At 36.0% G+C, this 72089-nt stretch overlaps 1 protein-coding gene and 1 long non-coding RNA gene across 5 annotated transcripts; both read right to left on the bottom strand.

Moving 5' to 3' along the window:
- Positions 1-27788: 27788 nt before the first annotated feature.
- On the bottom strand, positions 27789-30115 carry LOC125494722 (uncharacterized). Of its 2 annotated transcripts, none has more exons than XR_007270996.1 (2): positions 29002-30115; positions 27789-28621 (listed from the first exon to the last, which is right to left on the bottom strand). It is a non-coding gene; the product is annotated as an uncharacterized LOC125494722 (long non-coding RNA). The 2 variants fall into 2 exon arrangements; XR_008967957.1 differs by having other exon boundaries at positions 27789-28397.
- A 12008-nt stretch (positions 30116-42123) lies between these two features.
- Positions 42124-50946, bottom strand: LOC104887280 (hypothetical protein). 3 transcript variants are annotated; one of them, XR_008967956.1, is made up of 10 exons: positions 50299-50946; positions 48338-48424; positions 45692-46826; positions 45289-45615; positions 45094-45181; positions 44252-45005; positions 43922-44022; positions 43648-43833; positions 43353-43556; positions 42124-42437 (listed from the first exon to the last, which is right to left on the bottom strand). XR_008967956.1 is itself a non-coding variant. In XM_057392509.1 (6 exons), exons 3-6 carry the CDS (start codon positions 46705-46707, stop codon positions 44388-44390), a joined length of 2049 nt encoding a protein of 682 aa, XP_057248492.1. In that variant the 5' UTR covers positions 46708-46826; positions 48338-48424; positions 50299-50946; the 3' UTR covers positions 44120-44387. The 3 variants fall into 3 exon arrangements, 1 of the variants encoding a protein (XP_057248492.1); XR_008967955.1 differs by having other exon boundaries at positions 43922-44004; XM_057392509.1 differs by lacking the exons at positions 42124-42437; positions 43353-43556; positions 43648-43833; positions 43922-44022 and having other exon boundaries at positions 44120-45005.
- Positions 50947-72089: the final 21143 nt, after the last annotated feature.

Below are 72089 nucleotides of genomic sequence, written 5' to 3'. Positions count from 1 at the left end.
CTCACTGCATGTATTCAATGATATATATACCGACAAAAAAAAAAACTATCTTACTCCCTTCCTTTCCTTCTAAATTTCTCACCTCATTTTATTCTTTCTCGTAACAACACAACTTCCTTGCTAATTTCGCCTAAACCTTATTATTGTTGGTTACCTCGTTCATCTTAGCACACTCCATCAATATACAACGCCAAGATCTTGTCTCATGGAGGAACGTCTTAAACACCACAACAAACACATTTGACTCATAGAACCTTTCAAACCAAAATCCTTGCAACTAGTTTGGTATTCAGTGCAATGAAAATAGATAAGTTTTGAGGTAGTTTTGCAATCGACTGATTTGCATGGTCCATCGTCTTCCACTTTACGACCCCTCAAAAATATGATTTTTAATATTACCACCCTTATTTTATCATCCACAAATCTTACAGAAATAAATCAACGATAGTTGTTTTTATCACAACTTCTTCACGGTAAGGATTGGCTCTAAGGGCTGAGCACAAGGGTCCATCAAAAGAAAAGGGTTGGTATGGTAATTTAGTCCAAACAAATTTATTACTTATAATAATCTGCAGATAACTTTCAACAAAAATTGCCCATTTGGTATGACGGCTATACAAGGAAAACTAGCCCGGAATGTTCCCGATATTTATTGAAATGGCCTTTCTTTTGTGAAATATATTACTAGAAATACCTCACTGCATGTTACCATCACAAAATAACTTTTTGACCGGATTTCTAATAAGGAGTATTAATAACCCCTGTAATAAAAATTATTCCATCGATATTAATCATCAGAATATAATATAAGATACTGCCAAAAATAAAAGTGACTTTATGAAACCTTGTTTGAGTGCTTAAAACACTTACCCCCTGTTTATGTTTTTGAGACACCTATTATTTATAAATCAACCCATGTTTCTTTGAGAGATTACCTTTTTGTCCAAAAGTACAATTATAATATGAAAAAGTAAAAGTTGCATCAATATGAGTGGTCCCCCCCCCCTCCAAAACTGCAATTGGTTATTTATAAGAACCATTTTTTTTACATTTAAATCACTTGTTTTTTTATATTAGGAAATTAAGTCAGCCCAAGGGCTAACCCCTAAAAGGCTACTAGCCTGTAGGAAACACCAACAAATTGGCTGGTAAGGCATGCATAGCATGCTAAGGGAATACCCCAGCATAATGCTAACCTCAAGGGTCGAGGGAGAGTGCTCTACCCACTTGAGCTAACTCCTATCCTTATTTAAATCACTTATTATATACACACCAACTCATGTTTATGTGTTTAAGACAATTGTTATATATTAATCAACCCATGTTTCTATACTAACTTGCTCTTTTTGTCAAAAAGTACAAATTAATGTAATATATGAAATAAGTAAAAGTTACATCGAATAGCGTGATTCACCAGCTTTTTCCCCCTTAAAATAGTGCAGTTTATAAGACCCTAGGTGGTGCGTTTAAGACACTTGTTATTTATAAACCAATCATTGTTGATGTATTTGAGAAAACTGTTATTTATATATCAATTCATGTTTTACTTACTGTCAAAAAGTACAACTGCAATCTCCGAAAAAAAAAAGTAAATAAATACTTTTATGTGAAATCCTCCTACTATTTTTGTTTTACACTTTATCACTTACTAGTGGTTTTGAAACCACTAGTGGCTAGTGTTTTATCACTCCTCTAACATCTATAGCTAACTGCCATTCTAAAAGGGTTTTGCTATTTAATGCCCTAACATTTCCTACTAACGTCCTAAATACAATATTTTTATACTATACGGCCTCCATTTCTTTTCTCCCTTCCTCTCCTTCCCCACTTCCCCTTCCCCTTTCTTCTCACCACTACTGTCGTCGATGACTCGATGTTGTCATCGTCGTAGTACCACCACCATACCTGGATAATAACAACCACCATGCCAGACCCCATTATTGAAGTAGCGTTAAACCAACATTTAATAAGAGAGACTGAATTTTTTTGAAAGGAAAATGGAGAGGCATCCATGGCAGGCGCTCCACCACATGGTAAGGCGCCTGTCATGGATGCCTCCATCGATGCTAGGGCGTCCATGTGATACGCCTATGTTTTTTTCTTTGAAGAACTCCATAGGCGCCTGACATGGACGCCTCCACCGGTAGTAGACGCGTCCATGGTGCGGTGGTGGTGGTGGTGATGCAGTGTTGTTGTGCTAGTCAATGGTGACGTGTAATAAGATGGGGAGGGGAAGTGAAGAAGGAAGGGGAGAAATGAGAAAAGAGATAGAAAGTATACCAATAATGTTGTATTTTATACACGTATTTAGGACGTAACTGGGACTTCTAGAACGTTATTTAGCAACCCAGTTTCAAAAATAAAGGGAACAATTAAATGTATATCTTTTCTTTTGGCCAATACTGTAAATGGTCATTGGGTAGTGGGTACTTGAGTAGTGTTCATAAATAGCTTATTGATTGCCAACTAGCACATATATATTAGCTGTAAAAAAAAATATTCACTCATCACTAACGTTATTAACTTTTTTTCCCAAAAAAAAAAAATTAGTTAACTTTGGTACCTAACTGTCAAAAAAAAAACTTTGGTACCCAACAGATTAGAAAAAAAGAGAGTTCAAAACCTAGCTGCTAAAGGTCGCTAAAGTTCAACACCTAAAAACTATGCTAACTGGCCTTTTTACAAAAAAAAAGTAATATTGGCTCTGTCCTCTAATAGATTTCTAATTTCTCCAATACACATTTGCATCTTTAATATCTTTAATTAGATTTTTTTTTAATGTACACAATAAGTAGAATCAAACAAGACACCACATAATTATGTTTTTTCTTATATTGGTATTTATTTTGAGGATTTTATTTACCTATGAAGAGTGCTCAAATTAAAAATAAGAAATCTATTAAGAGACGGAGGGGCTAGAGCGTACATAGAATATAATTATAAAAAAATTACTTATTAAGTTGTTATTGCCATATGATTCACTTGCCTTGTTATTTCATAATTACATTTAAGCTTGTGCTATTTATTATCGTATTAGATTGAAAACTACGTAGTATTGTATAAATTTTTCTAGAACAGTAGTATTGCATACTTAATCATTCAAATTTATTTATTTTGCCAATTAGCAAATTGTAAAAGGAATTTGTCATACTTCTTAACTTTTTTTTATTTTTTGACAAAAAATGTCTATTCTTTGATGGTGTTTAATTATTTTAATTATGAAAAAGGATTCTTTAAAACCTCAACTTTTATAAATACTTAAAAGTCAAACCCTTGCGTCTCTTATAATTAAAACGTAATAGTTGGTTTCCACCTCTAATTCCCTAAGCATGAATGGAAAATAATTATGCTAAAAAATATGCTAAATGGTGACGGGGAAGAGAACTTATGCCCAATATCAGGGGTATAATGTCTACACTTTTTTTGCCCCCGACATAATATTTTATGCATTTTATAATATGTGAAATATATTTACTTTTTATTATTTGGCCACTTTTTTTGACAATGTTTATAAAATTATGTCTTATAAAATATAGCTATGTGTAATCTTGTTAGATCCATGTCAGCATATAGTTCAAAATATCAACTTTCAGTAGGAAATTAAAGATGTTAATGATTCAGTACATTCATTGATAATTGGGCTCAACGAAATGTTTGAAGTAATATGAAAAAGAGTCATAGATGAATTGTTTACCTGGGGTATTATAGATTGAAAATATATGACAATATATGACCATATGATCCTAACGTTAGATCTATCTGCCATATTATTAGATCATATGGGGTCATGGTCACAATATAACATTACATGCTCCCATCAAGAAGAATAAAAGATAAACCGCGTGGAAACGAACATTCAATTCCTTTTTTGATCTTCTCTCTTTACCTCACTTTTGAGAAAAGCTATAATAATTGTTGTCCATGCCAAAATTGATGATAATTCTTTTGATTCCGGTGCATAATGTTGATGATGTTTCCATAAAATTAAAGTGATATGGATTATTCAATAGATACATTGACAAGATTGCTAATTGTACATAACTCAAGCTATGTTTGTAATCTACAACACTCAAGTTTTTTTTTTTCTTTTTTGTTTTTTTCTCTATGCTGACCTTATTCGTAGCACCAAGATTCTTTTACCAGATCATGGAATCAAAGTAAGAATATAACATTCGTGAGTTTGTGTCATATTCAATTTAAGAAAATAAGTTTTAAGCTAAGTACAATAAATAATGTTAGATGAATTAACATGAACAAGTGCAATACTAGACTTCTTTTATAATAGTTTTGGTTTTCAATGTGAAAAAATTACTTCAAAGTATAATGTTATCATAACTTTTTTTCTTAATTCATTATCAAAAAGTCCTTTTACATTTTGGTGGTCAATTTATTATTGTGTAGCAACTACTACGTCTGCAGACTGCACGTGCTTCTCCTAGTGCTTTAAAATTTTTTGACCTTTTTTGAAAAAGAAAAGAACAAATATTGGAGCAAATAAGAAAAGCTTTAACTGATTACGAACTTTTCTCTTTGCTCTTTCCTCTATCTTCCTTACCCTTCTCTATGATATCACTCATCAATCATCATCATCATCATCTTTTGGTCTAGTAAATTTAATAATTATGGTGTGACTCCACTAAATAAATTGTCTTCATGTGCCTCTGTTGACTATTAGCAGCAGCGTGGTTTATTGATCCGACTTAAGATATATATAGTTTAAATTAAGACATACATACTTATACCACTACAATATATGTATTATACATGTACAATATATGTGCAATATATGAATAATATATGTGCAATATATATATACAATATATGTGTCAATAATTATCTAGTGTAATATACGTATGATTTATGTATAATAATATCTATATTTATTATATGCAACAATTATCTATCAAAATTAAAAATTTACTAATTAAATATATTAGAAAACATGTGAATATATTAGAAAACATGTGAATATTAATAAATTAGTAGGTTTGGAGATTTTGGTCTAATGAGAAAATGAGTATTATTAGTCATTAGAAAAGAAAGAGCTGAAAGCTTGGAAAAGGGAAGTTTATGTCGAAAAAATATTCACTCATCACTAACGTTATTAACTTTTTTTGCCAAAAAAAAAATTAGTTATCTTTGGTACCTAACTGTCAAAAAAAAAAACTTTGGTACCCAATTGATTAGAAAAAAAGAGAGTTCAAAACCTAGCTGCTAAAGGTTGCTAAAGTTCAACACCTAAAAACTATGCTAACAGGCCTTTTTACAAAAAAAAAAAAAAAAGTAATATTGGCTCTGTCCTCTAATAGATTTCTAATTTCTCCAATACACATTTGCATCTTTAATATCTTTAATTAGATTTTTTTTTTAATGTACACAATAAGTAGAATCAAACAAGACACCACATGATTATGTTTTTTCTTATATTGGTATTTCTTTTGAGGATTTTATTTACCTATGAAGAGTGCTCAAATTAAAAATAAGAAATCTATTAAGAGACGGAGGGGCTAGAGCGTACATAGAATATAATTCTAAAAAAATTACTTATTAAGTTGTTATTGCCATATGATTCACTTGCCTTGTTATTTCATAATTACATTTAAGCTTGTGCTATTTATTATCGTATTAGATTGAAAACTGACTAGTATTGTATAAATTTTTCTGGAACAGTAGTATTCCATACTTAATCATTCAAATTTATTTATTTTGCCGATTAGCAAATTGTAAAAGGAATTTGTCATACTTCTTAACTTTTTTTTATTTTTTGACAAAAAATGTCTATTCTTTGATGGTGTTTAATTATTTTAATTATGAAAAAGGATTCTTTAAACCTCAACTTTTATAAATACTTAAAAGTCAAACCCTTGCGTCTCTTATAATTAAAACGTAATAGTTGGTTTCCACCTCTAATTCCCTAAGCATGAATGGAAAATAATTATGCTAAGTGGTGACGGGGAAGAGAACTTATGCCCAATATCAGGGGTATAATGTCTACACTTTTTTTGCCCCCGACATATTATTTTATGCATTTTATAATCTGTGAAATATATTTACTTTTTATTATTTGGCCACTTTTTTTGACAATGTTTATAAAATTATGTATTATAAAATATAGCTATGTGTAATCTTGTTAGATCCATGTCAGCATATAGTTCAAAATATCAACTTTCAGTAGGAAATTAAAGATGGTAATGATTCAGTACATTCATTGATAATTGGGCTCAGCGAATTGTTTCAAGTAATATGAAACAGAGTCATAGATGAATTGTTTACCTGGGGTATTATAGATTGAAAATATATGACAATATATGACCATATGATCCTAACGTTAGTCTATCTGCCAGATTATTAGATCATATGGGGCCATGGCCACAATATAACATTACATGCTCCCATCAAGAAGAATAAAAGAGAAACCGCGTGGAAACCAACATTCAATTCCTTTTTTGATCTTCTCTCTTTACCTCACTTTTGAGAAAAGCTATAGTAATTGTTGTCCATGCCAAAATGGATGATAATTCTTTTGATTCCGGTGCATAATGTTGATGATGTTTCCATAAAATTAAAGTGATATGGATTATTCAATAGATACATTGACAAGATTGCTAATTGTACATAACTCAAGCTATGTTTGTAATCTACAACACTCAAGTTTTTTTTTTCTTTTTTGTTTTTTTCTCTATGCTGACCTTATTCGTAGCACCAAGATTCTTTTACCAGATCATGGAGTCAAAGTAAGAATATAACATTCGTGAGTTTGTGTCATATTCACTTTAAGAAAATAAGTTTTAAGCTAAGTACAATAAAAAAAGTTAGATGAATTGACATGAACAAGTGCAATACTACACTTCTTTTATAATAGCTTTGGTTTTCAATGTGAAAAAATTACTTCAAAGTATAATGTTATCATCACGTTTTTTTGTTAATTCATTATCAAAAAGTCCTTTTACATTTTGGTGGTCAATTTATTATTGTGTAGCAACTACTACGTCTGCAGACTGCACGTGCTTCTCCTAGTGCTTTAAAAAATTTTGACCTTTTTTGAAAAAGAAAAGAACAAATATTGGAGCAAATAAGAAAAGCTTTAACTGATTACCAACTTTTCTCTTTGCTCTTTCCTCTATCTTCCTTACCCTTCTCTATGATATCACTCATCAATCATCATCATTATCATCTTTTGGTCTAGTAAATTTAATAATTATGGTGTGACTCTACTAAATAAATTGCCTTCATGTGCCTCTGTTGACTATTAGCAGCAGCGAGGTTTATTGATCCGACTTAAGATATATATAGTTTAAATTAAGACATACATACTTATACCACTACAATATATGTATTATACATGTACAATATATGTGCAATATATGAATAATATATGTGAAATCTATATATAATATATGTGTCAATAATTATCTAGTGTAATATACGTATGATTTATGTATAATAATATCTATATTTATTATATGCAACAATTATCTATCAAAATTCAAAATTTAGTAATTAAATATATTAGAAAACATGTGAATATATTAGAAAACATGTGAATATTAAAAAATTAGTAGGTTTGGAGATTTTGGTCTAATGAGAAAATGAGTATTATTAGTCATTAGAAAAGAAAGAGCTGAAAGCTTAGAAAAGTGAATTTTATGTCAAAAAAATATTCACTCAACACTAACGTTATTAACTTTTTTTGCCAAAAAAAAAAATGAAGAAATTATAGATCTGAAAATACAAGAACATTAATCAAAACAAAGATTAAGAAATTATAGATCTGAAAATACAAGAACTACCTCCAAACATTAACCTAATAATGTTTAAATACATAAAACAAAACCCTAATACATAATTAAGGGAAAAAAATTCGGAAAAACTTAAAATGCCTATTTGGAGCCTTAAACGAACTCGGATGGCTTAAAAAAAAAAGTTTGGCTCGTTGGCCCGTTCCGCTTCCGAAAAGGTATCACAATAGGCAATCGGACTCCGTCGACATGATTAGTGCAAATCATTTCAAGGTTTTTGACGCAACGTTTCTGGGAGTTTTTGAGAGAGAAGAGAGGATGAGAGAGAAGGAGGAAAGGGAGGAGGGACGTGAGAGAAGGAGGAAAGGGATGAGGGACGTGAGAGAGGAGAGAGAATGAGGGATAATATATTTGACGAAGCCCGCTTAATATTTGAAGCCCCGCGAACTTTTTTATTTCAAATTTTTTTAAGAAGGGATGCAGTTTTCTTCAAAAGCGCAGCCCTATATAGTAGAAGGGTTGCGCTTTTTTAAAAAGCGCAGCCCTACTAAGTGAAGGGTCGTGCTTTTAAAAAAAGCGCAGCCCTTCTGCTATGTAGGGCTGCGCTTTTTAAAAAAAGCGCATCCCTTCACTAGTAGGGCTGCTCTTTTAGGAAAAGTGCGGCCCTTCCTGCGCAGCCCTTTCTTTTTTTTTTCCCCTAGTGGTTTATGACATTTTGTAAAATAAAATATAGTCATGTATGATCTTGTTAGATCCATCTCAACATATAGTCATGTATGATCTTGTTAGAAAATTAAAGAGGTTAATGTTTAAGGTCATACATTGACAATTGTGCTTTAAGAAGTGTTTGAAATAATATGGAACGGGGACATAGATGAAGTGTTTATCTATGATATTATGGATTGAAAATATATGACAATATGTATGATCATATTATCCTAACATTATATCTATTTGCGAGATTATTAGATCATATGAGGCTATGAGCCATGGCGACAATATAACATTCTTTCTCCCATCAAGAAGAATAAAAGAGAAATCACGTGCAAATCATCATTCATTTTTCAAACTTCTCTTTTTACATCAATATTGAGTAAAACTGTGGTATTGGTTGCCCATGCCAAGAATGGGACAATAATTCTTCCAGATTAGGGTGCATGATGGTGATGATTTGACATAAAGTTAAAGTGACATGGATTATCTAAAAGATACATTGACAAGATTGCTAATTGTACTATAACTCAAGTTATGTTTATAATATAGAACACTCAAGTTTTTGTCCTTTCCTCTATGCTGACCTTATTAGAAGCACCAAATTTCTTTATCAGATCATGGAATTAAAGAATAGATCATTTGTGAGTTTATGTCATATTCACCTTAAGAAAATAAGTTTTAAGCTAAGTACAATAATAAAATTAGATAAATTAACATAGACAAGTGCAGTACTAGACTTCCTCTATTTTTTTAAATAAATGACACGTTTTCTTTATAGGAAAATGTCACAATAAGTGACACATAGCTCAAAGTAGTACTGAATAGTTCTCATTTGTTATATTTTTTCCGTCATTTTATTGGGTCACCTACCTACTTTATTCAATACTGAAATTTGATTGGTTAAACATGTGGTTTGAACTTTCTCTCTCTGGACTCCTTGGTATTCCCCCCAATTTTTTTTTTGTGTAACTTATTAAAAAACAAAGGAATTATAATGTTAGCTAAATTATTTTTTTGGATAATAATACATCTGGTCTTTATTAGTTTACCCGTATTGCTTTTTTTTGAGGGAAAACCGCAACGAACAGTCTACTTTAATAAATCAGAATGAGCACATCCAAAACAACAGAAGGGAATCATGGTCCCAAGTGTGCTCACCCACCTCAACAGGCTGAAAATGGGCTACAAATGAGAAACCTTTTTAATTACGTGTTTAATGAAAGACCAAACAATACTATCAAACCAAGAAACGAAATCAAGAATATCCTCTACAATAAGAAAAAAAGTGCTCGTTCCAGAAGCTTTCTGCTTCAATGTCGAAACAACGGTAAAATTGTCACACTCCACGATTACCTTATGCTTTTCTTGAGCTTGAGCAAGTTTAAGACCCTATCGTAATGCCATATCTTCAGCAGTAGTAGCATCAAACACCGAGAGAGAGAAAGACGTCCCACAACTCAGCACCTGATCACCATGATCGTCCCATATCACCACTCCTATATTTGTGCCCCATCCCTCAATGCACCTTGCATCTGAAGTCACCTTTACCCAGCCTATTTCAGAGCCTTCCACCTTCTTTCTTTCCCACCTTGACCCTTCTCTCTAGACCCTGCATTACTTTTCTATGCACGCGCAAAGCACAGTTACAAACCTTTTCAACACTACACACTTCTCCCGCCATGACACATTTATTCCTTTCCCCCAATATAGCCCACACATGCGTCACAAACCACGCCCATTCATTCTCCCCTACCTCCCGCAATATTTCCTCCCACCAGTCTCCGATTGAGGCATAATGTCTCACTAGAACAAGATAAAAAATACTCTCATCTCAGATGGGGGAAGCAAACTTACAGCCCAACAACGCGTGCATTTTGTCCTTTATAGGGCTATCACACAGACCACAAGCTGCAGCTATACTAGACACTTTACGATTCAAATTTTTACGAGTGGAGAAGGCTTGATAGCACGCCCTCCAAGCGAAGATTTTAACTCGTAGGAGGATGGGAGCACTCCACACTTTATTCCATAGCGAGCTTGAATAGGAACAAGATGCATCATTGCAGCGAGGATCATCAAAGAAAATGGTTTTGTAGGCCGATTTAACTGTGTATTCACCTTTCTTTTCCAAGGCCTAAATCACCTTATCTAGCGGAAAATGAGTGCTAAGAGGGATTCTAAGGATCCTCTCTTGTTCGAATGGTAGGAACATTTCTGAAATCAAGGACGTATCCCATGTTCTTGAGATAGGGTGAATAAGAGTGCAAACATCTAAATTCTCCGCATATTCCCCTCCATGAGAGATCACCTTTTGAGGTTATGACTCCGAAATCCATGGATCGTTCCAAACTCTCACTGATCTACCATTACCAATTCTCCAACATAAACCCCGCTTCACCACCCATCTTGCTTCCCAAATACCTCTCCAAGTGTAGCTAGGATTATTTCCTAACTCTACTTCCATCATAGAAGTGGTTGGAAAGTAACGAGCTTTAAGCATAGCATGAACTAAAGAATCGGTGTCTGACATCCACCTCCACATTTGGTTTCCTAGGAGTGCTCATTAAACATCTTAAAATCCAGGAAACAAAGGCCTCCTTCACTCTTTGGATGACATAACTTTTTCCATGCTAATCAATGAATCTTTCTCTCTCCACTCTTTTGACCCCACCAAAATTACGCAACACGGGACTTAAATTCATCACAAAAAGAGGATGGAAACTTGAACACACTCATCGCATAGGTAGGGACAGATTGGGCAGCAACCTGCATAAGGATCTCCTTGCCCGCCTTAGAAAGAATCATCCCCTTCTACCCTTGTAATTTCTTCCACAATTTCTCCTTTACACCCTGAGTAATCATTTTCTTTGACCTCCCCACAACATTTGGAAGCCCAAGATATTTGTCAGGAATATCTACCTTTCGAACCCCCAACTTATTATCCATCTTAACAAGCCAGTTCTCACTCACCCTACTACTAAAGGTCACATTAGTTTTCTTCAAGTTCACCTTTTGCCCCGACACTTGTTCATATGTGCCGAGCACATCTTTTATAATATCTACATTAGAGTTAGAGGCTTTGGAAAAAATAATACAATAATCAGCAAAGAGTATATGAGAGACAACAGCGGCCCCAAGAGCAATAGTCACACCACTTAAACCTCGAGACTCTTCACCTTTCCTAATCAAATGCGAGAAAATTTCAGCGCACAGAATAAAAAGGTAGGGAGATATGGGGTCTCCCTGCCTAATCCCTCTCCTAGGGGTAAAGGATTCGGTAGGCTTTCTGTTCACTAACACCAAAAAAGAGATCGAACGGATACACTTCATCACACAAGTACACCAACCCTCGTCAAAACCGAACTTTTTCAATGTAGCCTCCAGAAAATCCCACTCAACTCATAGGCTTTAGACATTTCAAGCTTCAAAGCCATGCACCCACCCACTTGATTAAAGTTTCTTCATGTGATGGAACAATTCAAAAGCCACAAGAATGTTGTCAGTAATTAATCTTCTTGGAACAAAAGCACTACGGTTTACAAAAATTATTTGCGACAAGAAGACTTTTGAGACCAGCTTATACACCACATCACACAAGGACATCGGCCTAAAATCCCTCATCTGATCAGGTTCACTCTTTTTTGGGATGATAGCAATGAAAGTCTTATTAAAATTCAGAGGGATAGGATAACCATTTAAAATTTTCAACACAACAACAATAACAGCAGGACCAACAATGTGCCAATAAGATTGAAAACATAGAGGACACATACCATCTGAGCCAGGGGTTTTAATAGCATGCATCTGACTAAGTGTCAATATTACCTCCCCCTTCGCATAAGGTTTTTTTAAGTCCAGCATTCATGTCATCAGTCACACGTGTCTCAAACTCACGAGGACTTGGGAAATCAAGGACGGATAAGTAGTAGTAAACATAGAACGATAGCAGTTAACTGCCACCCTTTCAATATCTTCGTGCTCCTCAACAAAAATCCCATTCCGATCTTTTATTTTGTGATGTATTTTTACTTTTCTGTTGCGAGGCTCATTGATGAAAAACAATCGTTTTACGATCGCCTTCCTACAACCACAACACACGTGACCTTTATTTCCAAAACACCTCCTCCTGCTGGACGAGTTTCAGAATTAACTGCCACCCTTCCAATATCTTGGTGCTCCTCAACTAAAATCCCATTTTGATCTTTTATTTTGTGAATTGTATTTTTTACTTTTACATTGCGGGGCTCGTTGATGAAAAAATTTCATATTACAATCGCCTTCCTACAACCACAACACACGTGACCTTTGCTTCCAAAACACCTCCTCCTATTAGACAAGGTTGCAACTTCCTTCACCAATGCACGCCTTTTTTCAATTTGACGTAAAGTAACTGAATAAGCCCGCCCACATTTAGAGCCTCAAGTTGTTGCCTTTTTTTTTCAACACTTCTGTCACATTCCGAACTTTAAACCGCCCCACTACTTTAGTTTACCCGCACAAGCCTCAAGCTTCGAGTTCAAATCAACCCCCCCAAACTCCTACGCTTGCGCAATGATCCCCTCACACTCAGTATCACCCGCCCAAATCCGCTCGAACCAAATGGGCTTAGCTCCCAGCCCAAAATTATCTTCTCGATGGGTAAAGGTAAGCTCAAGTGGCGCATGATCCGACCACTCTCGGTCCATATTAAGTAGATGGGCCATAGGAAAGCTCTCTAGCCAAGAAGCATTAGCTTTTTGGGATGTCCCTTATTAGTTTACCCTTTTTTTCTATTTTTTGAATGAGACCACTAACTTTTTATCACACATACATTCAACTTTAACATAAAATAATAGTTTATATTTCTTTTATGTCCCACAATACTGTTTCTCCAAAAACTTTGTGCAAAAAAAAAAACGGATGAATTAATATAGACCGAAGGGAATATTCATTATCAAAAATCTTTTTACGTTTTGGTGGTCAATTATTATTGTGTAGTAACTAACAGGTCTGCGCTTCCATTGTTTACCAAATGGCGAAAAAACTACTCGTTTTATATTTTAAGTAATGAGTTATTGCTGTTGTTTTACAGCCTTATAGGTTATGCTGAAGATAGTATAAGAGTGACGAAGTTCTCCTAATGTTTTTAAATCCTTGACGTTATTTTTTTTCAAAAGATTAAAGAAAATTTTTTGCGGCAAATGAGGAAAGCATTAACTTTATTAGAGCATGTACAATGGTACATGGCTTTCCAATTAGCTCTCCATTCTATCTCATCTATTCTCTTTCTTCACACTACTCTCAAGAACTAAAACACCCAACAACAATAAAACTCTTTAAACAGCTCTCCATTTAACTTTTCATTGTTTTGTGGTCCTCATATCAATAAATGAACCTCGTTTTATACTATGATTAAAGTTATATAAATAAAGTTATTCATGTAAATTAAATATAATTACAAAAAAATTATCTTTTTCATAATTTATGTAATGTGGAATTTTTTTTAAAAAAAATATTAATTTTGAATGCTAATATTTAATTTCATAAATTAAATAAAGATAGTAGATTTCGTGTAAGAAATGTATCCAATATTAAGCTCATTTTATAAATAAAGAAAAATTATAGTTGTTGGCATATTAATTAGGAAAAATTGTTTTAAATAAGTCAACCTTTGTGTGGTCTTCCCATTTTAAGTATACCTTTTGATTATCATTGATTGAGTTAGGCTTGTATGTTTATTTTCTTCTATTAAGTTTTAAGCTGTTTGTGACTTGTTTAGCAGGTTACTTATGATACGTGTTACAATGTCCCACCCCCACTCTCGCCTGTATTAGAAGAACGGACATGGTAACATGTACCATAAGTAACTTACTGAACATGTTACAAACAAGTTAAAACTCAATAAAAAACCAGACATACAAGCCTAACTCAATTAGTGATAATTAAAAGGTAGACTTAAAATGGGAATATCGCGCAAAGGTTGATTTATTTAAAACAAATTTTCATATTAATTATTACCATGTTTTTTTTATTTTTATAAAAAAGAGCATTAAATGGTGGTAAGAAAAAAAGAAAACTTAAGTAAATGCAATAGCATGTGGACCCCAAACATTGGAGAGTTATCTCTCCTTACTTCAACCACAAAGGTATCTCCCCCAAGAGCCACTTTGCAAAGTGTCTCCATGGAGAGACACCCAAGACACTACCGTCTACCAAGAGCTCCATTATTGGGTAAGAAGTGGCTCTCCATTTTCTCTCTCCTTGGAGAACTAATTAGAAAGCCCAATTATACATAGTCATAAGTATTGCTTTCCAACTTTTCTCTTTCCTCTTTCCTCTATCCTCTATCCTTTATCCTATATCCTCGTTCCCCTTTTCTTCTATGAAATTACTCATCAATCAATTTATTCTAATCTATTGGTAGTGATCAAAAGATGATTAGAAGTGAATATTTTTTCTTTGTTTCGGATCGGCTTTAGAGGCATGGTCCGCGGATGCTTCAAGCTCCTGTGTGGTGGTGGCCTTGTGCTTTGCAGCAAATAGGGAAAGCTTTAACTGATTGGTCGTGATCTATGGATCTAAAAGTTACAAAAGGTATTCCATATAATTATTCATGTACGGAGAGTTAAGGGGGCCTAATGAATAATGATAGGTGTTGTTATTGAAGATATACTAGGATTGGTCGTGATCTATGGGCTTTACCACTTTTCCGTATACTTTACCACTTTTCTTTTGTTTTTTTTAAAGTAACATTAATTGGTTGATTCAAAGTCATACGAAATCTACAATAAAAGTCAAAACTAAACAAATACATATTAAATGAAATAAATACAATTCTAATATGATAAAATCACGATCGTTGAGTAGATCTAACACTTCTGAAAACCCTTGTCTTTCACATCGCTGTCTAATGCAGCCTTCTGCAAGGGGGTCTATCGATCTTTTGTAGTTTTGAAGTAGAATCGGATTCAATTCAAGTGATTGTAAACGAAGTTTTGACATCTGTTGCAACGCAGCACAAATTTTGATCAACAAATCAACATCTTGAAATACAGAAAAACCCAAAACCAAATTCTCTAAACTCTCACATGGAGAGAGATAAAATTCAATATATGGGTAGACATAACCCAATATATGGGTAGAAAAACTCTCCATTAGAGAGAGACTAAGATTTATTGGAAACATAAACGTAAAAAGCTAGTAATAAAACCAGAAAAGGGGCTTACCACCGCCCAAAAGGGTGGTGGTAGCCCCTAGATTGAGAATTAGGATTTTGTGGGAGAGGAGAAGAAGAGAGAAAAAGGAGGAGACAGGAGGCGGCCAGAGTCCCACTTTTCTTTTGCTTCAACACACTCTACTCTACTTTCAACGTCAATATTATTTTCTTAGGAAAAACTTTATCTATCCAATGGGTCAACAATCCACTACTAATAGAATTAAATAAATAGTGGGATCTAACTCATCAATTTTAATAGTTTTTTAATGCTCTATTTCTAGTGAGTTAACTACCCATCGGATAGATGTAGCATTACCCTCTTTCCTTCTATATTTTTTGATCTAATTTAAATAGTTCCTTTACAACGTTGGCTTAAAAGCTTACTAATATTTCAGTCAAATGTTACTCAAAAATTAATCAAAGTTACCCCATTGCTAGTCAATATTACCCATAGTAAATTTATCAAAGTTATTGTAAAATTAGTCAAAGATACCTAAATTAAGGTATCCTACAACTATTTAAGTGACCCTGAAAACTATCTAAAGTTTTCACAAATTTATTTAAAATTACCGTTATACTGCATCCATTCTTTAATAATTACAACATGTAAGAGATGCACATTTTTCAAAAAGACGAGAGAGATTGAAAAAGAGATCTATCTCCCCTCAAAAAAAAAAAAAAAAAAAGAGATCTATCTAATAAGGTTAGAAATAGAGAGAAAACATAATTAAATTTAGTAATTTTACAATTAATATGAATCTTCCACATAAGGAAAATGGGCAATAATAAAAAAAGTGGAGGAAGTATCTATCAAGATTACCCTAAAATTAACTAAAGTTATCCTTAAATTAACTAAAATATCTTGAAATTAATCAAAGTTACCCTCAAGCTAATCAAAGTTACCCTCAAGCTAATCAAAGCGATATATATATACTTCCTCCATTTCAATAATGTGTGAAACGTTTTGACTTTTACATTATTCACCCACTCTAATTGAACTGTGTTTTGCTAAGTCAACATAAAAAGAAGATAGTCATGTAGGATCTTTTTAGATTCATCTCGACATATAGTTTCAAGATATTAACTTTTCACAATTTTACTTATAATTATAAGCAAATAGAGATATTCAATGATTAAAGTTATGTCTTTGCAGACCTGCCAAAAAAAATGTTTTGTGTAGTATAAAATGGAGGAAGTATTTATTAAATTTTTTTACCCTAACATTAATTAACGTTATCCTAAAATAATCAAAGTTACTCGTATAAAAAAAATCAAAGTTACGCCAATATTAACTAAAAAAGTTACTCTAATTAACTGTAATACTTCGTATTTTTCGTAAGTTATTAATTACAATTTTTAAAAGGATTTTTTAAATTATTAAAGAATATTAATTATAAAGGTTTTAAATAAGCTTTTATGATATATTATGGGGTTTTCAAATAAATTCGATCCCAAATTATATATTCGATCCATGGAGTTAGTTTAGTAGTTGAAGGTATTTCTTAAAAGAAAATCTAAAAAGAAAAAAAAAGACAAAAAATAAGATTTATAAAAAGAAAAAGAAAAAAAAAATGAATTCCGCCTATATCACACGGTAGTGTGATAAGGTTTTGGTTATCTTTTGTTATCTTTTTACTTATATTTTACTTATTTTACCTTATATAATTATGTATTATGAGATAATCTATATTTTTTTCAAATCTTAGTTGGATAATCTTAAATATTAGCTATATCCTAGCTAGATTAGTTTTTTTTTTCCTGAACTTATCATTTAGTTTTCTAGTCCTATTCCTATTCTACCTATCCAACCAGTATAAATAGTCTCTCTCTCATCATATTCTTCACACCAAATTTGAGAAATAAATAATTTTTTTCTCAAGTTTATACTCTCTCTCTCCCTCTTAGCCTACCTTTCTCTTCCTCCCTAGTAATTATTAATTTTCACGATGCTTGTATATATAGTTCTTTAATAATTATTTTGCAACCTTGGTATCACATTTTTAGGAAAATATTTTGGATTGAAGTCCATGTTTTTTAAGAGTTTTATTATGAACGGCAGGTGTTTTGTATGAACATGTTTGAATGTTTATTAATTTTATTATGCACTTGAATCATGCCTTTAGTTCAATATTATTATAGCGTTTGATCTTTGAATCTATATTCATACAATTTACAAGGAGTTTGATATTTAAATGCATGTTTAAATATTTAAAAAGGAGTTTTTGAATTATTATTATTGTTTGAAAAGTTACCTCTTAAACAGGTTATTTTATTTATGCCTTTATATGGCTAAATTTATAAGAATTATTATTCTTTTTATAGGTGGATTATTTCAGAAGGATTTTTATTAGTTATATGATCTTTCATGATCGCAATTATAAAGAGGCAACGACTTGTTATTTATTAGCAAGAACGGTAGCTATTATATTATTTACCCATGTACTTTTTGTATAAGTCATGTGGACAAGGTAGTAACCTCTCGTAACAGACTCAGAAAGGAATACAAAACTTGGGGGGTGCACACTTTAGAAAAGGTACCTAGGCAAGGAAAAAAGGATTTTTGTTCAAGGTTATATACTTCATATTATATAAGTATTATCAAGTATCCAAGAAAGGTTTTTTGAAATTAAATATTTCAAAAGTTTAATTAAATAAAGTGTTTAATATTCCGCATGTACATTTACTCAATATTTTTACTGACACACTTTTGTTTTGTATTATGGTTTTGTCCCTATGATGATCCTATTTTGGCGAGCATAATTTACAGGTTGGTATGATGCATACTTTCATGTGGGGGAGGTAGTGAGGAATCATAACTAGTCAAGGAGTTGTTATTTTATTTTCTTTATTTCCATTATTGTCATCATAGTTGTATAATAAAGTTTACATATACTAATAAAGAGGAGTTATTTAAGTTATTTCCGATGCATTAGTTTAAAGTTCAGTTACTAGTTAGTATGAAAGTCTTTAACGTCATCACGTGACGATAATACTCTCAATTTCTCAAGGAGATTTATATTAAAAATAAGTTTTCCAAAAAAGAGAAAAATAGGGAGTGTTACACTAATAATACTTGAAATCACCCTAAAAGTGAACTAAAGTCACCCTAAAACTGACCAAAGTTAACCTAAATCTAATCAAAGTTACCGTTATTTAATTAATCAAAGTTACCCCTTTATTAATTAAACTTACCCGAAAATTAATCAAAATTATCCTAAAATTAACTAAAAATTGATATTTTATATATTCATCAAAGTTACCATAAAACTAATCAAAGTTACCCTAAAATTTATAAAAGTTACACTTACTTTAATTAGGAAATTTACTTTTCAAATTAATTAAAGTTACCTTAAAAATAAACTATAAAGTCACCCTTAAACCAATAAAAGATTTCCTTAAATTGATTAATGTTACTCAAAATTGAAACAAACTTATCCTTCAATGTAACCCTAAATTCATTTAATTCTATGAAAAAATAGAATTGAAAATACTAGCTTCACGACTTCATCAACTCTCCTCTCTTAATTTATTTACCTGAAATAGGGTGTGCTCTTTACTTGAAAAAACCTGAATTTATATGAACTGAACTTATTAGACCTGGTTGATCTTTATTGGAACTTAGTTTGAGTGTTTTGGTAGACCTGATCTAAACTTATTAGACCTAAATTTTTTTTTAATTTTAAGGTGAAGGGAATACACCTATAATTATGTTGTCTTTCAAATACATGCAAAAACAAGAGAGAATAATGCATAACCGACTATGAGAAAACGTGTCTTTTCAATCTTTTGCTTTTTTATATATCGGCAAAATTTACTTTTTATAACCAACTTTTTTTTTCATAAAAACACCTTTTAAAAAACTACCTTATATAACAAATTCACTTCAATATACTACCATTTTACGTTTATATTTAATATTAATCAATATATGATCGTCGTAGGTGTTGTTACCGGTGGGGTCGCAAGAAAAAAGGAGAGAAACGAGAAGGGAAGAAAGAAAAGCAATTTACGATAACTCAATTATTAGTGCTTAAACCCCCATTAACGGTAAAATGGAAGTATATTGAAAGAAATTTATTATATAAGGTAGTTTTTTGAAAAAAAATGATTATAGGAATATGTTTATGAATTTTTTCCTTATATATTTGGTCTTTTGGCTTTTATGTCATTTTCTTTAGCTTTATTATTTTTATTTTAGCGTAGCTAAGATAACCATCATTTCTTGCCTACCATCTTCTTCTATGGTTTAAGCTCTCAAACTTTATTTTTGTTTCTTTCACAATTTATACATCTAGGAAAGAACTTAATATATGTTCTCGCTAATAATTAGTATTTTCAGGGTTTTCTCTCCATGGTGAAAGGACGATTGCTTAGGTCTCAAGATAGTTATTGCTTGTCGCCGATGGGTCGTCGAAAAAAACCCCAGCTTTCTCCTCAAGCTAATCAAGTTAAGGAAGGTAATAAAGATAGTAGTTTTGTTTTACCTTCTAAGGAAGCCAATGTAACAATAACTCGTGAAGTTACTGCTAATGCTTCGCCTGCCATACAAGCTATCATGCGACTAATGAAACCTTCAAGGCTCATAAATCTAAGGCACGGCTGAGTCCTCCTCCGATATACATCGTAGGAAAAGCCTGTGCAAATCAAGGAGCCATAGGTTATTGCAGAAGAAGCATGTTGGAGCTACTAATGATGAGGCGAGTGATTTGGGGACAGAGATTCCACAAGACAAAGGAGGAGCTTCTAAGCGATCAGAGCTTTCCCTTGTAACCAAGTGGTCCACTGTTGCAGCAAGGAAATTTCTCATAGCTAAGGGAGTCTCTCTCAAGTTCATCCCACCACTGGTAAAGGAAGGTAAGAAAAAGTAACCTAACTCCCTCAATCTGAAGTAGATGATCTTTTAGAATTTTGGTCTACTGATGTAATTTTGTATGTAGTGGGGCAAACACCATCTATTAGTGCTATAACTAGATATGTTGAGCAATCTTGGAATCATTTGTCAAAGCCTAGAGTCTTCCTTCATGATAAGGGGTATTTTATTGTCAAGTTTGCAAGTATTGAGGATAGGAATGAAATTCTTTATGCTAGGCCCCACAAGATTAATAGCCGACCCCTAGTGATTAAAGTTTTGGATTTTCAGATGGAGATCCTAAGAGTCATTCCTTTATGGATTAGGCTCTATAACTTGCCTTTGAACTATTGGGGTCATGAATCTTTGAGCTGAATATGGAGTATGATTGACATTCCACTCTATAACGGGGAATGTACCACTCATCAACAGAATGTTACTTTTGCTCATTTATTAGTTGAATTTGATGTCACAAAGGAATTGCCTAAGACTATTAGCTTTGAAGATAGTCATGGAAGGATTACTGCGCAGAAGGTTCATTTTGAGTGGGCTCCACCTTATTGCAATAAATGCCACACTATAAGGCATGATTGCTCTAAGAAGAGATCTGTCCAAGTGAATGAGAAGCCAGCAGTTAAAACTACTCAAAAGTGGGTCCCTAATTCTACCTTAGAGAGTATTGGAGGTACAGTGCATATATAATACCCCTTATGATTGCTTTAAAGGGATTTAGCAGGCTACTCATTCCAACAACATGCATCTTTCTTTTAGGGAGCTCGTTTTCTTAGTTACTCTACAGATAAGCGTGCTTGGCTGGGAGTATGGGGACGTGTGCCCTCCTAGGAAGTTTCTCAGGGTGCGCATGAGTGAGGACAAAATGCGCCGGCACTACTACAAAAAAGCCTAAAGAGATCCCCCAAAATCTCATTTAGGATAAATAACCACTTATTTGCGGGTGGTTTCTAAATTTGATAGAAGAGACCACTTCCTTAAAATAAGTGGTTATTTATGAATTTAAACAGGGAAAAAAAAGAAGAATAAGGCGCCATATTTTACAGATAGGTGATCTTTTCTATCTTACAAAGAAATCATTTTTAATGGCTTTGTTTGGGGAGGCATTTTAGGTGCCTAAAGTGATAAGTTGCTAAAACTTTTAGGTGCTAAAATGAATTAGGTGTTTGGAATATCTAAAATAAAATTTCAGTTCCTAAAATGACTGATTTTGACAAGGTAAAAAGTATAACGTTTGAAAATCAGGTACCTAAAATCAGGTACCTAAAATCGTGGAATATAACGTTATTAGAGAAATATTACGTTCACAACCAAATTCTCATTCTCTCTTGTGTTCTCTACTCTACTGTCTTCGTCTCTTCGATTCTACTGCATCTTTCACAATTTCTGCAGCAGGCACTAGTAGAAAAAGGTCAATTTGCGTCGCCCCATTTGCGTCACACAAACACGGAAACGACGCAGAAATACTATTTGCGTCGCACACAATGAAGAGTGCGACGCACAACATGGGTCCAGATCATTAAAAAAAGATTTGCGTCAGACAGATTGAAGCACGCGACGCAAACGATCCAACAATGTGCGTCGCACATACCTAAGTGTGCGATGCATATGACAAAAAATAAATTTGGGCCAAGCTTTGCGTCGAGTGGGCCGCGACATGCGACGCACATGATGGGCTTCCCATATTTAACGTGCAACTTTAGAGCTTCTCTTCAAACCCTAGCTTTCAGCCGTTTTCTCCCTCAAACCCTTCAATCTTCATCAGACTATTTTCTCTCTCACTTCATCTAGCCGTTTTCTCTCACTCAAACCGTTCATCTCTCTTACTCAAACACTCTATGACTCTCATCTCTTTCGCATCTCATCTTTCTCTCACTTCATCTAGCCGTTTTCGCATCTCATCTTCAATTCTCCTTCGAATCTCGCCGTTCGCGGTGTTCCTACAAGATCTCGCCGGCGATTGCTTTCCTTATTTGATTCGGTCGACCCATTCCGACGAGCACGAACACAGGGAGGGAGAGAAACGAACACAAAGCGTCGAACATTAGCCTTGAATTCTTTGTTTGAGATTCGGCTTGCAATCCACTGATTTTGAGTTTGAATAGGATGAAGATGAAGAGGCATGAATTTGTAATTAGTTTTATTTCTAGAAATTCAAGGTAAAGGCCAGATTTAACTTTTTTTTTTTTAGTTTGCATCTCATCATTTGTATAAATTTCTGTAACTTTGTATAATTTCTGTAACTTTGTAATTGATTTTCTTTTTTACTTTTTGTTGATTTCCTTATTTTTCTGTAATTTTGTATTATTCTGTGATTTTTTTATTTTCATTTTCTGTAATTTTTTTATTATTCTGTAATTTTTTTATTTTCATTTTCTGTAATTTTTGTATTATTCTGTGATTTTTTTATTTTCATTTTTTGTAATTTTTGTATTATTCTGTAATTTTTTTATTTTAATTTTCTGTAATTTTTGTATTACTGTAATTTTTTTATTTTCATTTTCTGGAATTTTTTTATTATTCTGTAATTTAGTATTATGTAATTAGGTTTTTATAAAAATACAATTTATATCCAATCTAAAAATTCAACTTTTTTCCAGTTTAGTTTCTATATTGCTGATTTGAATTCATTATTTGAATTCAGTATTATGTAATTTTTGGATGAATTGGGCGTGAACTATGATGCTGATGATGCTGATGAATTGTGCGTTGTATATTAGCCTCATGTGCGTCGCACATAGTACTACATGCGACGCACGTGAGCTTGCTGCTGGGATTGAAAAGCCTCATGTGCGTCGCATGTAGTGCTATGTGCTACGCACATGAGTCATAAATTTGCATCGTATTTTAGGTGGAGTCCGACGCAGATAGCTAATTAAATGCGTCGCGCCATTGTCCGACGCAGATCCTGTATTCTAATTTGCATCGAGGCCTGTGGCGTCGGACCTGGGTCCGACGCAAATAGGCGCCTCGCATCCGACGCAAATCGTCTATTTTGTACTAGTGAGGTACATCCAATTTCATTCTTCATCTCCTTGAAATCTCCATGTGAATTTTCTTGCAATTGTATGCAAATCTTTTTTTTTTTTTTTTTTTTTTGAATCGAATGCAAATCTGTTGTTTATTTCTCTGGGTTTTTTTAATGATTTTGGTTTTATGTTTCCTCTGTAGTTCGATGTAGAGAGGAGTAGACAACATTCAATTGAATGTTCAGATTTGCGTGTTATCTGCTGCTTCTGACCATGTTATATGAAGGATTCCTTCATTCTATTAATTAAAAAATCATTATGTTATAAATAAATTAAGTGCAATGATGTTAAGATCAGTAAAATCAAATTTTATCCTTAGTTGTTTCATGGGTGAGGGTGACGCAAGATAATGTATGGCATATGATTGTGTGAGTAATGACTTTGCAAGGTGTCATCTTCCTATTTTTGTTGTCATCATGTTCTTATTTTGACTTCTTAAGTGGTATTATGTTATTCATCTAATCACCTTATCTGTGTATGAGTATATAACACTTTGTATATGATTATTTGAATATATATTTGAAGGGGAGAAAGAATTGACTGCCAATGAATATGATATAAGCATTGTGAATATAATACCATGTTTTGTGGTTTGTGATGCTTGTAACTTGAGAACCTTACATGTAATTGTCTTTATTTCGGAAGATTTGAATTTTTATTTTTGGTTCGTAGTTTTTTTTATATATATAGATGACATGATGCCAACAAATGATAAAAAAGAGGGGAATTTCATATGGACAGATGATGACATGATAACTTTTTGTGACATTTTGATCGCCTCAATGGATGAAAAAGTAAAAGGACGTGCAATAAAGTGGGTATTAGTTCAGGGTGAGTTTGAGAAAAGAATTAAACGGAAATGTCCAATAAAAAGTATGAAGAATAAGTATGATTGGATGAGGAGAGATTGACAGCTTTGGAAATTCTTAAAAACAGGGGAAACTGGGCTTGGGTGGGACCCTACTACAGGAAAGATCAAAGCTTCAATTGAATGGTGGGAAAAGAAAATTATGGTGAGTATCATATTACTACATCATATTAATTTTTTGAATAAATTTATTTTGTATAAGTTAAATTTATAATACTACCTTTGCATTTTGTAGGAGAAACCTGAAGTTAAAAAGTTCCGAAATAAAGGAATAGCTCCCGAGATAGAAGATTTATGGAATAGGTTGTATCAAGATGGATATGCTACTGGTGAACATGTTGTGTCAACAAGTATTGACCCGTCGAGTGTGATTGTGTTTAATGTAGAAGATGAAAGAAGTGGTCAGGATAATGATGAGGGTGTTAATGAAAATGATAAGAGCACTCAGGATGGTATTTACCCTGAATATTATCCTGACTTAGATAATGTGGATAGTCAAGGGCCAAATTTTTATAGCAATTTACTAAAATATGTCTCATCCCAAGTACCTAGTTTTTCTGTTAGTGGTGATTGGGGTACGCAAGCATCTGATTTAGGTGTTAGTGGTAGTTCCAACACTCACATTCCAAATGCTGATTGTCAGGATACTACTGCAGGAAGTGAGCCCTCCAACCTAAAGGGTAGAAATGGTACTAGATGCTCTAAGCAACCTCAAAAATGTGGTACAAGAACTACAAAACCCATACCAATGAAACGTAAGGGAAGACAATCTAGTGGATCGGCTATGTAATCTAGTCACATTAACACTATGGTAAACACTTGTAGTCGAGCATTGGAATTAATGGAGTCAGATGCTGATCATCTTGGTAGTGTAAAAGCACAACGCACTTATAATGATACTAGTATTGCTACAGCAATGACTATTATAATGACATGTGTGCTTCTGAATGTGGCCTTAAAAAAATAGTGATTATGGTGTTGTTTAGTTCGTTTGATCGAGGACGGTGCGAGAAGAGAAATTTTCATAAAAATGGATGACGATGAATCAAGGATGAGTTGGGTTACATGCATACTCAAGGCATATGAATGGTTTTCTGTTAGACTCATTTAGTTGCTTTTATTTTTAGTTTCATTTCGAGATTAATAAATTAATGTAGTCAATATGACTGGTAGTTTGTATTAAATGTTTTTTTTATTAGCGAATGTGAATGACAAAAATTGAATTATGTTTTTGTGTGTTATAAAATTATATTTAAGTTTGATTAAATTTTTGCAGTTTTATTATTATATGGTTACTAGGTATACACGATGGACATTGAAAGGAGAAAGAAGAAACGACAAAAATTATTTTGGGTGCTCATGACATGTAATACATGTGTTATAGCAACATATTTTTGTAAGTATATCTACAAAGAACCATGCATGACTTCCAACCAAACAGGAGAAGACTGGATGAATGACGTTTTAAACGGACATTACATACGATGCATCAATGCTTTTAGGATGGAGTCAAGTGTGTTTAGACAATTATGTGAAGAACTACATCTTACATATGGACTGGAACCGAGTAAGAAAATGACTGTTGTTGAAAAAGTCGGTATATTTATCTACACTCTTGCATTGGGTATATCTAATGAGAGGTAGCAGAACGATTTCAACGTTCTGGTGAGACTATTAGTAGAGCATTTCATGAAGTTCTAGAAGCAATTAGTGGCCGAAGTAGGGCTTATATGGGTCTTGCACGTGATATAATAAAACCAAGGATAGAAGCTTTTCAGATATACCATCCCAAATTGAACATGACTCAAGATACATGCCATATTTTAAGGTATGACTTCATAAACTCATGTTGAGATTTTATAATTATACAATGTAATTAAATATTGGCATAATATTACACCCTTTATCATAGTCACTTAAGCTTATTTATCTTTCATTATTTCTAAATATAATAGGATGCTATTGGGTGCATTGATGGCACTCATATTGATGCATGCATTCCTGAAGCAGAGCAACTGCGTTATAGAGGAAGGAAAGGGATCCCTACTTTCAATGTCATGGCTACATGTGATTTTATATGTGTTTCACTTTCATTTCTGTTGGATGGGAAGGATCTGCTCATGACACTCGTATTTTTCTTCATGCACTTCACACACCAGAATTAAACTTTCCAAAACCACCTGAAGGTATATAGGATTTTTTTTTATAATTATTACTTGAAGTTATATATTTTTTAACCCATTGTTTTATTAATCTTTTACAGGTAAGTATTATTTGGTTGATAAGGATATCCAGATAGAAAAGGCTATTTGGTACCATATCCAAAGACAAGGTATCATAAGGATGAATATCAACATGAGCCACCAACTAATGAAAAAGAAGCTTTCAACCGCTCCATTCTTCCCTTCGAAGTTGTATCGAGAGATCATTTGGAGTTTTGAAAAAAAGATGGAAAATATTACGGCAAATGCCAATATTCAGTATCAATACTCAAATTGATGTCATAATGGCCACCTTTGCCTTACACAACTACATACGAAAAAGTTCAACAAATGACCTTATGTTTAGTATGCTCGACAATAATCCGGATTATATGCCAAATGAAGAAATCCCGGACGTTGCTGATTACAGAAGTAGCGAAACATCAAGAGAGACTTCTAAAGAGATGGATTTGGTTCGTGACGGTATTGCTAATCAAATATGGAGTAGAAAATAATCTGTTATTATATTTTACAAGTATCGTATTTTTTTTGTATTATGACGATTTATACGCATAATATGATAGTATAAATTTAGAGAAATGTGTTGCATAATTGCTTATGGAGAATTAGCGAAATATTTTTTGTTCAAGTGAGTTACGATTTCAAATATTTATATTGTTTTTTATTATTCAATTACATTGAAATAAATTAGTGTTGATATATATATATATATATATATAATAAAAGAATTACAAAATCTAAATAATGAATCAACTTATGCAACTAGTTCTGCCAAACAGTTAAACTAATCAGCTACCTTATCAGTTTCAGCACCTTATCAGTTTTAGTTGTACCTTATCAGTTTTAGTTGTACCTTATCAGTTTCAGCTACATTTCAGGTAGTATTGCCAAACAGAGCCAATATGTAGGTGGTCTTTTTAATCATTTCTTAAAACACTACCTGAAAGGAAAAGGTGGTCTCTTTAACTTTTTTAGTTTTAAAAAAAATGACAATATTTCAATATTATTATACGCTTCTCCAATCCGTTTCACATGTTCCATCGCTCAAAATATCTATCAATTCAATTCAAAATGTTAACAAATACACGAGCCTTATTTCAGAAATACTCAACATTTCAATCAATGTAATTCAATGCTTTGTAATATATAAGAGACTAATCTGGAAAAAAAATTATAAAACATGATATTATATCAAAATTACACTTTCTACTCTATCTTCAAGTTCATCCTCATCTCCTTGTTTATACTCATGCACAAATTTAATCCATAATTCTCTAACTTCATCAGTATTATTTTGGGAGTAGATTGTTGAAGTTGCGCCAAAGTACTGAATAAAAGATAAACAACATATGGCATCGACAACCACATATAAATTAACACGCTTGTTAACAGCAGTTGATTTGCAAAATGACAGAGTGCACTAAATTGATAGCAGTAATTCGTATGCTGCTGTGATAAAAAATTGACATCAGTTAGTAATGTCAATAAGGTCTGCATTGCTTCAACCATTTTGCCTAACAAGTAGAGTTTACCATAATCTTTACCCCATTTATCAGCCCAAAACATTTTCTTAAATAAGAAAAATCAAAACAAAACATGCTTGATAATAACCGTCACTTCATAAACAATATAAGTTCATGAGATTATTCTAAGTTCTAACACATAAATTTTTTGCGACCAATAAAGCGGTAGCTAAACTAGATTTTTTTTCCAAAAAATTTTAGGGGTAGCACATGCTACCCCTTGTTACCAAGTAGCTCCGCCCCTGCCTGCACATGAAATATGAAACTATCCTTGAGCATAAAACATATTTATAGAAAAGATTATATCACTTCATGAACAAGCTAAGGAAAAAGGCACATGTTCAGATATTGAAATACCATATAATTCCAGCCTTTCAGGTTACCTCTTTTAAATTATCATACTTCCAAGCCCAAATAACCGCAACAATGCGATTCATCTTCCTCAAGTTCATGGAATAAATTTTACCACTCTAAATGGAAAATATAAAGATTTCAGATATTATCCCATATACCATGATGACTAAAGTTAGTGCAAACCAAAGCAATTCTTCTAAGTTCAAACCAGAATTGAATTAAAACAATAATTGGGCTCCTTTGCAAATCAACAAAAATGATAACAATTATACATAACTGTCAAAGTTTAGATTATATACCAAGCATTTCTAAGTGAATATGCTAATTAATCACATTCAGCATTATTCAAGGCCAAGTGATATTTATGCAGCATTTCCAAGTGATACTAAATTCCATGACTGAAGAAAATTGAATCGATAAGACTAAAACCTATAAATCTAACATGTAAAGAACAAATAAAAGATAAAAACTAATAATTCAACAAGAAAGGAGATACCAATGCATGAATCGGAGGCCAATTGCAGCGCCATATTGGTGTAATCAGATTGAGTCTTGAACCCTCAGAAAAGAAAGATTCAAATTACTACGCTAGAAGGAAGATGAAGAGGGAAAAGATGGGGCGAAGATTAGGTTGTCCTTGGCTGCGTGGTAACTAAAAGATGGGTTTTAAATGACCTTATTAAAGATTTAGAATTCTGCCAGAAAAAAAAAAAGATTTTGAAAAACACTTCCATGAATCAATGGTTTCAGTTACGTTTCTGGGAGTAAGAGAGTAAAAAAAATGAGAGAAAAAAATTTAAGAGACCACCTTTTAGTAAATGAGGTTTGTGAGAAAATATCAGAGATCACCTTATAAAATAAGAGGTTTCTTTCCTCTATTAGAAGAGACCTCTTTTTTGACAAGTGAGGTTCTTATTATTAAATTACCACTCTTTTGCATTAGGAGGTCTCTTATTTGTGATTTTTTTGCCCATGTTTTTAGTAGTGCGGAAAAACTTGTGTTGGTTATTTAGGATAGTTGTTGGCCTTGGATGCGCATTGGTGACAATAGACTCGACTCCGGATGGTTCGGGTGTTACAACATAACCCTGTGGTGAAGGAGCCTGTTTAGAATGTTAACAGGGAGATTGCTCCCAAGTAAGGCAAAGGCTGTGGTGGGGGATGTCCAACTAGAAATCTTCAAGCATAGTGCCATAGTGGTGGATATAATGCATAATGATGGTGGGCCTACTAAGAGTTCTGAAGTTTCTACTTGGAATATTGTGACTAGACGGTAAAGAGGGAAAGAAGTAGCAAGTTTGGAGCGTCCAGGTGTTATCACTCACATGTATAATGAAGTTGGCAGTATCACCTTTACCATTACACCAGATAAAATAAAAAGCTTCATGGGGAAGCATAGAACTTTAGTAATGGCTTTGCTTGAGACGAGGGTTAAGAAGCATGATAAAGATAGAGTTATGAGTAAATTTGGTAGGAAGTGAAAATGGGATCACAATTCTGATAGTTCGAATAAACGTGGGATATGATTGGCTTAGGACTCTGTTGTTGTGGCTATCCATATTAGCTACAAAATTGAACAATTTATCCATGATACTGTGGGAGAGTTGAGTATTAGTATCTAGTGGGATTTCATTATTGTGTATGGTTTACACACAATAGCAGACAAGAGATGCTTGTGGGTGGAGCTAAGCACTATTGATAGTTAACTCTCATTGGTTAACTAGGTATCCTAATTTGGTTTTTAAATTAGGAAACCTAAAACTTGTGGTCATTTCTTTTATTGGTATAAGAAAGGTACTGGAGACTCTAGGATCTGCAACACGATTGACAGGTACTTAGTTAACTTTCATTGGTTAACTAGGTATCGTAGGATGGTTGTTGAATATCTGATTCCTGAGAATTCACATCATTCCCCTATGCTTATGCAGTGGTCTGATTAGGTTTCAAGTAAGGGCATGCCATTCAAATTATTTAATTGCATGGCTTCTCATGATGATTTCATTGCAATTGTTGAAGCTCGGTGGTAGAACTATAGCAATAATGATAATTGGATGTAGACTATATGGTCTAAGCTTAAAAAAGTGAAATTTCAGTTGAAGAGGCTTCATAAGAATGACTTTGCCAGTATTGAAGCAAGAATTGTCCAAGCCAGGAATGATCTTCAACATGTTCAAATTTAGCTTTAGAGCAACCCTGGGTGTGCTACTCTTCATCAAGCTGAGAAGGAGTGTATTCTGGTGTTAAATAAATTTCTGCACATAGAGGAATCTCCCCTTAGACAGAAGTTATAGATATAATGGTTGAAGCTTGGGGACTCAAATACTTAATTCTTATTTTATGCTATGAAAGAGAGATATATGCAAAATAGTATTGAGGTGTTGTTTACGAAAGCTGGTTATAACTTATTCAGGCTCAGGATATTCATCATGAAGTCATGAAGTTTTATCAAGCTCTTCTTGGGACTGCTGCTCCTACTCTTCCTACTGTCGATATTGAAATTATGAGAGCAGGTGTTCAAGTGAGTGCTACTGATGCTGTTTCACTTGTTTAACCTATTACTCACCAAGATATTGATGATGCTTTATGGTCCATTAATGATGCCAAGGCTCCAGGTATTGATGGCTTTAATAGTCTCTTTTTCCACAGCTTGGTCTATTATTAAACATGATATTTATGATGTTGTGAGTCAATATTTTGACACGGGTGCTATGCTGCCTTCTACCAAATGTACTTTGATCACCTTAGTTCCTAAAGTTAACAATCCTTCCCTTGTTAAGGATTTTAGGCTTATAGCTTGTTGCAGTGTTTCGTACAAGATTATAGCTAAAATCTTGACTACTAGCAGGCAAAGTATGATTGGTAGTGTGGTTGATTTAGCCCAATCAGGATTTATGCCTGGTAGGAATGTTTATGATGATGTCCTTTTAGCCACTAAGCTTATAAAAGGCTATACCACTAAGAATATTTCTCCAAGATGCATGCTTAAGGTTGATTTGAAAAACGCCTATGATTCAGTTGAATGGACCTTCCTTGAAACTGTTATGAGTGAGATTAGTTTTCCTACCAAATTTGTGAAGTGGGTAATGGCTTGTGTGACTTCAGCCTCTTTTTATATTGTAATTAATGGAGTACCTTGCAAGCCTTTTCCAGCTACGAAAGGTTTGAAACAGGGAGATCATACGTCTCCCTTCTTGTTTTCTTTGGGAATAGAGTATTTATCTAGATGTATACAAAAGCTTAAGTATAATTCTGAGTTCCATTTTCATCCAAGGTTTGATAGGTTTAGCATCATTCATCTGATGTTTCCTGATGACTTGGTGATGTTTGTTAGGGCTGATATCAGGTCACAACAACTCATTTTTAATGCTTTTACTAAGTTCTCTCTTGCTTCTAGTCTTGAAGCAAATTTGGACAAGAGTAATATCTACATCACTGGGGTTGATATGCTTACCAAAGATGTTCTTCAATAGGTGTTCAACATGCCTCAGGGGACCTTTCCCTTCAAGTACCTAGGATCCCCCTTTGTACTAGGAAGTTATTCTATCATGAGTGTAAACCAATTATAGATAAAACCATGGCTAGAGTCGGGCTTTGATCTATTAAAAAGCTCACTGATGCTGCTACACTTCAATTAGTCGCTTCTATCTTGCATGTCTTTCAGTCATATTGGTGTCAGATCTTTATCATGCCTAAGAAGGTTTTTAAAGAAATCCAGATCCTTTGTGGAGGTTTTTTATGGACGAGATAAGGTGATAGCTCTAAAAAAGCTCTTATTGTTTGGGAAACTCTATGTTTGCCTAAGGTGTGTGGTGGGTGGAACATCAAGGACCTTGCATTATGGAACAAAGTTGCCATTGCTAAACATTTTTGGGCAGTTTCAGGATAAGCTCTAGATAAAGTGGCTGCATGTTTATTACATCAAGACTCATATTGTGCTTACTATTGATATTCTAAATAGACTTTCATGGTCCATGAAGAAGATCCTTTCTACCAGGATGATTTTCATTAAGAATCAGGCTCCTTGGACTCTATTAACTGCTCCTAAGTTCTCCATTAAGGAAATATATTCTATGTTACAGGGTGACCATCCTAGGTTCATGTGGAGGAGAATCATTTGTAATATAAAAGCTAGTCCCAAAGCCCTTTTTACTAATTGGTTGGCTCTCCATGGGATACTAGCAAACAAAGACAGGTTGTGTGCTTGGGGGTGATTGCAGACAATAAATGTGTGTTCTGCCACACTGCTAGTGAGAGCATTTCTCACCTCTTTTTTGGGTGACCTACTACTTTGAATATTTGGAGAATTTGTCAGCAGCAAATTGGAGCAGGTACTAGTTATAGAAGTTTTGCTGATGAAGTTGATCAACTACGTATCAAGTGCAGAAGTAAAGCTCCTCAAGCTCAGCTTTATTGTTTTTTTTTTTTTTATTGAAACTATTTACAAAATTTGGATAAATAGGAATTTTGTGGTGTTTGGTAGGAATTCTCTTGACGTATTAGTTAGTTGTAAGCAAATTAGTCTTAAAGTTGCTTTGTAAGTGTTCTGATCCTTTTAGGCATTTGCTTATAATCTGAGGTGTGTGAGGCTTGTGGCCACTGAGACTGTTTAGGGTTGGTTAGGGCTTGTTTAAGGTGGTTCCCTCCCTGCAAACCCTTCCTAGAAGGTGGGGGGGAGGTTCTCTCCTAAACATATCCTTCAGAGTAATTTTAGGTTGTATCCTATACTTTTTTGTTATTAATAATCATTTTGAAGTGCCAAAAAAAAAAGAAAATTTGTCACAGTATCTAATATATTTTTGTATAGTCTTGAACATCGCCACATAAGATATTCAAATTCTTTGTTTAACCAGTTTTTTTAATGTTTCTATACTTTGCTTTGTGATCTTATATATTCTATTTGCCCTATAGTATTATTTACACTTATTATTTTTAAATCCATCTCAAAAAACTCTCTAATTACACTTTTATTTTGAAACAGATCCCGCTATTATATTATTTCATGTTGTTCTTACTACAAAAATGTTGAGGTCTCCCGCGCTTTATAATTCATATAAATATATCTCATAATTACCTTGTACCATATTTACTTGTTCAAAATATAGTATGATGTCCTATCTCATCTAATATGAGACATATGGAGTATTGTATATTAGAAGGATTTTTTAAATAGAATAATACAAACTTTCTCCCATTCTCTCGCAATAATACAAACTTTCAATTATTTTTAAATAATACAAACTTTTGTCAAAAATTCCCCTGGTAGGTCAATACCGATTGTAACTTGTTATAGCAGGTCTTTATGACACGTGTTATCATCTTATTGGTTGTTTTTTATTTATATTTTCAATTTGAAAAAAAAAACCCAACATTTTCCTTTTTTTTCTTTCTTCTATTGGTCCCCTTCACTCTTTTTCTCTTCCCCCACCCCACCCCACCTCACCCCTCCCCTAGGCAGACATAACAGTCATATGGCCACCTCCTTCACTTCTTCAAAGAACCAAAATTCTCTCTCCTCTTTCACTGATCACACTTCGACTTTCCTCAATTTCAAGAAACACCTAGTTTCTCGATAGCGGCAGCGGAAATCAATTTCTAGAATTGGAATCCTTTTGAGATGTATTTGATGAAATGTGTTGTCGCGGTGAGGCAAGTTCATGTGATTAGCTATGGAGTGGAGGAGATAGACGAGAAAGGAGTTGCCTTATGGTGGTTTTCAGGGGTGACGGAGAGGAGGGTAGGGGGGAGGGTTTCGGGGGATGGGATTGATGGGTTTGGTGAATTTCAGAGGTGGGATGGCTGGGTTTGGTAGATATCGAGGGTGGGGTGGCTGGGTTTGGTGTATTTTGTAGGTAGGGTGGTTGGATTGGTGGTTTTTGGGGGTGGGATGATTGAATTTGGTAGTTTTCCGGGGTGAAGGAGTGGAGAGGGTGGTTTTCGGGGGTGAAGGAGTGGTGGGGATGGTTTTCGGGGATGGGAAAAAAGACATGGTGGTTTCGAGGGTAGGGGAGGGGAGCAGTGATGTGGAGGAGGGGAGATGTGGTGTTGTCGGTGGTTGAGAGGGCAATTTCGTAGTGGGGGAAGGGGTGGTGCCGATGGACTGGTGGTTTTGTCTGTGGGGGTTTCAGTTGGTAGGGGAGAGGAAGAAAGGAGAGAGAAAGAGAATTTGGGTTTTTTTTTTAAAAAAATTACTTGTTTTACAGGTTGAAGTTGACATTGATCTACTGGAGGAATTTTGGACAAAATTTTGTATTATTTGAAAATAATTAGAAGTTTGTATTATTGCAAGGGAACGAACAAGAGTTTATCATATGTCTCCCTTCTTGTTTTCTTTGGGAATAGAGTATTTATCTAGATGTATACAGAAGCTTAAGTATAATTCTGAGTTCCATTTTCATCCAAGGTTTGATAGGTTTAGCATCATTCATCTGATGTTTGCTGATGACTTGGTGATGTTTGCTAGGGCTGATATCAGGTCACTACAACTCCTTTTTAATGCTTTTACTAAGTTCTCTCTTGCTTCTAGTCTTGAAGCAAATTTGGACAAGAGTAATATCTACATCACTGGGGTTGATATGCCTACCAAAGATGTTCTTCAATAGGTGGTCAACATGCCTCAGGGGACCTTTCCCTTCAAGTACCTAGGATCCCCCTTTGTACTAGGAAGTTATTCTATCATGAGTGTAAACCAATGATAGATAAAACCATGGCTAGAGTCGGGCTTTGATCTATTAAAAAGCTCACTGATGCTGCTAGACTTCAATTAGTCGCTTCTATCTTGCATGTGTTTCAGTCATATTGGTGTCAGATCTTTATCATGCCTAAGAAGGTTTTTAAAGAAATCCAGATCATTTGTGCAGGTTTTTTATGGACGGGTTAAGGTGATAGCTCTAAAAAGCTCTTATTGTATGGGAAACTCTTTGTTTGCCTAAGGTGTGTGGTGGGTGGAACATCAAGGACCTTGCATTATGGAACAAAGCTGCCATTGCTAAACAATTTTGGGCAGTTTCAGGATAAGCTCTAGATAAAGTGGCTGCATGTTTATTACATCAAGCATCACATTGTGCTTACTATTGATTTTCCAAATAGACTTTCATAGTCTATGAAGAAGATCCTTTCTACCAGGATGATTTTCATTAAGAATCAGGCTCCTTAGACTCTATTAACTGCTCCGAAGTTCTCCATTAAGGGAATATATTCTATGTTACAGGGTGACCATCCTAGGTTCATGTGGAGAAGAATCATTTGTAATATAAAAGCTAGTCCCAAAGCCCTTTCTATTAATTGGTTGGCTCTTCATGGGAGACTAGCAAAAAAAGACAGGTTGCGTGCTTGGGGGTGATTGCAGACAACAGATGTGTGTTCTGCCACACTGCTGGTGAGACCATTGCTTACCTGTTTTTTGGGTGACCTACTACTTTGAAGATTTGAAGAATCTGTCAGCAGTAACTTTTGATTGTGTTGTGTATGTCCAATCCGAAAAGCGTGATAAGCTTGGCCCAAAGGTCTTTAAATGCTACTTTCATAGGATATGGTTGTGAAAAATATGAGTATCGTATTTGGGATCCTAAGTACCGTGTGGTGATTAGGCATTGTGACGTGACATTTGATGAGAAATCCTTGCATAAGGATAATTTTGGTGGAGATTCAATTAAGAGAGGGTGGATTAGAGAAGAGCGAGAAATATTTGAGGTAGATAATGTTCAAGCTTCTCAACAAGATGTTCAAACTCCTAATGTTGATGAATCTATTGATTTGGAGGATGATCCTCTTGATGATATAGATGCTGAGGTTCAAGGGGAACCAAACACTCCACAAGCTAGCTACACTACTCAAGTGATGAGATCTTCAAGGTTTATGAAGCCACCAAATTGATACTATCTATCATTGTATTACTTGTTGTTAACCGATGTGGGTGAACCGGAGTACTATGGTGAACCAATGAAGTCTAGTGAATCATCTAAATGGGAGCAAACCATGAGAGATGAGATGGAATCATTGGTGAAAAATAAGACTTGAGCGTTGTGTGAAGTACCCAAGGGAAAGAGAGCACTATTGAACAAGTGGATGTTTCGTAAGAAGGCGTTTCAAGGCAAGGCTTGTGGTAAAAGGATTTTCAAAAAAGAAAGGGGTTGATTATCAAGAGAATTTTGCTTCGGTTGTGAACGTCATCACTATTGGAATCTTCTTGACGATAGTGGCTTCTGGAAATCTTTTTCTTGAGCTAATGGATGTGAAAACCGCGTTTTTACATGGGATTTGGAAGAGGATCTCTACATGAAGCAACCGGAACAGTTTCAAGTTTTGGGTAAAGAGAACTTGGTGTGCAAGCTCATGAGGAGCTTATATGGGTTGAAGCAAGCTCCAAGACAATGATACAAGAAGTTTGACATGTTCATGCTAGGAAACGATTTTGAGAGATCGGATGGAGACCATTCTTGCTACTTTCAAAAGTACTTAAATGGTTGAAGTTATTCGCTTCTTTATGTTGATGATATGCTTATTGTGGGTTCTAGTATGAATCTTGTGAATAGGTTGAAAGAAATCTTGTCACAGAAGTTTGATATGGATTTGGGTAAGGTGAAGCAAATACTTGGCATGAGAATCTTGAGAGATAAATCGGTTGGTTCGTTGATGTTATCTCAAGAGGAGTATGTCAAGAAGGTGATAAAGAGGTTCGACATGGTTGATGCAAAGCCTCGAAGTTCTCCTCTTTTTATTGACCATAAGTTGTCAAAGGAGGATTCACCCAAAATAGATAAAGAAAAGGAACAAATGGCCATTGTTCATTATGCTTCGGTCGTTGGTAGCATGATGTATGCTATAGTGTGCACAAGGGCTGGCATCGCTCATGCGACGGGAGTTGTGAGTATGTTCATGGCCAATCCGGGTTAGCAACATTGGGAAGCCAAGAAATGGCTCATGAGGCACTTGCAAGGTACTTCTTCCATCGCTCTTTGTTTTGGGAGAAAAGGGCAAATCTTGGAAGGGTTTGTTGATGCCGATTTTAGAGGATGCATTGATTTAAGCAAGAGCACTTCAGGTATATTTTCACAGTTGGTGCTACGGACATTCGTTGGATATCCAAGCTCCAAAAGTGTGTCTCCATGTCTACTATGGAGTCCGAGTATGTCGCTATGTCAGAGGCTGGAAAGGAGATGGCATGGTTGAAGAAATTTCTTGATGAAATGGACATGAAGCAACAACAATGTGTTGTGCATAATGATGCCCAAACTGCGGTTTAATTGGCTAAAAATCCTATGTTTCACTACCGAACCAACCACATAAAGAGGGACTACCACTAAACTAGAAGTTTGGTGGATGATGGCGTCTTGGTTTTGAAGAAGATAGCCGGTTCAAGGAATTCGGCGGACATGCTTACTAAGGTGATTCCTAGTGAGAAATTGAGGTTGAGTAGGACCTCAATTGGTCTCCATTGCTAGATGGAGGGGAGTAAGCATCTTTGGTGATAATGGATTTGGATGATTTTTTTTTGGGTTCGTATATGGTGTTGGATTTGGGTTGCAGATGGGTCGTATGTGTTTTTAACTTGTTGCATTGTGTTCATATTAGCCCCAATTGTTGGGGCATGATGGAGTTGAGCCAACATCAAGCGTCAAAGGAAGAAGCTCACGGAGGCAAGGGAGCCCCAAACCCCAGCTGCGCGGGCGAGCCAGCTTGGGCTCGGGCGGGCCGGGACAGGCTGTCGGGGGAGCTGCTGAAGCAAGTCAAGTTCTACCTCGAAGGCAGATTATGGTATGGAGGCCTGCACGGGGCGGGTTATGTCTGGCTCGGGTGGGCTGTCTGAGGTTGTTCTTTGGGTAGTAAGTTGTAGGGCCCATTCGCCCGGGCGGGTAATTTGGCTCGTTCGGGCGATTCCTTTTGCTCGCCCTGGTAATCCAGATGTATTGGGACTTTTTTCGTCTTTCATCTTTAATCTCGACCCTTGATTTGTAATAACCCCCCTAAAGTATATAAACCCCTTATTTTATGTTTTAGGATCTCATCCACTCAAAAAGACATCAACATAGGGTTTAGTGAAAGAGGAGAGAGAAAATAGCATTAAATCTTCCATTAATGTTTGTATTGTTCATCCATTTTCTTCATTAATCAAAGGTGCTTACTTGGTGGATTTGTTCTCCCGATGCTTGGGTTTTCCCACGTTACTCGGTGTGTTTTTCATTACTTTCTCATTTGGTCTTAGTTTAATTACCTTTTCATTTGAATGTTGATTAGTGGTAATTACAAGTAAGTAGTTGGGTTTTTCAATCTAATTCTCAACACTTATGACTCACTTGCCTTTTTATTTCATAAGTACATGTAAGGTTGTGCTATTAGTTATTGTATTAGATTGAAAACTTACAAGTAGTATTGTATAACTTGTTTCTGGAGGCAGTAGTTTTCCATACTTAATCATTCATTATTTTTTTACTAATGAGCAAATTGTCAAAGGAATGTGTGATTCTTCTTCTCTTTTTTATCTTTTGAAAAAAACTGTTCATTCTTTGATAGTGTTTAATTATTTTAATTATGAAAAAGCATTATGAAATCCAGGAGAACTGGATTTCAGAAAAGAGTTATAGCAGCTGTGTTCTCTGGATTGGTTTATAGTATATGGTGGGCAAGAAACGAAGCTGTGTGGAATCAAGTTGTTTGGAGACCTGAAGCTTTAGTTAAAAGAATGAAGCAAGTTGTGCTCCTCAGACTCAAGTTAGTCATGCCTCAGAAAATTAGTACTAGGGAGAAAAATTGGTTTGAGAGAATACAAAGTGAATGAAATTGTTGTATAGAAGTATGCAGCTAATTCTTGAGAGGGCCAACCTAGTTGGGCAGCTCATTGAAATATGTTTGCTTTGGTTGTAATTTTGTTGTTTGGTGATATATAATTTTCTTACTTAGCAAAAAAAAAAAAAAAAAATTATGAAAAAGCGTAGGAAAATATTATATGTAAGCGCTAAAAGTTAAACACTGGCGTTTCTTATAAAACGTAATAGTTGGTTTCCACCTCTAATTCCGTAAGCATGAATGACAAATAATTATGCTAAAAAACGTGTTAATTGGTCAAGGGGGAGGGGAATCATGCCCAATATAAGGGTAAAATGCCTAGACTTTTTAGCCTCCAACATAATATTTCATCGGTTTTGAAATATGTGAAATATTTTTACTTTTATATTACTCAAGCACTTTCTTCGACAATGTTTATGACATTTTGTAAAATAAAATATAGTCATGTATGATCTTGTTAGATTCATCTCAACATATAGTTAAAAATATCAACTTTGTATAATATAAATCAATAGAAAATTAAAGATTTTAATGTTTGAGGTCGTACATTGACAATTGTGCTTTAAGAAGTGTTTGAAGTAATATGGAACGGGGACATAGATGAAGTGTTTATCTATGATATTATGGATTGAAAATATATGACAATATGTATGATCATATTATCCTAACATTATATCTATTTGCGAGATTATTAGATCATATGAGGCTATGAGCCATGGCGACAATATAACATTCACTCTCCCATCAAGAAGAATAAAAGAGAAATCACGTGCAAACCATCATTCCTTTTTCAAACTTCTCTTTTGACCTCAATATTGAGTAAAACTGTGGTATTGGTTGCCCATGCCAAGAATGGAACAATAATTATTCTAGATTAGGGTGCATGATGGTGATGGTTTGACATAAAATTCAAGTGACATGGATTATCTAAAAGATATATTGACAAGATTGCTAATTGTACTATAACTCAAGTTATGTTTATAATCTACAACACTCAAGTTTTTGTTCTTTCCTCTATGTTGACCTTATTAGAAGCACCAAGATTTCTTTATCAGATCATGGAATTAAAAGAAAGTATAGATCATTTGTGAGTTTGTGTCATATTCACCTTAAGAAAATAAGTTTGAAGCTAAGTACAATAATAAAAATTAGATAAATTAACATAGACAAGTGCAATAGTGGACTTCCTCTATTTTTTTTAATAAAAGACACGTTTTCCTTATAGGAAAATATCACAATAAGTGACACATAGCTCAAAGTAGTAAAGAATAGTTCTCATTTATTATATTTTTTTCCGTCATTTTATTGGGTCACCTACCTACTTTATTCAATACTGAAATTTGATTGGTTAAACAAGTGGTTTCAACTTTCTCTCTCTGGACTCCTTGGTATTCCCCCCACTTTTTTTTGTGTCACTTATTAAAAAACAAAGGAATCATAATGTTATCTAAATTATTTTTTTGGATTATAATACATCCGATCTTTATTAGTTTACCCGTATTGATTTTTTTGAGGGAAAACTGCAACGAACAGTCTACTTTAATAAATCAGAACGAGCACATCCAAAACAACAGAAGGGGAATCAGGGTCCCAAGTGTGCTCACCCACCTCAACAGGCTGAAAATGGGCTAACAAATGAGCAACCTTTTTAACTACGTGTTTAATGAAAGACCAAACAATACTATCAAACCAAGAAAATAAATCAAGAATATCCTCTACAATAAGAAAAAAAAAGTGCTCGTTCCAGAAGCTTTTTGCTTCAAAGTCGAAACAACGGTCAAAGTGTCACACTCCACGATTACCTTGTGCTTTTCTTGAGCTTGAGCAAGTTTAAGACCCTATCGTAATGCCATAGCTTCAGCAGTAGTAGCATCAAACACCGAGAGAGATAAATACGTCCCACGACTCAGCAGCTAATTACCATGATCGTCCCGTATCACCACTCCTATATTTGTGCCCCATCCCTCCTTGCACGTTGCATCTGAAGTCACCTTTACCCAGCTCATTTCGGAGCCTGCCACACCAACTGCCTCACGTTCCCACCTTCTTTCTTTCCCACCTTGACCCTTCTCTCTAGACCCTGCAATACTTTTCCATGCACCCGCAAAGCACAGTTACAAACCTTTTCAACACTACACACTTCTCCTGCCATAACCCATTTAATCCTTTCCCCCCATATAGCCCACACATGCATCACAAAGCACGCCCATTCATCCTCCCCTGCCTCCTGCAATATTTCCTCCCACCAGTCTCATATTGAGGCATAATGTCTCAGTGGAACACGAGAAAAAATACTCTCATCTCAGATGGGCGAAGCCAACTTACAGCCCATTATATCACTACAAGAAAACCCATTTTTAGCAACGACGAAAGTCGTTGCTTAAAACATATTGTCGCTGCGAAAAATATGTATTGCAACGACAATTGTCGTTGCAGGGTCGTTGCGCGTGTGGGCGTTACAAAAAAAAAGAACGACGACTTTTCGTCGTTGCTAAAGATATATATTTGGCAACAACAGTTGTCGTTGCAATGAAATGGCGTTGCCATACATTGCCATAGGCATCCTAAACATACATATTTATGGCAACAAAAATGATCGTTACAAAAAAGGTTATTTCAATATAGCAACAAAAATTGTCGTTGCAAAATTTTCGATTTGTTTTACCATCATCTATTTATGGTTACAACTAGAGTAGTTACAATAGATATTTACTTTCCAATCAATTTCTATGTCTGTCTATTGTCAAAACTATGATAATTGTTGTAAAAGATTTTTTGGTACCATGTACCTATGTGAAACCTGCTGTGCAAACCCATAACTACACTTCACAAAAAGTATAAAATCCATCCATCCAATATATCATATATATCAAGTTTTCATATCCAAAAGAGTAATATATTCTCATCGTCATCCAAAAGACATATATCCATCCAAACTTACATTGAACAACATCCAAAAAATTTACATATTTCATCAAAAGCTCGAAAATATTGCTCCATCATCACGAATAAGGCAATTACTATATCAAATATTCAAATCATCTACTTACAAATATTCTCCAAAAGCATTCTTCTATCGAGTAACTTTCAAGCAAACACATGCATCATAGCACCAAAAAATAGTTTCCCCACTTTACTTTTCCATGCAACCTGTATAAAGTAAATATGAAAAACCATTATCATCCACCTCAAGCAACAACACCAATGACTACCCACAACAATCGTAAACGGAACAACACCAGCACTTGGTGCTTAAAACCAAAACCACAAGCTTTTATACCCACTTCTACTAACTAGAATCAGGCTAGATAGCGAAAAAGTGACAGACACAATAAAGTAAAAAACTAAGAGAATTTATGTCGCCCCTGCCAATTAATTCACACTTCCAAACACCTATTAGCTAAAGGCAACCAATAATCCACACTTGCAAACACACTTGAAACTAGAGAATAAGTAGCAACCAATAATCCACACTTGCAAACACACAGTCTATAAAGACGTTGCATAGTATCCACAGCAAAAGCTTGCAACTTTAAATAAGATCCACCTTCCTTAATCTCAAATTTATCCTAAGAGGAGAAAAAAGACAATTTTGGTAGGGAGACAATTTTGGTAGGAAGAAAAACGAAAAGGGCAAAAAAAAGCGATATTACATGTATCTCCTGGCCTTCCACATTCCATCACCAGTAGCTGCAAATGCTTCTTTCCAATTCTTTACATTCAAAGGTGCCCTCGTTCTCACGACTCGACCACATTCATTAACAAAATGACAGGCATTCTCACCAATTGCTCGATCAATGTCGTCAAGGATGTAAACTTTAAGTTTTGATTTCTGTCCTTTGATTTTCATATCCACTATGTAACTTTTGTACTTTCCTCTTTCTCCCCTTTGTTTCGCCTTACTTGTAGCTTATTTCAAATATAAAATAAAAATAAAAAAATCACTTTGAGTACACTATCGTTGCTTATCTTATTTGTCCGTTATCCAAGTTTCAAGCTACAATTACTTGCCATTCATACATTTCTACACTCATCGACATAATTCTATTAATAAAAAAAAATTACCTTCAGTATTAGGAGCATTATCTCCATTAGCAACTAAGTGTCCAAACCCATTGTTTCTTGCTCCTTCATTTTGTTGATGCCGATTAACATTTCTATCATCCCCCTCCCTTCTAATAGGAGGTTCTGCATCTTCAGTTGCTTGCATAGCCATATTTATCCTTCCGTTCAACTTGTTTGCCCTTTTCCTCTTACCTAATTGACTCGCTACGTTTATACATGTTTAAGAAGATACATTTGAATAAGTATTAAGTTAATTAATAGCAAAAGAAATTACTGTATTAACAATTAGAAATACCTTCGATGTTGGGTGAAAATTTTCCCTCTGATTCATTTTCAAAAGAATTTTCACTTGACTGAATGTTAGCATCATGCATTTGAGTTCGCTCATCATCATTTTCAACCTGATTGATATGCCTCGTGGTATTGTTGTTACATTCATTTTGAACGGGAATTCTTTCGCCAACATTACGATAACGAGTGTCTGCACCATAAACACCCATTGAAGTAATAGTCAATGATTATATGATACAAAATAAAAGATTAAGAAATTCTTCAAGTAAGTTGCATACCATTTCCATACTTTAAACGATTGCCCACATTCTTGCTTCCCCCTCTTCCAATCATTTTTCGCCTTTCCTAACCTATCAGATTCCTAGATAGTACAAATGACCTTGAGAATTAAAACAAAGAAAACAAAATAAAGAACTAAAATGACCTTGAGAATTAAAACAAAGAAAACAAAATAAAGAACTAGAAAGCATGACAGATATTAGTAACAAGTCTTAAAGATTATATTAGGAAAAAGTTTCTCAACAATATACCAAATGACAAGCAAATAATAAAAAAAGGTGTTCATTACAAAACCAAATTAAAAGGGAAAATGAAAAATATTTCAATACATCATTCTGATGACTCGTAGCTCAACTCTTCTTCGTCACTTGTACTTTCATAATATTCAATATCACCACCATTAATGAATTTGTCATCTTTTCCAATCTCCTCAAACGCGTTCCTAACCATTTTCACAACACTTGGCTATTTCTCAACCATAAAAGTATTAGTGCTTAACGAGTCGACTACAAAATCATCATTTCCATGTCTGAAAATGTCACACTTAGTTTGATTTGCATCTACTTGCTGACTTGCGTCTACATCTACACCTTGATCCATATCTTTCACGGGCATATCATATAGATCTCTAGGTTGAGTCTTTATAACAAAATTCCACTCTTGATTTTTTGGATCTTGAACATAGAACACTTGCTCCACTTGTGATTCTAAGACATAAACTTCATCTGTTTTTAAAGAATATCTCTTATTCACACTTATCAATCCATGATCATCCACCTTATATCCTTTCCCATGATGTCGTACATCAAACCAAACACATTTAAAACCAAATGCCCGATTCCCACTAGGGTACAACACTTCAAACACGTCTTTTAATACACCATAATATTCTTTGTCAGAAACATCATCTCCTCGTACCATGACTCCACTATTTTGAGTTTTTCTATTTTCGCACCGACCATCAGTGTGAAACCGAAAACCATTTACAATGTAACCCGCATAACGTCTGACTACTCTAGACGGGAAACAAACTAAATTATATATATCTTCATCAATGCTCCCTTTTTCATGGAGACTGCGCACCTATAAAAAAAAGATGAAAGGAAGAAGTTAAAATTAGTCTGCTAATAACAAATTAAAGATAAATTAAACTTCAAAGCTAGACACATACACGATCATATATCCACTTTGCGAATCGCATTCTATGTCTTTGTTCCACATTTCTTGGATTCTCATGCTCCAACATTTGCTTATGTTCCCTATAAATAATCATAGCAATATACAATAAATAATAATATTTATAACTTTAACTAACTAGACTAAAGACATGATAAATAAATATACGTTGCTTATATTGAAAACTTACTTTACAAAATCAGAAAGCTCATCACAATTGACTAGAATGTACAGATGAACTTGATCGCACTCCTCAAAACTAAGGTGTAATGGCACTCCTTGTCCTAAAGGACGACCAATTAGACTGAACACATCTAATTTGCTTCTTAAAGCACCCTCCTTCCAATCATCATCATCATCATCATCATCATTTCTCCCTTTACGATTGAATTTAGTGTCAATATCACTCATATATCTTGAATAAAATGTTAGACACTCATTAGCTAGATATCCTTCTGCAATGCAACCCTCTGGTTGTGCTCTATTTCGTATGTATTTTTTCAAAGTTCGAAGGTACCTATATTATTATTGCTAATTAGTGGAGAACTTGAACAAAGATTAATTTCTAACTATTAATTAAGTAACTTACTTACCTCTCGATCGGGTACATCCATCGATATCGAACAGGGCCTGCAATCTTTGCCTCCGCTGCCAAATGTATTACTAAATGCACCATAACATCGAAAAATGCTGGAGGAAATATCATCTCTAGTTTACACAATATGTAAGGGATTTGTTTTTCAAGTGCATCTAGTTCCTCTATTGTAATATTTTTTGAGCAAAGATTTCGAAAGAAATAACTCAACTCAACTAAAGGCTCATAAACATTCTTTGGCAAAAACCCACGAGTTGCAAGTGGTAGAAGCTGCTCAATAAAAATATGACGATCATGACTCTTCATGCAAGATTTTTTTTTCCCATTGTCCTTGACGCATCGAGAAATATTCGATAAGTACCCATCAGGAGACTTAATTCCAGCAAACATGTCACATATGGCTGCCTTAGCATTTGAATTTAGAGTGTAATTTGCTACTGGAATTTGTACTTTATCTCCATCTAATATAGAATGAAGCTCCTCCCGAATACCCATTTTCATCAAATCAATTCCAGCTTTTACTGTGTCTTTCGTCTTGCCTTTTATATTCATCAAAGTCCCCAAAATGTTATCAGACACGTTTTTCTCAATATGCATGACATCTAAATTATGTCGTATAAGCAACTTTCTCCAATAAGGCAATTGAAAGAAAATGCTTTTCTTACGCCAACCATACAAGCTATTGGAAGCATCCCATTTTCTCTTGTGTCCAGCGAGTTTGCCAAACTTCTTATGCTCGAATTGGTTGAAACATTCTAATACTTCATCCCCAGTTAAAGGAACAGGTGCATGTCGCCTTTCTTTCTTATTATTAAAAGATTTGGCATCCTTCCTCCATTTGTGATTATGAGGCAGCCAACAACGATGATATAAGTAACCACCTTTATGCTTTAGTGAAGTGCGTCTAGCATCCTTGTGGCAAGCTGGACAAGCATACGTACCTTTTGTACACCAACCTGATAGATCGCCGTAAGCAGGGAAGTCATTAATTGTACATAACAACATTGCACGCATGTTAAAATTCTGCTTGGCACGATCATCAAATGTTTCAACCCCAACCTCCCAAAGCTCAATTAATTCTTCAATTAAGGGTTGTAAATAAACATCTATGTTCCTTCCGAGACTAGTGGGTCCTGAGATGAGTAAGGATAAGATGAAAGAATGAGGTTTCATAAATAACCAAGGAAGTAAGTTGTAAGGAATGAGAACAACAGGCCATATACTATGCGGTGAATTATCAAAAGGTTGGAAACCATCACAAGCTAACCTAAGTCTAACATTGCGCGCATCATTAGCAAATGAACCAAACTCCTTGTCAAATGATTTCCAAGCATGAGAATCTGCAGGATGCCTCATTATGCCATCATCATCTTCTCCATCTCTATCTTTATGCCACCGCATATCTTTTGCGGTCTTTCTTGACATATATAACCTTTGTAATCTGGATTTAAATGGAAAATATCGTAATACTTTATGTGGCACTTTGGTTCCTTTAGAAGAGTCACGGTTTACATTCTTGTACCTTGGCAAATCACATGTTGGACACTTATCTAAGTGTGCATTTTCTTTCCAATAAAGTATACAGTCATTCTCACAAGCATCAATCTTGACACACTCAAGCCCCAAATCTGAAATCAATTTCTTTGCCTCATAATATGAATCAGGAAGTGTAGTTCCCCATGCTTCTCTTTGCAATTTCAAAAGACTATCAAACGAACTATCACTCCAATTATTTAAAACCTTCAAATGCAACAATTTTACTATATAGGACAACTTTGTCATTGTTGTACCATTCGTTGTCAATGGCTCTTGATATTCTTTCAAAAGACGATAAAACTTTGCTGCTTCTCCTTTGGGCTCTTCATTACATTCGTAATCAATCCCATGTTGATTCCCATCAGCCCCATCTAAATGCAAACCTGGTACTCCAAATGCATCTTCTAACATATTAACTCCACTATCATCACTGTGGATCTCATCTCTATTTTCCATATTAGCCATGCTGTCACTAGAAGACTTATTTATCTTTTCACCATGAAGGTCCCACGTGGTATAAGTCTCATACATCCGACTTCAGTAAATCAAACTTCACATCACACCTTCTTTTAAAGACTAAATTACGACACTTATCACAAGGACACCTAATAGTGGCATTGTCATCTCCCTCTACAATGTTAGAAAATGCAAAATTCAAGAAATCATCAACGCCCTCTCTATACTCAAGTGTTGTATGATCAATAATGTTCATCCATTCCTTATTGAGAGCCATTCCCTAGGTCCAAAATAATTAAAATATAAATTTATGTATTTTCCTTATAATGGCATATTTATAATGTAGTAAAACATAAGAACATATATAACTAACTTAACTTAACCTATAATATTTAAGAACACAATGACTAAGCCACTTTTGAGTTAATGAAAGCAATATAAGCGCCCCCATGCATATTATGATTGTAAATGACATTGTGAACATGCAAAAAACTCCAATACTCAACTATTTGAAATAATTAAAACAAGAAAACTAACAATTATTTAATTTTAAGATAGAGTGAAATAAAAAACATTTAACGTTGCTTATTAATAGTGTTTGCCATAATTTGAGTAATAATAATAAAAGTTTATAAAGATATAAAGGCACTACCAACAAGAGAGTTGTGAACGAATTGTCAGAAAAGATGAGCTGCTATGATAAACCTCTCTTCTTTGTGGTTGTAGTTATCCTCAAATCCTATAAACAATCAAATGCGAAGAGATATTGAATCATAATAAGATATTGCTCATCAAATTATTTGAATACTTAAGTGGCAAATTTAACTATGAAAAGAAAAAATATCTTGTGTTAACGGTAAAACAATCATCAACTATTCTCACTAACTTCATTCTTACAAGTAGGGATAGCAATGGGTCCTGGACCCGACCCAGACCCGCTAGGACCCGACCCATTTATAAGGGTCTGGGTCCAGAATTTTTAGACCCAATGGGTCCGAGTCGGGTTTGGGTCCCAAAGAGCATGGGTCGGGTCTGGGTCCGGGTCCACATATGCTAGACCCTGACCCTCCCCGCGGACCCATTTACATATTAGAATATTTTTTTTTTTTTACCTAAACTCTAAAATTTTATGAGTTTTGATTTTGTGAACTCGTTAGTATTGTAACTCCACTAAGACATGTAACTTTATAAGTTGTAATATTTTAATATTTTATGAGTTTTGATTTTGTAAACTCATTAGTATTGTAACTCCACTAAGACATGTAGCTTTATAAGTTGTAACATTTTAATATTTTACGAGTTAATTCTTAAGACATTATTTAGAGAATGTTTTAACCATGGATACAAGAACATATATATATATATATATAATATAATATATATAATATATAATATATATATATATATATATATATATATATATATATTAGGGCGAAAATTTTTAATTACATATATTCAAAAATGTGATAAAAACTTAAAACTAAGAAGGACCCATTTAGGACCCAGTAAGGACCCATGGACCCGCTAGACCCAGCGGATCTGGGTCTGGGTCTGAAAAATCTAGATCCAACGAATCTGGGGCCGGTCTGGGTCTGTGAAAAATAAACAGGTCTGGGTATGGGTCCAGGTGGACCCGCCCCATTGCCATCCCTACTTACAAGTAGCTTTATTAGCACAGCCAATCTATATCCTCCTTACAAAATACAAGAAAAAGCACTTGGTCATAGCATTAAACGCACAAGACCTTAATAAAACTTATTAGACAACATAAAATTGAGTTCGTGAGTCAAAAAATTGATATGATTAAGGCTACTAACCATGATCATAGTCAAAATAATGGAGGTTTATTAGTTCCCTATTTTGAGATAGCACCCATGTCTAATCTCATGATTTCTAGTATAAATAATGTTGATTACACTAATGTGAAGTGTTTAATCAAATTCCCATGTTTAACTATCCTATTAACAATAATAACAATCATCATTATCATCAAAATACTACCACCAAGTGATGCATTTCAATCCGACCGCATTTTCGGAACAAGATGGAGGAACTAAAATGGATGATCACGGTGGTAATAGTAGCAACATGATAATGTATAACATGAATTTGATGGGTGGAGTTGGTCCTATGTACTCGCTATTTGTTTTTTCAATATAACATTATTACTCTATATTACTATTATTGTTACTTTTGCTAATTCAATTGCCATCACTTCTGCTCATCATAAGTAAGAAGAAACACAGAAGGAGCAAGAACACGTCTTGCACCACCCACGAAAACAAAGAAGGAAAAAATATACAACGAGCAAGAACAGAATGGCAGGTTCAGGATCGAATTTTTTTTTCTTGAACTTATAGATGCTTTGGATACCATGTTAAGAGTTCATGAATAATATGAAACTTTTGCTAATGCATCATCATCATAAGAGCAAAATCTTAGCGATTTTCACTCTTGAGCGAGTTTTAGCAAAATTTTAGCAAAATCGCTCAAAAGTGAAATTTTTTCTATACCAATAATGAAATTTTGAATTTTTTTGCTAATTCATCATAATCAGACCAAAATCTTTCAATTAAATAAGGAGAAATGTGCTAATTCATGCAATTTGCTTACCTAAACGTTCGCGGCGGTTGACAGTGGTCGACCAGCAGCCTTACTACGAATTGAGGAAGAATAACAACATGACAGAGGAGGACGACGGAGGAGAACTCAGGACGACCGAATTAAGGACGACGGAGAACTCAGGAGGACCGAATTGAGGATGACGCCGGATGACCGAACAGCAATAAAAACCCAGAATTGAGGACCGGATGACCGAATGGTGGCAGAGGAGGGAGGATGACAACAGAGAATTGAGGACGATGGAGTGGCGGGGGACAGGGTGGTAGCGGTCCAGTGGAGACGTGAGGACGATAGAGTGGCGGGGGTTTGAAAGGGAAAAACCCTGACTCCCCGAGATGATGAGACTTGGTGGGAAATTAGGAGAGTAATTTTTGTGGGTTTTGTTTTAGGATGTTTAGCTTTGAATTTTCAGTTCTTTTTTTTAAAATTTTTGCAACAACAATGTCGTTGCAGTAAAATGTGAAATATTTGGCAACAAAGCATTGTCGTTGCAATAGACCTGTATAAAGATAAGTAAAGACATATGTCGTTGCAATAATTACAGACAAAATTAGCAACAACTAAAGTCGTTGTTATAAAAGGACCCAGAATGTTCTAAAGCCCGCGCTCATGTCGTTGCCTAAACGTTGTTGCAAAAAAGGATTTTTTTTATAGTGCCAACAATGCGTGCATTTTGTCCTCTACAGGGTTATCACCCACACCACAAGCTGCAGCTTTACTAGACACTTTACGATTCAAATTTTTACGAGTGGAAAAGGCTTGATGGCACGCCCTCCAAGCAAAGATTTTTACTCGTGGGAGCATGGGAGCACTCCACACTTTATTCCATAGCGAGCTTGAATAGGAACAAGATGCATCATTGCAGCGAGCATCATCAAAGAAAATGGCTTTGTAGGCCTATGTAACTGTGTATTCACCTTTCTTTTCCAAGGCGGAAATCACCTTGTATGGCGGAAAATGAGTGCTAAGAGGGATTCTAAGGATCCTCTCTTGTTCGAATGGTAGGAACATTTCAGAAATCAAGGACGTATCCAATGTTCTTGAGATAGGGTGAATAAGAGTGCAAACATCTAAATTCTCCGCATATTCCCCTCCATGAGAGATTACCTTGTGAGGTTGTGCCTCTAGAATCCATAGATCGTTCCAAACTCTCACTGATTCACCATTACATACCTCTCCAACATAAACCTCGCTTCATCACCCATCTTGCTTCCCAAATACCTCTCCAATTGTAGCTAGGATTATTTGCTAACTCCACTTCCATCATAGAAGTGGTTGGAAAGTAGTGAGCTTTAAGCATAGCATGAACTAAAGAATCGGTGTTTGACATCAACCTCCACATTTGGTTTCCTAGGAGTGCCCATTAACCATCTTAAAATCCTGGAAACCAAGGCCTCCTTCACTCTTTGGATGACATAACTTTTTCCATGCTAATCAATGAATCTTTCTCTCTCCACTCTTTTGACCCCACCAAAATTAAGCAACAAGGGACTTAATTTCATCACAAAAAGAGGATGGAAACTTGAACACACTCATCGCATAGATAGGGACAGATTAGGCAGCAACCTTTATCAGGATCTCCTTGCCCTCCTTAGAAAGAATCATCCCCTTCCACCCTTGTAATTTCATCCACAATTTCTCCTTTACACCCTGAGTAATCATTTTCTTTGACCTCCCAACAACATTTGAAAGCCCAAGATATTTGTTAGGAATATCCACCCTTCGAACCCCCAACTTATTATCCATCTCAACAAGTCGGTTCTCACTCACCCTACTACTAAAGGTCACATTAGTTTTCTTCAAGTTCACCTTCTGCCCCGACACTTGTTCATATGTGTCGAGCACATCTTTTATAATATCTGCATCAGAGTTAGAGGCTTTGGAAAAAATAATACAATAATCAGCAAAGAGTATATGAGAGATAACAACGGCCCGCAGAGCAATAGTCACACCACTTAAACCTCGAGACTCTCTAGCTTTCCTAATCAAATGCGAGAAAATTTCAGCGCACAGAATAAAAAGGTAGGGAGATATGGGGTCTCCCTGCCTAATCTCTCTCCCAGGGGTAAAGGATTCGGTAGGCTTTCTATTCACTAACACCAAAAAAGAGACCAAACGGATACACTTCATCACACAAGTACACCAACCCTCGTCAAAACCGAACTTTTTCAATGTAGCCTCCAGAAAATCCCACTCAATTCATAGGCTTTAGACATTTCAAGCTTCAAAGCCATGCACCCACCCACTTGATTAATGTTCTTCATGTGATGGAACAATTCAAAAGCCACAAGAATGTTGTCAGTAATTATTCTTCTTGGAACAAAAGCACTCCGGTTTACAAAAATTATTTGCGACAAGAAGACTTTTCATCTATTTGCCAAGACTTTTAAGACCAGCTTATACACCACATTACACAAGGACATCGGCCTAAAATCCCCCATCTGATCAGGTTCACTTTTTTTTGGGATAAGAGCAAAGAAAGTCTTACTAAAATTCGGAGGGATAGGATAACCATTTAAAAGTTTCAACACAGCAAGAGTAACGGCAGGACCAACAATGTGCCAATAAGATTGAAAAAATAGAGGACACATACCATTTGAGCTAGGGGCTTTAATAACATGCATCTGACTAAGTGCCAATCTTACCTCCCCCTTCGCATAAGGTTTTTTAAGTCCAACATCCATGTCATCAGTCACACGTGTCTCGAACTCACGAGGACTTGGGAAATCATGGATGAATAAGTAGTAGTAAACATAGAATGATAGCAGCTAACTGCCACCCTTCCAATATCTCCGTGCTCCTCAACTAAAATCCCATTATGATCTTTTATTTTGTGAATTGTATTTTTACTTTTCTGTTGCGAGGCTCGTTGATGAAAAAAATTTGTTTTACGATCGCCTTCCTACAACCACAACGCACGTGACCTTTGTTTCCAAAACACCTCCTCCTGCTGGACATGGTTCAGAATTAACTGCCACCCTTCCAATATCTTCGTGCTCCTCAACTAAAATCCCATTATGATCTTTTATTTTGTGAATTGTATTTTTTACTTTTACTTTGCGGGGATCGTTGATGAAAAAATTTCGTATTAGAATTGCCTTCCTACAACCACAACACACGTGACCTTTGCTTCCAAAACACCTCCTCCTACTAGACAAGGTTGCAACTTCCTCACCAATGCACGCCTTTTTTTAATTTGACGTAGAGTAACTGAATAAGCTCGCCCACATTTAGAGCCTCCAGCTGCTGCGTTTTCTTTTTCAACACTTCTGTCACATTCCCGAACTTTAAACCGCCCCACTGCTTTAGTTTACCCGCACAAGCCTCAAGCTTCGAGTTCAAATCAACCCCCCCCCCCAAACTCCTACGTTTGCCCAATGATCCCCTCACACTCATTATCACCCGCCCTAATCCGCTCGAACCAAATGGGCTTAGCTCCCAGCCCAAAATTATCGTCTCGATGGGTAAAGGTAAGCTCAAGTGGCGCATGATCCGACCACTCCCGGTCCAGATTAAATAGATGGGCCATAGGAAAGCTCTCTAGCCAAGAAGCATTAGCTTTTTGGGATGTCCCTTCTTAGTTTACCCTTTTTTTCTATTTTTTGAATGAGACCACTAACTTTATATCACACATACATTCAACTTTAACATAAAATAATAGTTTATATTTATTTCTATGTCCCACAATATTGTTTCTCCTAAAACTTTGTGCAAAAAAAAAGGGATGAATTAATATAGACCGAAGGGAGTATTTATTATCAAAAATATTTTTACATTTTGGTGGTCAATTATTATTGTGTAGTAACTAATAGGTCTGCGCTTCCATTGTTTATCAAATGGCGAAAAAACTACTTGTTTTATACTTTAAGTAATGTGTTATTGTTGTTTTACAGCCTTATAGGTTATGGTGAAGATAGTATAAGAGTGACAAAGTTCTCCTAATGTTTTAAAATCCTTGACGTTATTTTTTTCAAAAGATTTAAAGAAAATTTTTTGCAGCAAATGAGGAAAGCATTAACTTCATTAGAGCATGTACATTGGTACATGGCTTTCCAACTAGCTCTCCATTCTCTCTCATCTATTCTCTTTCTTCAAGCTACTCTCAAGAATTATGTCTAAAAACACCCAACAACAATAAAACTTTTTAAAGAGCTCTCCATTTAAATTTTCATTGTTTTGTGGTCCTCATATCAATAAATGAACCTCATTTTATACTATGATTAAATTTTATATAAATAAAATTATTCATTTAAATTAAATATAATTAAAAAAAATTATCTTGTTCATAATTTATGTAATGTTGAATTTTTTTAGAAAAAAATATTAATTTTGAATGCTAATATTTAATTTCATAAATTAAATAAAGATAGTAGATTTCGTGTATAAAATGTATCCAATATTAAGCTCATTTTATAAATAAAGAAAAATTATAGTTGTTGGCATATTAATTATTACCATGTTTTTTTTTTATAAAAAAATCATTAAATGGTGGTAAGAAAAAAAGAAAACTTAAGTAATTGCAATAGCATGTGGACCCCAAACATTGGAGAGCTATCTCTCCTTCAACCCCAAAGTTATCTCCCCCAAGAGCCACTTTGCAAAGTGTCTCCATGTAGAGACACCCAAGACACTACCGTCTACCAAGAGCCCCATTGTTGGGTAAGAAGTGGCTCCCCATTTTCTCTCTCCTTGGAGAGCTAGTTGGAGAACTAATTAGAATGCCCCATTATACATACTCTTAGTATTGCTTTCCAACTTTTCTCTTTCCTCTATCCTCTATCCTTTATCTTATATCCTCGTTCCCCTTTTCTTTTATGAAACTAGTTATTAGGCCCGAGCTATTTCCCGGGTAAGAAAAAAATCATTTATTAATATAATACTTCATAATTATAACACTAAATACAATTTAACCTAGTGGTTAGAACTTTAGTATATGTACTTGAGGTCTCGGGATCAAACCCTATACTATGCAATTTCTTAATTTTTTAATTGTACATGGATTACATGAACTAAAACTCCCTAGGGACAGCACCACGTGGCACAGTTTCTTGTTTTCGCACGCCTTTTAATATATTTGTATAGATTACTCATCAATCATTTTATTCTAATCTATTGGTAGTGATCAAAAGATGATTAGAAGTGAATATTTTTTCTTTGTTTCGGATCGGCTTTGGAGGCATGGTCCGCGGATGCTTCAAGCTCCTGTGTGGTGGTGGCCTTGTGCTTTGCAGCAAATAGGGAAAGCTTTAACTGATTGGTCGTGATCTATGGATCTAAAAGTTACAAAAGGTATTCCATATAATTATTCATGTACGGAGAGTTAAGGGGGGGCTAATGAATAATGATAGGTGTTGTTATTGAAGATATACTACGATTGGTCGTGATCTATGGGCTTTACCACTTTTCCGTATACTTTACCACTTTTCTTTTGTTTCAACACACTCTACTCGAGAAAGTATTTGCCCATATCCGATATAGGACTACTTTTTCCATATCGGATACTTGATATGATTAGAAGTAGTCCAGATATAATTTAATAGCTAGCTGATATGATATAAGATTTCAACTAACAAGCTCCCAAAAAAAAGAAAAATGAAAAACTAAAAAATTAGAATTTTTTAACATTACTTTTGTCATAAAAATTACATAAATGCCATGATTATGGCCCATATCGGATATGGGCATATCATTGCTCCGCTCTACTCTACTTTCAATATTCTATTAAAAAAACTTTATCTACCCAATGGGTCAACAATCCACTATTAATAGAAATAAATAAATAGTGGGATCTAATTCATCAATTTTAATACTTCCTCCATTTCATAATAGATGTCACATTGTTGTTAAAACGGACTCCTAGGCAAAATTTTCTAAGCATCTTTAAGTAGTATAAAGTGAAGTAGATTAATTGTAGTATTCCCATATGAAAGGAGGGAAAAAAAACTATTGGGGACCACATATAAAAGTGAAGTAGATTAGTAGACTTAAAACAAGTTAGTAAGGGTCAAATGGTAAAAGTATAAGGCAAAAGTTACTTAATAAGGAAAAAAAACATTGTTGCATCTATTTTGAAACACCCAAAAATGTACAATGTGGCATCTATTATGAAACCGAGGAAGTAGTTTTTTAATGCTCTATTACTAGTGAGTTAACTATCCACCAGGTAGATGTAGCATTGCCCTGTTTCCTTCTATATTTTTTGATCTAATTTAAATGGTTCCTTTACAACGTTGGCTTAAAAGCTTACTAACATTTCAGTCAAATGTTACCCAAAAATTAATCAAAGTTACCCTACTGCTAGTCAATATCACCCATAGTAAATTTATCAAAGTTATTGTAAAATTAGTCAAAGATACCTAAATTAAGGTATCCTACAACTATTTTAAGTTACCCTTAAAACCATCTAAATTTATTTGAAATTACTGTTATACTGCCTCCATTCTTGAGTTGCACATTTTTCAAAAAGATGAGAGAGATTAAAAAAGAAACCTATCTAATAAGGTTAGAAATAGAGAGAAAACATAATTAAATTTAGTAATTTTGCAATTAATATGAATCTTCCAAATAAGGGAAATGTTGCAATAACAAAAAAAATGGAGGAAGTATCTATCTGCATCAAAATAATTAACTAAAGTTATCCTTAAATTAACTAAAATATCTTGAAATTAATCAAACTAGAATTTTTTGCACGCGATGCGTGCTTGAATTTTTTGTCGAAACAGAAACTCGATTTTCTCCGGCATAAGAGCCAAAATTTGAACATTAGACATGCGAAGTATAATTGTTTTTAGTTGCAAAATTTGATTGGTTTAGTTTCTGTCACTTAAGTCTCTCACCATTTTTTTTTTTTTTTTTTTTGAACTTTTGAAAGTTAAATTCTATGAAAATAGAAATTTTATTGAATTTATTTATGATTTCTAATATTATAATTTTTTAGTTGATTTTGTGAATTAAGTACAGTACTTCATAAATTGTAAAGAAAGTGGACACTTTGATTTCAAGTCAATTTTTTCATAGGTTGTAGTTTTAAGTAAATTTTTATGTTTTTGTAAAGCTTTCTTCATTTTAGTGATTTGCATAACGTAATTTATGCAATTTTATGATTTTAGTTGACTTGTGAGTGATTGTAATAATTATATTTTTGGTATTTTTGTTTGAAGCCCCGTTTCGTTTGTAAGTGAATTTGTAAGTTAGAATAGGAAGGGGGTAACATAGTCTCTTTATTCATTCGGGGACACCATAACTCCCCCCTTCCCTTATATAATAGAGATATACTCCCTCCGTTTCCTAAAGATCTTCCCTCTTTCCGTTTAAGGGTGTTTCCAAAAGATCTTCCCTCTTTTGCTTTATTCCTTATTTGGCAAAACAAAATTCTCTATTTACCCTCTCATGTCACTATCATATGGTCCACCATTACATTATTAATTCAATTTTACTCCCTTTCTCTATTTACCCTTTTTTATTTGACAGCAGCCCTTTCCATAGCAGCCCTTCTCTATTCAAGTAGGGCTGCGCTAGACAAGCGCAGCCCTTCTAAGCTTGAAGGGCTGCGCCTTTTAACAAAAAAGCGCAGCCCTTCTAAGCTAGAAGGGCTGCGCCTTCTACACTAGCGCAGCCCTTTTAAGCTTAGAAGGGTTGCGCTTGTTGAAATGCGCAACCCTTCTGAGAAGAAGGGCTGCGCTAGTTGGAACTAGCGCAGCCCTTCACTGATCAATTTTTTTTTTTGCATCAGCACAGCAGCATCCTGCATGCATCACAGCAGCTCCCACCACCCTCACACCACCCTGCCCACCCTCACTCACTCACTGCCCTACCACACTCACTCCCACCCTCACACCACCCCTGCCCACCTCTCCACTGCCCACCCTCACTGTCCACTGCCCCATGCACAGCCCCCCACCATGCACACCCCCCCCCCCACTGCCCCCTACCCATGCCCCCACCCCACTGCCCCCACCCCATGCCCCTCCCAGCCCCACCTCCCCCACCCCAGCAGCCCCCACCACCCACCCCACCCCACACCCCACCCCACAAAACCTCCCTTGGACAAAAAAAAATGCAAATTGCAATACGATAATATATGACAAGTGGAGAAAGGTAATAATTAACTTCAAATATATTTAATAATGTAAAAAGTGTACATAGGATTGATAGAAAACTAGTACATTCGAGCTAAATCTCATCCTATGCAATCATCGGTAATAGTGGGACGCCAACTTATCCCGAACTTCATCATTCTTCTTTGGTGAAGTTCCTCAAACGTGGTGTGGAATTCGCATAAACCTTGCAAAACAACCAAGGAATAAACACATATATAAGAATTCATCATTTTACCGTAGTTAGTACTTCTAAAAATGACATATACCTTCCCGAAATTCAATCAAAATCAAATGCAAGCCTAAAAGTCTACACACTAGTTATAATATATCTCATATAATCATGTTAAAGAAAATTTGGGGTTAAATGACTTAATAAGTACATTTTGGGAGCGAAAAGGCCAAAATAGGCCGGAAATGGCCTTTTCGTTCCCGAAATGAACAACAACAAATGCAAGCAAGCTAGAATCTACATACTAGTTATATTATGCCTCATATAATCATGTTCAAAGAGAATTTGGGGTTAAATCACTTCATAAGTACATTTTGGGAGCGAAAAGGCCAAAATAGGCCGGAAATGCAACCAACAACAAATGCAAGCCTAATAATCTACATACTAGTTATATTATGCCTCATATAATCATGTTCAAAGAGAATTTGGGGTTAAATCACTTCATAAGTACATTTTGGGAGCGAAAAGGCCAAATAGGCAAATAGGCGGAAATGGCCTTTTCGTTCCCGAAATGCAACCAACAACATATGCAAGCCTAAGAATCTACATACTAGTTATATTATGCCTCATATAATCATGTTCAAAGAGAATTTGGGTTAAATCACTTCATAAGTACATTTTGGGAGCGAAAAGGCCAAAATAGGCCGGAAATGGCCTTTTCGTTCCCGAATGCAACCAACAACAAATTAAAGCCTAAGAATCTACATACTATTATATTATGCCTCATATAATCATGTAAAGAGAATTTGAGGTTAAATCACTTCATAACTACATTTTGGGAGCGAAAAGGTCAAAATAGGCCGAAATGCAACAAACAACAATTGGAAACCTAAAAGTTACATACCTTTCGAAGATCACCAACATCTTTGCAATAGTTGAATCGAGCATGAACCTCATGACGTAATACCCACACGCAAGTCCACCTTCTTGTACCGGACACTAAAATTCACCAAAGATGCAATAAATGACATGTTAGATGTGTATTATGTGTTTCTATAAAAGGATGCAAAAAATTACTCATGTTACCTCGACTAAATACCAAACAGGAGTTTTCCTTGTCGAAGTCCAGATGCAGTAACTTCTTCATCACACTACATCAATAATTATTATAAGATTAGATGTACATTTAATATTTAATAAGCTAAGTGTGCATATAGTTTCGATTAGGCTACCTATTTAACAATGATTTGACTAGTAAGGACCGTATTGTTCCTTTACGCAAAGAATCAAAGTGGTAGACTTCGTTACGTGACAAACATATTGCAATCAGTGTCCAATGGTTCTCACCAATAAAAATGTTATTTTATCGTAGAACAACTAATAGGTCAATTTAATTAATTAAAAAGTGAGTTTAAGAAGCATACGATTCAATGTAAGGAAGAAGAAGATCTTATATCCAATACGAGAACATGCGTTCAAAGAATCCTTGAGATATGCTTTCACTCCTCTTTCGTTTTTACGCAATGTATCTCGTACAAAGCTTGGACATAACCAACCAAACATTGGCTGACTAGATGCCTCAATCATTGTATAATAGCCTGAGAATTCATATTGATAAAAATAAAACTTACTTATTATGGAAGTTATTATTAGTTGGATTGAATACTACTTAATTAAGGCATATATGTATATTTATTAATTTAATACTAATAGATTACCTCATGAATGTTTGTATCATGGAAACATTCAACTCTCCCCAAGTAAGAATTCTTTAATATCAACCTTAGAAATGAAGGTCGATGTTTCCTCAATGTAGTGGAATTGGTGGTCCGACAACTTAATCTCAATCATTGCTTCATCGTCTGCATCGCTAACGCACTCATGTAGCCAGAAGCACGGTTGAGTAAGGCTTGCACCACCTCCATATCCGTAATGAGTGGAGACTTTGCCGTAGAAACATTTACTTGGGCACGTCGGCCTCCCTGAGGTGAAGCTACCTTCTTTCCCTTCCTGTCGGCCTTCCCCGAACCCTAGTAATTAGTTAAATTAAAAGATATTACTGACAATCATATATAGGAACTATAAAAGAAAACTATGTATATAACTTATGTTAGACATTGTACCTGATCTGATAACCGCACCAATGCACGCGGCCATAGAATATAACTGCCAAGGGCATCAGACAATAACTGTACACCAACTCTGCATTCGGCAGCGGAAGAGGAAATGCTTCGAAACCGGCACAATGTCTGAAACGCTGACCACATAGTGAATATCAGCGACTGGCTGGTTGTGCAATGTACCGCGTCCCTAGGGGGCTGTACAGATCCATAAGCCACGATAATGAAACTACCATGACCATCTCCTTGATTATAGCTCGCATGGTGTCTCTTCCTTTAAAAAAAAACTCTATTAATAGTTAGTCTATGAAACAACATATTTAAGAACAATAGTTTGATATTAAATGATTACCGTGAACTCCGGATATGGATGAGGCTGCGTAGGAACAGGTGCGTAGGAACATTGCCCTGCGTGAAAGCACCAAAAGTCGGTAAGCCCATCTGCGCCAAAATGGCGTTGAAATTCTGAGTCATCTCCGCTCTGAGCTCCTCCCGAAGCTGGGCTTTCATAGCCTCCACATCTATGGAAGGTGATGAATTGACACTGGAGGCACTAGATCTTGACGTAGAGGTGTATTGATCACCATACACCTTTCTGACCCCGAGGCGGACACCTCCTACGCCCCTCACACGTCCATATGGTCCCGTCCTAGAGTCTCGTGTAAGGCATCAACTTGTCCTCTAGGAGTGAACTCACCATGCCTCCTTTTCCTTCAAGCCAATCTGCATAAGGATAAGAGAAGAAATACTCGTGAGCGCACAAGTTATATTATTATGTAAATTATCAAAAACTTATAATATGTACTTACAATGGCATTAGCTATCTGTTTTGTTCGGGATCAGGTATGACTCTCTGTCCCTTTGCATCAACCCCATGCATGGAACACCACCAATCGAGCACTCTATCTGGTTGCCGCTGTGCAACTGTCGTCGTAGAGCTAGTGCCCATGTCGTGGTCGACGCAATCGTGGGGTAATGGTTGTACATCCACGATTCTCTCGCCTGACCATACGACTGAGCACCCAGATGGTGATAGTGCTTCCTAGCTTTTGCATTCGCGCTATTTTTCAGAATTGCCTGAAACAACAAATATAAACAAAGGTTAGATATGGTGTTATACAATAATATTGGATCTAAAGTATTAAATCTTAGCTAGTAAAAAATTCTTACAACAGCTTCTGGGGTTGTTTTTTGTGCAACAAATGCATGCCACTCCTCAGCTGTGATATGCCTCCATATCTGATATGGAAGCTTGGAGGGCCCTCAAATGATGTGTCCTGTGAAGCCTCAGAAGAAGGTGTTGCTCCCCTCGTAGATTTCTTCTTCTTTGTTCCCCCGACTTTTCTCCGCTTCGTGATCCACCCCGACACTAGCTTGGCCTTGAAGTCTCGGAACCTCTGGGCAACGCGGATAGAAACAAATTCTTCTTCGCTTCATCATTTGGAATATGGAATTGATTCTACAAAGAACGCATTTCACAAATTAGTAAATATTACATAGTATATTTAACTAAAGTGTTAAGATTCTAAATGTAATGTAGCGAATCTTACCATAGTATCTTCCCAAATCATCTTCTTCAAAGCTCGGGGACCTCTTTCCATGAGTGGAGAATGGAGAGCTTATGCATGCAAATCCCAATTGCATGGCATACTTTTGACGCCATTTTCCACAAGGTTGCCCCAAATGATCGTAATCCAAAGTCATTAGGGTGGTTTCCCTAGTGACTTTGTAGGTCCCCTTCCTTTCCTCTTTTTCGCCAAGTTCTTACTTGGCCTTTGTAAACCTTTTTCTTCACGGCGAGCCATAACCAATTGCCGCTGTTCCTTTCTCTGATCGTAACACTCATCCTCGGTAGTGTGTTCCGCACTCGTATCCGTATGCACCTCCGCCATGTCCCTGAAATTGTACAAACATACGCATTAAAAAAAATAATTAAACATTTAGGGCGGGAGGGGGTGGTGCAGTGGGAGGGGGAGCAGTGGGGAGGGGGCACAGGGGGAGGGGGAGGAGGTGCAGCAGGGATGGGGCAGCAGGGAGGGGGCAGTGGGGGAAGGGGGCAGGGGGGAGGGGGGAGTGGGGGAGGGTGTGCAGGGGAGGGGGTGTGCAGGGGAGAGTGTGCAGTAGGGGTGGGGAGGGGAGGGGCAGTGGGGAGGGTGCAGTGGGGGGGCAGTAGGGAGGGGGTGTGCAGGGGGGTGCAGGGTGGAAGGGGGTGCAGGGGGGGCAGCAGGGGGTGCAGGGGGCAGCAGGTGGGGAAGGGGTGCAGGGGGTGGGGAAGGGGTTGCAAGGGGTGGGGAAAAGGGGTGCAGGTGGGAAGGGGGTGCAGGGGGTGGGGAAGGGGGTTGCAGGGGGTGGGAAAAGGGGTGCAGGGGGTACGGGGGGGAAGGGGTGCAGGGGGCAGCAGGGGGAAGGTGGGTGTAGGGGGGAAGGGGTGCAGGGGTGTAGGGGGTGCAGGGGTGTAGGGGTGCAGGTGGGGGCACAGGGGGTGTAAGGGGTGGCAGCAGGGGGTGTAGGGGTGGGCAGCAGGGGGGCAGTAGGGGGTGCAGGGGGTGCAGGGGGAAAGGGGGGGCTTCAGGTGGGGAGCAGGGGGAGGGGTGGGGTGGGGGAGGGGTTGGGCAGCAAGGGGGAGGGGTGTGCACGGGGAGGGAAAGGCCAAATAGGCCAAAATAGGCCGGAATTGGCCTTTTCTTCCCGAAATGCAACCAACAACAAATTAAAGCCTAAAAATCTACATACTAGTTACATTATACATCATATAATCATGTTCAAAGAAAATTTGGGGTTAAATCACTTCATAAGTACTTTTGGGAGCGAAAAGGCCAAAAATAGGCCGGAAATGGCTTTTCGTTCCCGAAATGCAACCAACAACAAATTAAAGCCTAAAATCTACATACTAGTTACATTATACTCATATAATCATGTTCAAAGAAAATTTGGGTTAAATCACTTCATAAGTACATTTTGGAGCGAAAAGGCCAAAATAGGCCAAAATAGGCCGGAAATGGCCTTTCGTTCCCGAAATGCAACCAACAACAAATTAAGCCTAAAAATCTACATACTAGTTACATTATACATCATATAATCATGTTCAAAGAAAATTTGGGGTTAAATCACTTCATAAGTACATTTTGGGACGAAAAGGCCAAAATACGGCCGGAAATGGCCTTTTCGTTCCCGAAATGCAACCAACAACAAATTAAAGCCTAAAAATCTACATACTAGTTACATTACACATCATATAATCTTGTTCAAAGAAAACTTGGGTTAAATCACTTTATAAGTACATTTTGGGAGCGAAAAGGCCAAAATAGGCCAATGGCGAAATGGCCTTTTCGTTCCCGAAATGCAACCAACAACAAATTAAAGCCTAAAAATCTACATACTAGTTACATTATACATCATATAATCATGTTCAAAGAAATTTGGGGTTAAATCACTTCATAAGTACATTTTGGGAGCGAAAAGGCCAAAATAGGCCAAAATAGGCCGGAAATGGCCTTTTCGTTCCCGAAATGCAACCAACAACAAATTAAATCCTAAAAATCTACATAATAGTTACATTATACATCATATAATCATGTTCAAAGAAAATTTGGGGTTAAATCACTTCATAATACATTTTGGGAGCGAAAAGGAAAATAGGCCAAAATAGTTACAAATTGGAGAAATTACACTGACCTGAGTTTATGTCTCATGATTTATTGAGCTTCCGCCTTTTCTTAGGATCCTCAAGTACATGTATCCCTTCCGTGTGATCTACACGCATATAATTCTCCGACATATTTACATCATCTTCCACACGAATTTCAGGATAGGTAAAGGGGGGAGGTCCTCAAATGCATCATATTCTTCCTCATTATCAACATCACCAATACCGAGGATACTCCTTTTACCAGGTACAACAATTGACCACTTATGATCAGCAGGATCAGTTACAAAAAATACTTGCTTGACTTGTGATGCAATTACAAATGGCTCCTCAGTTTCACGTAAACGACTAAGGTCAACAAGAGTGAAACCGCAAGGATCATCGTTTCTTACACAACGTCGATTATTGTCAACCCACGTGCAACACAAGAGGCAAATATTAAAAGTACAGTAGTCCAGCTCCCATATTTCTTGTATTCGCCCATAATAGTTGCTTTCAGCATGTACAGGCGACTTATCTTTGAGCTTGCATATTGTGTAGACGACGCCACAAGTGAAACACCACTATTTTGTTGCGATCTTGACTTGAGATCTTGACGTTCAGTCCAAAACGTATACCCATTAATATCATAACCCTCATAAGAGCGTACAGCTTCACGAGGACCAAATGCTAACCACTTGACTGTTTCAGGAACACTTTCATCCAAATCATTGAGTACTCGTTTATGAAACAATCAATGAAAGTCTTGTTATGCATTTGCGTCAATGCCCTCACTCCGGATTGCTAACACGTAATTCCTCCATATGTTCACTTAAATAAGGATGGACATCTGGTACGTGATGCAATACAAATAAGTGAGCTTGTTTACGCTTTTCTACGAAGTTGATCAATTTTGAACCAATTGTACCCTTGCCCTCAAGTCTGCCCTCGTGTCGGGATGTCGGAAGTCCAACAGGATCAACACTAGCAAAATACTCAGCCACAAAATTACTGATCTCTTCACCCACAATCCCTTGAATTATACTACCTTCTGGTTGTGCAGGATTCGAACTTTATCTTCAAAGTTCCCATATATCTCTCAAAAGGATAGCACCACCTCAAAAACACTGGACCACACAGCTTAATTTCTCGAACTAGATGGACAATGAGATGGACCATAATGTCAAAGAATGCGGGGGGGAAATACATCTCAAATTTGCATAGAGTTTCAACTACTCGTGCTGCAAGGAATCGAGGGTCGACGGGTCTAGGACTTTGCTGCAGATTGAATGAAAAAATGAACACAGTTCTGTAATGGTGTGCCTCACATGCTTTGGAAGTATCCCACGAATTGCAATCGGTAAGAATACTTGCATCATGACATGACAATCGTGCGATTTCATACTCGATAACTTCAACTCACCATTTAAGGTAACAAAGCGCTTCATATTCGATGAGTAGCCAGTAGGGACCTTAATGCCATACAATGACTCGCAAAAAATCCGTTTCTCTGCACGCGACATCGTGTAGCAAGCTGGTGGCAAATAATTCTTCTCCGAACCTCCACCTTTTTACTTTTCTGAGTTTCATCATCAACCCTTTCCTCCCCTCTTTTCTTCTTCCTTCCGTCCCTTTTCTGAGCCCACAACTCTGGTCGAATCCCCTCTTTTCCAAGTAAAGTCGTGACGCCTTAACATCTTTTGTCTTGCCCGGAATATTCATAAGTGTCGCGATAATAGCTTCACAAACATTCTTCTCTATGTGCATGACATCCAAACAATGTCTGACCTTTAGATCTTTCCAATATGGGAGTTTCCAAAAAATGGACTGTTTTTTCCATAATCCTGTAGGTCTATCAACCTCACTAGCAGGTTTACCAAAGACTGTTTCAATGCCCTTCACCTGATTATAAACTTCAGTACCAGTTAATGGTCTATGAGCAACTTCTTCTTCAACCTCCCATCGAATGTCTTCTCTTAAACCGATAGGGATGGTCGCGGCTGAGGAGCCTTCGTGTGCGCATATACACATGTTTGCAGCCCTTAAGGTGTGTAGATTTCATGTCATCTAAACAAATCGGGCAAGGTTGTTTTCCTTTAGTCTTATACCCAGATAAGTTCCCATAAGCTGGATAATCGTTCATAGTACAAAAAAGCATGGCACGCAGAGTGAACATCTCATTAGCATACGCATCAAATACTAACACTCCTTCGTTCCACATCTTCTGTAAATCTTCAACAAGCGGCTGAAGGTATACATCTATGTCATTTCCAGGTTGTTTGGGCCCCGATATAAGAAGCGACAACTCATGTACTTGCGTTTCATGCACAACCAAGGAGGCAATTGTAAACCACTAAAACTACTGGCCATGTACTATGCTGCGAGCTGAGATTGCCAAAAGGGTTCATGCCATCCGTACATAATCCAAGCCTCAGATTCCTATCCTCATTACCAAATGACTTATGCACCCTGTCGATAGTTTTCCACTCAGGCGAATCAGCCGGATGCTTGAGCAACCGTCTTTCTTCCTACGATCTGCATGCCACCTCAAATTCTTCGCATCTCCTTTAATTGAGAACATGCGCTTAAATCTAGGTATTATGGGTAGATACCACAACACCTTGGCTGGTGGTCCTTCACTACCTCCAGCTCCTTCACGCATGCCACCTCATACTCATTACGATAAAGCACACAATCGTTAGGACAAGCATGTATCCGCGTACTCTAAACCCAAAGGACACATCAGCTTCTTCGCATAATAGTACGACTTTGGCAGTTCATTTCCATCAGGAGCATCTCAGCTAAAACTTCCAACAACGATGTGAAACTAGAGTCCGTCCAACCAGCGTTCGACTTAATGTTGAACAGTGTTACCACCGCGGAAAGTTTGGTGTACTTTGTACAACCTGGATACAACGGCTTTTCAGCAGCCTGAGACATAGACTCAAAAATACGAGGTCTCTACACGACTGATCTTCAACCTCGTGTATCATCTCGTCTACCCGATCCCTATCATCATCTCCAAATTCATCATCCAAATTCTCATCCCCTAACTCATCATCACCTTCTTTTTTCTTCACATACATCATTCTTTACTCCAGAGCTTCCCATATACCTCCCCTGCTCACCATGCCAAATCCATACGTGGTATTGAGGCCTAAACCCACGGCGCAAGACATGCTCCCTAACCACATGTATACTACTAACCTTGCTCACATTTCTACAATCCAAACAAGGACAATAAAAGTCGACTGCTCCAGAGGATGTTTGATATTCTAATGCACTTCTACAAGACCCCATTCACAAACTCAATCGATTCACTACTACCATACATCCAAGTACGATCCATCTCATTCAAGAAGACCACCTCTAATAATTAAACACAACATTCATTATAATGCATCAATCATTATTAAAGTACACACACTCACATATTCAAATCACACACGTATACAACAAGCTAAGATAGTCACATGTTCAATTGTATGCATGCAGTCAAAAGTCCTTATCACTCCAACCTAACCCATCCTTGGACGTCTAATCTCACTAGTGAATATATGCCAACTTTTCAATTCTAAGGAAAATCCGGCAGCATTTCCCTACAGTTCTCCAAGTACACAATGTAGATAATTGCTTATCTACATATGTACCCAGAGAACAATGTAGCGAAACGATAAGCCAAGATTTTCCTCAGAATTGAAAAGAAGACACACATTCACCACCTAAGTGAGATCAAACGTCAAGAACAGTCCCAAACCGGGGACTATTCAAGACTTACTCCTAATGAGTAAGTCTTGAACGGGTATCTAGGCATATATGATGATGATTCAAACAACTAGTTATTTTCATATATATAGCTAAATCACATTGCGTTTTCATACAATCTCATATCAAGAAACACAAACAAATCTACCTTTCCCACCCTCCCCCGCCCCGCCAACCCTCCCCCACCCTCCCCCACCCCCTGCCAGCCCTCACCCACCCCTGCCAGCCCTCCCCCACCCCTGCTAGCCCTCACCCACCCCTACCAGCCCTCACCCACCCCATGCGCAGCATCCCCAGCCCTCCCCCACCCCTGCCAGCCCTCCCCTACCCCCTGCCTGCCCTACCCACCCATTGCCAGCCCTCCCCCACCCCTGCCCAACATCCCCAGCCCTCCCCCACCCCCTGCCAGCCCTCCCCTACCCCCTGCCAGCCCTACCCACCCATTGCCAGCCCTCCCCCACCCCTGTCCAGCCTCCCCAACCCTCCCCACCCCCTGCCAGCCCTCCCCCACCAACTGCCCAGCACCCCCACCCCAAACCACCCTCCCTCAGCCCTCCCCCACCCCAACCCACCCCAAACAATCACTCTTTGAGTCAAATACAAGCACATTTAACCACAAAAAATAGAAGTTTCCATAAAATTAAACAAAAATTAGAGAATGAAATGTAAAAGAGAAGGGAGAGTGAGAGGGGATTTATCGCAAAAGAGAGTGAGAGAAGTGATGCTCCACAATAAAGGCAGTAGTGGAGGAGAGAAGAGAAGGTGGTGCACAAGGTGGTGCAGTTGCGTGGTGGTGGCGTCAATGCAGTGGAGGAGAGAAGGTGGCGCGCTGGTGGTGCGTCAATGCAGTGGAGGAGAGAAGGTGGCGCGCTGGTGGTGCGTCAATGCAGTGGAGGAGAGAAGGTGGCGGAGTTAGGGTTCGCGCAACGAAGGTGGTGGGTGGTGGGGATTTTTCGCTCGTAAAATTTTTCTATGGGACGAGGGAAATAGAAATGTTTTTGTACATGCGCGCAATTCATACCAAAACAACAAAAAATTAACGAAGGGCTGCGCTAGTTTCAAAAAAGCGCAGCCCTACCTAGAGAAGGGTTGCGCTTTTTTAAAAAGCGCAGCCCTTTTCAATGTGAAGGGCTGCGCTTTTTAGAAAGCGCAGCCCTTCCTATTGAAGGGCTGCGCTTTTCTGAAAAAGCGCAGCCCTTCTTAATTGTAGAGCTGCGCCTTTTTACAAAAGCGCAGCCCTTCGCCTAGTGTTTCTCTCTCCTACTTTACTCACACCATGCCCCACACAACTTGATTTTCCTTGGTATCTGTAGGAACAGTAAGTGGGAAGATCTTTAGGAAACGGAGGGAGTATTGTACTTTAATTCTTGAATGATATTTTACATAAACCTTTTTACCTTGATAATTAATCGCTATTATATAATAGAAAAAGATAGGTCCAAATATATGTAAAAGTTTCATTAAATATAGGAAACACTATAAAAAAAGTAAATAATCTTTTTCTTTGTCTAACTTCTAAATTTTGATTTCACTACAAATACACCTCTATTTTTTTTTATCATGACCCACCATTAATTATTAATGGTTCTTGAAAATAGTGATTTGCAAGTAAATTTTTGTAAATGTTTTTGTATGTATTGACGTTCTAGGTTATTAGTTTTAGTTTGTATGTTAATTTTAAGTTTTGATAAAGTTTCTTGATTATTTGAGTGATTTGCGTGATTTTTATAATGTGATTTTCTCAATTGTATTAGTGATGTGTAAAGTTTCTTTTTTTAAGTGATTTGTGAGTGATTTGTAAGTGAGTGTTGTTAATTAATTTTCGGTAGTTTTCTTTGAGTGTCGATTTTGATTTTGACAATCCTTTTGTAATTTAGCAAGGGAAGGGGGCAATATAGGTATTTCAAACGAGGACACCATTGCTCCCCCTTCCCTTATATCATAGAGATTAAAGTTACCCTCAAGCTAATCAAAGCTATATATACTTCCTCCATTTCAATATGTGTGAAACATTTTGACTTTTACGTTATTCGCCCACTCTCGTCGAACTGTGTTTTGCTAGCTAAGTCAACATAAAAAGAAGATAGTCATATAGGATCTTTTTAGATTCACCTCGACATATACTTTCAAGATATTAACTTTTCACAATTTTACTTATAATTATAAGCAAATAGAGATATTTAATGATTAAAGTTATGTCTTTGCAATGTAGTATGAAATGGAGGAAGTATTTATTTAAATTTTTTACCCTAACATTAATTAACGTTATCCTAAAATAATCAAAGTTACTCGTATAAAAAAAAAATCAAAGTTACGCCAATATTAATTAAAAAAGTTACTCTGACTGTAATACTTCGTATTTTTCGTAAGTTATTAATTATAATTTTAAAAAGGGTTTGATTTATTAAATAGGTTTATTATTAATTATAAAGGTTTTGGATAAACTTTTATGATATATTATGGGGTTTTCAAATAAATTCGAGCCCAAATTATATATTAGGCCTAAGTTTTTGGTTATTTTTTGTTATCTTTTTACTTATATTTTACTTATTTTACCTTATATAATTATGTATTATGAGATAATTTATATCTTTTCCAAATCCTAGTTGGATAATCTTAAATTTTAGCTATATTTTAGCTAGATTAGTTTATCTTTTTTTCTGAACTTATCTTTTAGTTTCCTAATCCTATTCCTATTCTACCTGTCCAACCAGTATAAATAGGGGTCTCCACCCATCATACTATTCACTCCAAATTTGAGAAATAAATATTTTTTTCTCAAGTTTAAACTCTCTCTCCCTCTTAGCCTACATTTCTCTTCCTCCCTGGTATTTATTAATTTTCAAGGTCCTTGTATATGTAGATCTTTAATAATTATTTTGCAACCTTTGTATCATCTTTTTTGGAAAATATTTGGATTGAAGTCCATGTTTTTAATGAGGTTTATTATGAACGGCAGGTGTTTTGTATGAACATGTTTGAACATTGCCATATAAGATATTCAAATTCTTTGTTAAAACAATTTTTTTTAATGTTTATATACTTTGCTTTGTGATCTTATATATTCTATTTGCCCTATAGTATTATTTACACTTAATATTTTAAATCCATCTCAAAAAACTATCTAATTACACTTTTATTTTGAAACAGATCTCGCTATTATATTATTTCATGTTGTTCTTGCTACTAAAATGTTGAGGTCTCCCGCGCTTAATAATTCATATAAATATATCTCATCATTACCTTGTACCATATTTACTTGTTCAAAATATAGCATGATGTCCTATCTCATCTAATATGAGACATATGGAGTATTGTATATTAGAAGGATTTTTTAAATAGAATAATACAAACTTTCTCCCATTCTCTCGCAATAATACAAACTTTCGATTATTTTTAAATAATACAAACTTTTGCCTAAAATTCCCCTGGTAGGTCAATACCGATTGTAACTTGTTATAGCAGGTCATTATGACACTTGTTATTATTTTATTTGTTTCTTCTGTTGGTCCCCTTCACTCATTTTCTCTTCCCCCACCCCACTCCACCTCACTCCTCCCCTGGGCAGACATAACAGTCATATCGCCACCTCCTTCACTTCTTCAAAGAACCAAAATTCTTTCTCCTCTTTCACTGATCACACTTCCACTTTCCTCAGTTTCAAGAAACACCTAGTTTCTCGATAGCGGCAGCGGAAATCCATTTTTAGAATTGGAATCCTTTTGAGATGTATTTGATGAAATGTGTTGTCGCGGTGAGGCAAGTTCATGTGATTAGCTATGGAGTGGAGGAGATGGACGAGAAAGGAGTTGCCTTATGGTGGTTTTCAGGGGTGATGGAGAGGAAGGGAAAGGGGGGGGGGGTTTCAGGGGAAGGGATTGATGGGTTTGGTGTATTTCAGAGGTGGGATGGTTGGGTTTGGTAGATTTCGAGGGTGGGGTGGCTGGGTTTGGTGTATTTTGTAGGTAGGGTGGTTGGATTGGTGGTTTTTGGGGGTGGGATGA

This window comes from Beta vulgaris, chromosome 2 (genome assembly GCF_026745355.1).
Source record: "Beta vulgaris subsp. vulgaris cultivar EL10 chromosome 2, EL10.2, whole genome shotgun sequence".
Classification (NCBI taxonomy): domain Eukaryota; kingdom Viridiplantae; phylum Streptophyta; class Magnoliopsida; order Caryophyllales; family Amaranthaceae; genus Beta; species Beta vulgaris.
This window is presented reverse-complemented; position numbering and strand designations above follow the sequence as displayed.

Coding starts and splice junctions, on each gene's coding strand:
- LOC104887280 (XM_057392509.1), bottom strand. CDS start 46,707: ATGCGTGCAATGTTGTTATGTACAATTAATGACTTCCCTGCTTACGGC. Junction 45,616..45,691: donor TGGATGTACCCGATCGAGAG/GTAAGTAAGTTA, acceptor ATAATAATATAG/GTACCTTCGAACTTTGAAAA. Junction 45,182..45,288: donor GAGCTTTCTGATTTTGTAAA/GTAAGTTTTCAA, acceptor GATTATTTATAG/GGAACATAAGCAAATGTTGG.